We start from the raw sequence: 72089 nt of genomic DNA, 5'->3' as shown, positions 1-72089 counted from the left end.
AGCAAATGAAGACAGAGCAAGTCAATGGTTGCATATGCTAACTGAGGTCTTCCTTCTGTATGCCCTTGCTGCTGGACTAAGAAAATTTGATAACACTTTAATTAGGGCCTTTTTTAAGAATTTATAAACACATTCATAATGCATTCAGAAATCATTATAAACATGGTGACAAACCTATTTATAAAAAGGCATACCACATTATAGCCATGTTTATTATGCATTAAGACTGCCTTATGAAGCTCTCATTTATAATGTACTATAGATACCTTTATGATGCAGTTATAAAGCATCCTTAATGCTAATACTGACCATTATAACTGCATTATAAAGGTATCTATATAGTGCCTTACTTACTGGCCTTAAGTAAAGTGTTACTGAAAATTTTACCATGATTGATCTATGAAGTGCTATGTTGCCCTTATGTATCTTATTTTATCGCTTTGTGTTGTAACGTACCCTGATGTATCTTACCAGGGGTGTGTGTGGGATTTTATCTCAGGCTAAGCACACCCCCAGTCTACTGTGCCTGGACTGCGTTACACTGCGTGACAGGAAGAGGAGGTAGAAAAACAGCTGTTATACTAAAGAGGTCCTGTATCACAAAGCGTGATTTGTTGGTTGCCTAGATAACTTGTCGTATTTAAGGTAGATGGACTTTATCTTTGTTCACTTACATTTAGCCCGAACTACCTTAAACGTGATAAGATATAAGATGTTTCGTGATACAGGGCCCAGATTGTGCCCTTTCTGTTCTGCAAAGTTGATGCGACAGTCCCATTTCATTAATGATCATATTGGTAGTGGTGCACCACTGTTGAAATTTTGACTGATTCTGATATATTTTTGTCTAATGTTACCGATACCGTGCCAATTTTTTTTTGGGACCTGAAATGCACAGGATTTCACTTTGTTTCGTGTTGACATTTGCATTCTACAGTCAGACAATTTTCTGTTTGAATATTTGTTTTGACGTCTCTCTTAGCATCCTGCCCTGGGTCTCCTGTTTTCTGCTAAGTAAAATAGAGCCGTCCTACCTAAAGACAATGCACAATCAAAATAATAATAAGGAGAAATATATTGTTCAAGAATTGTGAGACAGTATTGTGATTCTGAGTGTAACAAAAAAAATTGTGATTCATATTTTACCCAGCATCGTGCAGTCCTCTTTTTATGTTTCTGTTCCAGACATAATGAGGAAAAACAGACACACACACTCATGTCACATTAGCCGCATAATAACAAGTCTAAATGCCAAGGGTACGTACTGTACAGTCTGTACGGGCATTCAGCTGCAGGCCCCCACAACTTCACCTCCTCTTCATTGAACAATCAATACAGATTTTTATTCAAGTATTAAAAGTAGTTATTTATTAAAGTAATAGAGTTTGGTTTAAAGATTAATTATAAAACGGTTTCTCTTTATCAAAAGTTTAAATCTATATAGTCACAGCCAGGAATAGGGCTTAGAACAGTGTGTTAGATCTCAAGGAATCTATTTCAGGTCTTGCCCTCAGGTGGTTTTCCTGTGGAAAAAGGGGCAGGTGTGCAAGATATATGGGTACCAAAGAGGTGCAACAGCTGGGAGGGAATCGGCAGCCAGGCGCTGCACCTGCGCTGGCCTCTAAAGGGACCCCTCAGTCTGCAGAGAGTTTGGCTGGTAGCAAACCTACAGCAAGGCCGTTCGGAACGTAACTCATTCATAAGTAGAGGAGCGTCTATATTATAATAAATACCTTTTCACATTTAAGATTTTGGCTCCATATTAAACACTGAACCATTTTCTGATCTTATACAATATTTTCAAATAAAAAAAGAAGAACCTGCAGGGTCACCTTTGCATCGCTCCATGTGCTCCAGAACCTGCAGGGTCACCTTTGCATCGCTCCATGTGCTCCAGAACCTGCAGCTTTCTGCAGGAAGTCTAGCACTTCCTTATGTATTTTGGCACTTCACCAATCAGTATTTTTGTAGATAATATACAGTTTGTTTTGATGAACCCACATTAAAAAGAGTGACTGTCATTTCAGATCCTGCAATGGATTAACAAAGGTGTGTTTATGCTCTGACTGGACCAAAGTGAAGTTCTCCTTTTGAGGTGGACCCATTCAGGAAGGCAATTCCTAGGTTGAGATCCTAGGAGATGCTTCAGGTATTTGTTCAATATGATTTTCACTGTATCACAGCAGAACACTGGAGTATTTAACCTAAGCACTTTTCCTTGGGGCATTTCAGGGACCTTTTTTATGTTACAAATTCTGAACTAATTTAGGCCTATGATGTAACCTTTTTAACTTCCCACTTCACAAGTTGTATTCTGTTAAATTAAAAAACATGTCTTTGTAAAAAAAAATTAATATACATAAACAGAATATTAGTGTCATAATATTAATGCAAATGGTTTCATCATCTTCCTTTTGTACAAACTGAAATATTATTTTATCAAGTGGACTAATATTAAAAATATGATGTACAAATATGAAAAATACAATAGCAGCTGCCCAGTGCTACAAAACAGATAAATACATAAATGCATACATACATAAATGCTGATAAGTCTCAGTTTTAGGTGGCATCACTGTAAACCTGAGTGTTCAGAAGCATAAATACACCTGTTTCTCCTTCACAGTCCATGACAGAGGCCTTCATGCATGAACAGGAAGTGGTTCGTACTTTTCCCCTCCTACCTCAGGCAGGGGGGGCCTCCCCCTTGTATAACCCCCAAAACACAAATTGTTCTTTAGGCCAGTAAAGTGGCCATGGAACGAGACACACCAGGTAAGAATGGGGGCTGTCTGCTTTGTACATCTGGACTGTTTTATGGACTTTGCCATTATGATGCAGTTGGCTGATTACACTCACCTATTGAAAACCAAAAGTTATATTGGTGTGAGGGAAGGGGCGGGACTACCCCCAGTAGGTTGTTTAGTCATGTGACTGCATGGGTTCATTGCCTCCCACATGCTCCTGGTTATATATATATATATATATATGTGGTGTGTGGTGTCTTTTTGCCCCCAGGAAGTCTGGACCCAAGGGAAGCTCAGCAGTCATGATTGACAGACAGTGATTAATTCTGGAGAATCGGGTACAGCTCACCTCCTCCCTTATAGGCGAAAAGGGGAAAGATCCATAACAAAATAAAGGTTAATTGTCCAAATCTTATAGATCTGTGCTATAGCTGAGCCACACGCTGTTGTGTATCCCTTATGCAAACCACATATATGTTTCATTTCACATCAATTAAAATAAATACCATTGTATTGTCCCAATGGCATGCTGGGATAAGACTGTGTGTGAATATTAATGTTGACAATAGGGTTCAGTGTTACCTGTTCTCTTTAGTCAGGTGGATACAATTTACCAAATTCACAAGTTCAAGCCAATGGCGAACCTCCAAAGTAATTTATGGCTGAGAACTCTCCCTACATTGAGTAAGTTGGTTAGTACCTCCAGTAGCCACACGTGGCATAGCTAACGTAAACAATGCTATGTAAACAATTTCAAAAATCTTTGTCTTCCTGTGAGATGAAGCCGATTCAGTAATGGATTACAGAAATTCCTATGCTCAATCTATAGGCTATTCTGAAAAGATTCATATGACCTCTTGCAAGGCCTCCAAGCACTTAAATCCTACAAGCTGTTGTAGGTCTTGACCAGCAAAACCGCTTACAAGAAAAAAAAAACAGGAAACAGAATTAGCCGCAACAGGAAATATGGTGCTTTTCTTCTGTATCGTTTTTTTGTTGTTCTCAAAAAAACCATTGCTGATCAATGTAAAAATATCATTTTATCTCACAAACTGTAGTTAGATATATTTTTCCAGCTATTTTAAACAGATTCCTTTTTTTAAAATAATGTGTACGTGTGTAAAGAAGCATTTCAAACCACCGAACCTGCATAAACAAAAGTGGAAGCAATATGACAAGAGGCTATTTATCAGTATAACACCAGAATACCAATATAATATTGTTCATAGCTTACACTGGAGATCCAAATTAGAGAACAATTTATGAACACTTGATTTTTTCACATATAATGTCATTTTACATTTGAAGGAATTACTGTTGTGGCTATACCACGCTACTAGAACAGTTTGTCTTTGTCTTTCGTGGACAACCAGCCTTCTTGGGGGACTTGAATGAGCTTGTGACATTGAAAGGTGCAATATTCAAGAACGACCAGCTTCTCTGTGGCTGATAGGGTCTCACCCCTTTGGCCTTCATCTGGAGAACCTGCTGCCGGAGGGTTCCGGTCACTTTAGAACGGTTCAACATCTCGCAAAGTCATTGATAACTGCTAAGTTAGGCTGCCAGTTAAACAGGGTTTGTCAGATAATTAAGGAAATTAGCACCAATAACTGGGAGGTATCTGAACGTGTTCTTTAATTATGATCAGTGTTCTTTTTCAAATATGTCATTTAAGTTTCTTATACTGTGCTTCTAAATTTACATAACTTATGACATATGGTTAAAATACTGCTCTTTTGCTCCTGTTTGGATAACTTCCAAGTAGGACTACGTCGTGACCTTGACATTTAGGAAATTGTAGGTTGTTCTCTAATTTTGATCTCCAGTAAATGTTGAAAATTCAGTCCACCATAAAAACAATAAGGTTTTGAATGGAGTTTTTAAAGAAAATCCACTTCAAAAGTACTAAAACTAGTATAAATCCAGTTTAAACAACTCTTCATTCAGCATATGGAATATATGATTAAACATGCACAGAAAATGCATTAAAATGTGTTTCTTTTAACTTCCAAATAACAAAGAAAATGATGCATTCGGACAACCATTCTAATTTCCTTCTCAGAGAGTGCCTCTTAAATTCTTCAGTGATGCCCTCTTATTTCAGTCAGGTTAAATAAGGTCTCAGTGTCTAGTGAAAAGTATTGCAACACACAGTCAAATCTGGAGCAGTGCAAATCAGTCAAAAACTTCCTTTAATTAGACTTTGAAGTTGTTCCTTGAGTATTTTTTTCTTCTCTGATAGTGACCAGGCTGTAATTTACTGACTTCCTCAAAGATGTACACTGAAAAATGGCAAATACAGTATGTTAATGGGTGAATCCGGCTGTTACAGGCTTGGATGCCTATTATAGTGTGGTAATTTATTTTTTCAGACAGGTAGTGAATAGAGAAGACACATATGCTAGATGGCATAGCATAGTAACGTGGATGTGATAAACATGCATTTGTGTCTCCATGCCTCTGCTGGAGAAGCATTGTCCCACAGACAAGCTGCACAAACGAAAGGGGTTTCTGTGGTATTTCTATTGATTTTACAGGCACTTTGAAAATTGGAACCGTGGCCAAACTCCCATTCCTCTTTTGAGGCTTTCAGTCTCAGAGTGCGGTCATTAAGATCAATGGCTTACGTAGTACATTGTTAAGAAGGGAGGGAAATGTACCAATCATTCCTTTTTGGGTGGCATCTGTGCCAATCAAACATTTACCGGCCCATCGCTTGGTCCTGCTAAGCTCTATAACTACTGAGCAACAGAGTTGGGTAATTTAGGTAAAAGTCCAGACCAAGATTTTGTTTCAACCAACCAGTTGAGCATAAAGAGTCACAGTCACAGAATATTCAACTGGTCGGTTGAAACAAAATCCCGGTCTGGACTTTTACTCTCTGGACCTGAATTATCTAACTCTGTTGAGCAAAAGGAAAGCTGGTCACCATCACAGCCCACCCCGGTGATGTGTTGCAGAACATCATTTGTTGTGGTTGTGTTATAGCCCAAAGTACAATTTAATCTAACTTTATTGTTTAAGTCTAAACCCTGCGACTCTGGCTGAGATAAATAGTTGGATGGTTTAAGTGTGCACACCAAAGGTACTAATAAATCATAGTTTTATCTGTGTTAAATAAATGCAGCCTTACCTGCAAATACAAAAAAAATCCGTCACATGTTTTGCAATAGTATGTTAATCTGTTCATTTTCAGTATATCCATTACTTGTTGATCTAGTGTTAGTTGCAAATATGAAATTATGGTAATGTATCTGATTAGGCCATCTGCAAGACATTTTCTCAGGCACATTAAATCCCACAAATATGTTTCAGATAACACCTGTCAGGATTGAATGGGGTTTCAAAACAAAAGCTGACCCCCAAAGACAGGGAAGTTCCTGGTTTTTTGCATATCCGGCTATGGTAAGTTTCTGTTCACCTCTTTCACAATGACACAAACAGGCATCGGACAGCCGTCTATGGTGGATCCAAACATCTCACTTCTTATTCCCGATTCCTCATTTTGTCCTGTTCTATTCACTTTATGGGTGTGAGTTTTACAGGAGCCTATTGACCATTCAAGATAAAATTTGGTAGTGTGTGGTTTTAGTTTGGCAGGTGTTAATCACATGATTTAGTAACAAAAATAAAAGGAATGGATTCTGACTGATATTCTTGGGATCTAAGTAGATTTTTCCTTTTTTTTTTTTATACTGAACCCTTAATGGAATTATAGCACTATATAATAATGTATTGTATACAACAATGCAGTGATGCCAGATAGCTTGATACATTTAATTGGCAAAGAAAAATCCATGGGGTTTAATATTAATGACCCTGAGTTCCCATAGACGGATTTTGGCAGATGCTGGTTTGATAGAATCCATGGAAATGATTTTTTTGATGACTTTTTCTGGACTTTATTAATGATCACTGGGGTGTCATGGAAAATTCAGGTATAGCAGCCATAGGATTAGAGCTGGACCTTCTGGAGATCCCTTAAAAAGTGAGTGGAGAGCCTTCAGAGGCCCAATTCTCCTTCATTTACACCAGGACCTCCTATAAAGAATGTTTTTTCAGTATGATTCCCCTGAACACTCACACCTTGCTCAGTGGTGGAGACACACCAGGTTTACCACATCAAAGGCTGTGTGGTGTGAGTAAACATGTCTGTTGTTCAACAGTCTTGGTTGGCCTGCCTTGACTGAAGGTCTTTATCTACCAAAGCACACTTCCTGCTGATATACAGCCGCTGAAGCAAGCGGTAACGGCGTCTTAAGCCACCAGAAGAACCACCAGATTTTAATACGCTCTCTTTGTCTTTGCCTAGACTCTGTCATCCAAGCCTTTCCTATATTGCCACCTTCATGAAGCGAGATGCCACTATTCATGGCACCTTACCCAAACCTAGAAAGCAATCCCAGACAGGGCTGGATTGTGAAATCCTTCACTGTGTCAGATTCGTGCCAAGCATTCTCTTACTTAATGATGAACAGCATTAATAGGGATTCAGTGGCCTCCAAAAGAATGGTGGTGTGTGGGGGGTGCTACTAATTTGGGAATAAAGTTTTAGAGCTCCCCCCACCCATGGTGCAGATTGGGCTATATGGAAAACTTCCAACTACTGTAGATCATGTAGTGCTGTCATGTGATGTTGCAAGGCATAATTGGTATTGATCAGAAGAGCCATGCATGTGACTGATAGCATCTTGAAGTTACCTTACAAGCCTAAAGGATGTATCAAGGCACCAACCATTTAAGAAACTTTAGTTACAAGGGTACCAGTTAGCATTTCGATAAGACCAAACATCTACCAGTTCACCAATCATTAAAATTCAAATTTTATGGTGTAACTGACTGTTTTACCATGCACATGACAACAAACATCTTCATCTTAATCCTAAACTTGGCCCAGCTACTGGATCCTCAAAAAAGTGATAGTTACCTGGATAATTAATGGGAAATTATTCACCAAACATTACACTTTTTAATGATTAATTCTGTTTTATATAGTGACAGAAATAATCAATTTCTTCTTCATGTGGAAACAATGGAAATAAGAAATAAAGAATATAAATAGTGACCCGCCTCATTCATAATAGTTGCTAGAGCTCAATATGAATCTAACTAAATTTGATTATCTGAATGAAGGTTAATGTTTCTATCATCAGTCCAGTCAGCAAACCTACGCCAGTTGCAACTCCCTTCACCGTGCAAGAAGGTTCTGCTGTGTGATTCCCCGATGGTGGAATGGGCTGCTGAACCTTGTCCGGTCATCAGACTCCCTCTCCACCTTCAAGAAACGCCTCAAGACCCTTCTGTTCCATGAATTCCTCTACTTGACTGATGCCTCTTTACATTCCACGAAGGTTGAAGCACTTCTGGTTCTGGAATAGTCTCAGAGGGCATCACGGAAGAGTTATTAAGATGTTGTTGTTAGAAGTTGTGCAGCTCCTGCTGCAATACCTGGGCATTCATTGGAAGCTCAGTCTGGCCGCGCTTTTGCCTAGTTGATTCCTTGACAGCACATATGTTTGTAATGTGCTATTTGCCTCATTTGTCTGCTAAATATGTGAAATGTAAATGTAAGTTCTGAGATTTACAGTAACTAGTATACTAAAACCATACTGATGAAAGCTAGAATATTCAAGCTATACAGACTTTTTCAAACTGAAAAAGAATAAGAATCGTATATAATAGAAAAGTATAAAGATAAAGCAGGAAGTGGTCATGTGATACAAGCAATTCCAGAAAAATCTGTAAATATGCGTGTGTCACCTGGTCACTGCAAGGACTGACCTGGGCGAAAGGCAGAAGAGATTAACAGGCTACGTTAGAATGTCAGCATATGCTGCTGCTGCCCTTTTAACTAACCACTGAACAACAACTACGAATACAATTTCCTTCGTGAAATATTTTAAAGCACAATCCCACCATGTTTTGTTTAAATTTTGACTTATATTTACCTGGCCACAGTAAGCTGCTTCATGTCCTGTGTCAGATGAAGTACACTAAAGTGCTGCAGTACATACAACTTAAGGCTACTAGAAGGAGCCACTAGGGATTTTATCACCGTACAATGTTTTTTTCACTTGCAGAAACTACTACTTGATAAGTACTTCACTGAGACAGTGACTCACAGGAATGTCGGCTCTCAGTCTCACACACACACACAGACACATGGCCACACACAAAAAAGAAGCCAAGCTGGGCTGGTCACATGCTTGCTACCAAGAAGACAGGCAATGGAGAGGGGAATTTCCGAAAGTCTGCCACAATCAGAGCAACAGTGTACACAATCAAAAACACACGGTGGCAATTCTATTCTCTGAAAAAGCAACCAGCCCACTCGCCACGCTGTTGAGCAAGTAAATCATGTGAAAGAAATGTTAGGGGAATATAAACAGGCATCAGAGCAACACTGGATATTTGGAGGACAACTTTACACACAAGATCACAGAATGTGTAAATGTCCAGGGATGAATCACCCATCCATACATCCATTCATCCATCCATTTTTCATAACTACTCATCCAGTGCAAAGTCACAGCAGATGATGAACCAACTCCTACATATATAAAATCAACAATTAGCTTTTTGAAAACATATTATCAACACCCATTGTTCTTATTGTACATTTGCGTAGGGATGTCTTTCTATCACTGGTATAGCTAAACAACTAAGCTGTAAATGTGAAACAATAAAGGTCTTTTATGGAAGGAGGCTGCCATAGTGTGTTTGGAGGAAACGCTACAGGCTTGCAGCAGTGGATGGGGGGTGTGGTGGGGTGGGGGGCGCGGGGGTGACCTTGCTGAAATGTCTGTAAAATTGGAGATTTGTTGCTCTTACATGTTGTTGTTTTTGCTAATGTGAACTTATATAAATTGCTCTCAGTGTCCATAAGATACTGCCTTAAGCCTTGTAAAACCTTTGCTTGAAGAGACATTGAAAACGCATGGTGCCACAAAAGGCCAATGCATACATGAAATCCTCTCTATGTGGCTCCTATGTGTCTTCAGCTCTTTCCCCGAAGTTCCTCTTTCTAAATCCATTGCTTAAGTAAGTCTAAAGATGACTCACCTTATCTGAAACAGCCTTGCACTGGCTTAACCCTTGTGCTACAGTGGATTAACCCATACGATTCCCAATCAGAGTGGACAGCTTCCACAAGGCCTTCAATCTGAGTGTTAGAGTGTGGTTTCAAGTACCAATATTTCAAAGAACTCACAATGAAAGTTTTGACTACACCCATAAAAAAGTAGCTCTGTGTTTGGTGTTTGGAAAATGGGTTTAACCCAAATATACTTTATATGGAAGAGACCTTTCTTGCAGATTAAGTACACATTCTCTTGTTGCCATATCAAGATGCGTAATTTTGTGACCATTAAAGAAGGTTCTGTTGTGGAGAAGTGTTTCAGCCTAAGAGGCCTGGGGCCATTCACAATGAATTTACACTTTAGGACAAGCGGTTGCCACTTGACTATGTTTCTAAAATACATCACATACTGTAGAAACTTGTTTCTTATCTCACAAATCAAATGCTCCACCATGTGGCGGACAACAGGATTGTATCACACTAAATTTTCCCTGGCAGAAGTGAATTATACAACTACTCCGGCAACCAACATGCTAGAGCTGCTGCCTTCATGTGGAATTTACGGGGCACTTGTGTGCCTTCCGTTCTGCAATGTCCACTACAAACATTTTTGGTTTCCTCTTCTTCCCTCTTTTTATTGTGCTGTGCGTCCTTACTGGGCTTTAGCGTATTCTTTCTGGGCTTTCAATCTGCCTTCAATATTTATCTGAGCTGTTTACCAGTAATAAAAGGTATCTGTGTCTTTAGGTCTCTAGTTTATGTTTGCCTGCTACTTTTCCCACTGAAGTACTGAATTTGTGTGTTGTTATCTGAAAAAATGCAGACAATAATGAATGGGTCTCAGTCCCCCCAAAGCATATATGCCTATTTTCCATAAAAATGCTGTACAATACAAGCATGTACAGGCAGTCACCAAGTTACTGTTCCCTAAGTCTGTCTTTAAGTAGAATTTGTAGGTAAATCAGAAGAATACTAATACAGTACATAATAATAATAATAATTGCTGAAGCCACGCAATGTTTTCATAAGCATCACAAAGTAGTGCTTGCATTCATTATTACAAACCATTGTATTTAACTTTTCTTTAAAATCAGGCTTTATGGCAGTGCATTTGTAAGTCCTTCTTGTAGCTCAGAAAGAAACACATGGCAGATACATGGCAGCCTTGCATTTCTTCACAGACTTTTATCTGAAAATCAAATCAAATTTATTTATATATCACATTTAAAAACAACGATGTTGACCAAAGTGCTTTACATTTAAAATAAGCATCAGTCCCACATTCATCAGCTCTACCTGTTGTGCAAGCAGCAGGTCGCCTGGAATTTGTTATTAAAAATCTGATCTCCTATGCATTTGGCACAATACAGTCTACAGTTTTCCAGACAGAACCAACACAGTCCAGCAGCCAATGTGAGGACACTGCGGGTTCCCAGAATGACGTAGCGTTCTTTGACGGAAATGTCTCTAGCCGTTTAGTAAATTCAGTGTATTTATGAGATCCTGTCTGAGGTGAAGATGAATGATCCTTGCCTCTTTGATGTGGTGTATGGCTTGTGCTTGTAGGTTTTCTTTTAGCAGAAACACAACCATTGCTCTTCCCTTTCAAAAGTTTAGTCTTACCTTTCTTTTTACAGCTGACTTCATTATCTGATTAAATTGGTTCCTCTTCTTTTCAGAGGGGTAGCATGGTCGCTCTGGGTAGCACTGTTACCGCAAAGCACATCCAGAATGTACCCCCGCCCTGTGTCATCTGGTATAGGGCCCCCCGCCCTGTGTCATCTGGTATAGGGCCCAGGGCCCCCACTATCCTGACCCTGATAAATGGCTCAAAAATGGAAGGATCATCATTATAATATAGCAGATGCTACACTATTATAAGACAATTTGAATGTGTACAATGTGATAATTCATGTATTGAAGGGTAAACTCTGAGGGAAATTACTCTGATATTTATTAACATACATTTTGCTTTATGATCTTGTAAAATGGAAAAATGTTGCTTTTGAATACAGAAAAGGTTAATGTGTATTACTCTAACACAGTATTAGCCTGTAGGTTCAGGCTTTCAAAGTTTATTACACATGCATTTAGTTGCATGCAGCTGGCATCACCAATCTGCCTGTGATGTGCATATATACTGTATGTTTCCTGTGATAGGCTGGCATCCCATCCAGAATGTACCCCAGCTATTTCACCAGGGATACGATCCAGGTCGCCCATGATCTTGACCATAATAAACAGCCACAAAGTGGATGGATCATTGTTAAAGTTAGACAAAAAGCTACTGTCTACATAAGCCTTGATTTCTCAGTCTCTGATGAAGTTAGTAAAATTTAAATGTATTCTTCTACAGTGTCATTTTGTGGAGTATTAGTCAGGTGAGCGGAGATATTCCCTGCGGTTAGCATCACCTTTTACATTATTGATTCAGGTTGCTGTAGAGACATGACCAGTGTTCATCTGATTCATGGACATAGCATGGGGTGGATGATGTCTGTGATAGCTTTAGCCGAATTACCTGGCAAAGCTATGACTTTGTTTTGGTGAGTGAGTGTGAGATGTTGCAGGTTGTAAAATTCTACAATGTTTAGGATTCTTTCTGTATACAGTACCTTTCATTGGTATTCACCACCCTGTACTTTTTTACATTTTGTAGTGTTACAGCAGGGGTGGCCAATCTTACCCAGAAAGGGCCGTTGTGTATGCCGGTTTTCACAGCAACTCCCTAATCAGATTACTGATTAGAGGAGTGATTGGCTGACGAGTTCTTGCACTTGGATTTGATCTGCTGACCTACAGGTTATCCCAAAAACCTGCAATTGCACTGACCCTTTGCAGATTAGATTGGCCACCTCTGTGTTACAGCCACAATCATTTTCATCAAAGTTTAATGTCATGGGTCTTCAAAATATTCCGTACAATAAAAAATACATAGTTTAAAATATATATAGTTATTTACAGATAGAAAACTAACAAGCAAAAACTAATAACAAAGTTGTCATTGCGCAAGTATTTACCCTTAAACCTCCTGGTACAACCAAATGTTACATATTTAGGTATATGAATGGAGTCTACCTGGGTGCAACTGAAGTGTCCCAAAGTTTGTTGGAGAACATATCTAAACAAATAGAATCATAAAAGCCTTAGTGCTATCAAAAGAAGCTTAGGATTATGTTCTGGAGAAGAACTAGTCAGTGCTGCAGGGTTGCAAAAAAAGCTGAGCAACCCTCAGAGCACCGTTAAATCCATTATTTAAAGAAATGGAAAGAATATGGCAGAGCAGTAATCCTGCCAAGAGAAGACCATGCACAAAACATCAGTGACCAGGTAAGGAGGCCATCAGTCAGAGAAGCAACCAGGAGGCCAGTGGTACCTGATGGAGCAGGAGGGAACCACAGCTGAGATTCAATAAACTGTGTATCTTGGATACTTCATAAAAAGGAAGCAATTAAAATGTAAATGAGATAAATACTGTAGATAAGGCTGAAATACCAGATGAAATTAGCCACGAACAGCTGTCCTCTTAATGCTTTCACCCAACGAAGTGGAATTAGAGACAAAGGCTTCTAATTGTGATTTTTTTTTTTTGCATGGTGGTGAGGGTAAAATTTCAAACGGAATATCGTAGTGTGGGATCTCAACTCACTATGTTTTGCAAACTTTTCCTTGTTCCTTACTTTTAATAAACCAAACATTAAGCTTTTCAATGGTGTGGCTGTTCTGATGGAACTTTTAAAGTTTACATGAACACTTTTTCCCACTCAGATGGCACCCTTAGCTATCACTCTTGGACATTTAATTCACAGGCACAGAGGCTCAGCTACTACGTAGGAAGCTGTTTTTTCTGCAATAGTGGTGAGAAGTGTGGATCAATTGCTGAAAAAAAACATAAAGAATCCCATAAGGAGCATGTGGAACACACAGCAAATATGTGGGAAAAGGTTTTTGAAAATGCCATATGCCCACAGTTGTGGCAGCATCATGTAGTAGGGATGCTTTTCATCACCATGGAGTGGATAGAGCAACATACTGTACAAGCAGTTCTAGAGGGGCAACAGACCTAAGACTGGGATATAAGTTCACCTTCCAGCAGGACGATAACCCTAAACGTGCACCCAAAACTACACTTGAATGGTTTAAAACCAGGGACCTGAATGTCTAAGAATGACCTATAGTCAAAGCCCAGGGTTCAATTCGACTGAAAATCAGTGACATGACTTGATTCATAGGTAGCAATGCATGATCACCGATATTCCCCATTCTACCTGCTAGGATTTAATCAATTTCGCCAAGGAAAACTGACATATATTGCAAGATCCAGATGTACAAAGCTGGGGCAGACTTAAAATAAAAGCCTTCCAGCTTTAATTTCAGGAAAAGGAGGCTCTACTAAGTACGGAATCTGGGGAGGTTGAGTACTTATGCAAGTCACTCTGTTCCTTATTTACCAATATGAGTTACCTGCTTGAAAACAGGCCAGAATGACGAAGACTGTAGGGTATGTTTATTCAGTAAAAAGAGAAAACTAACTGTGACCTTTGGGCTAAACAATAAAACAGGGACAAAAATGGTAAACAAATAATACAATGGTCACTTTGACCAATTTTAGTAATTGTTTAAAATTACAGACTATTATGAAAAAAGAATGAAGGCTTTGTATAATTTCTACTACATTAAGATCAAATTTAGCCCAGTTTGTGTTCAGGTTCTTTTAAGTGGCAAGGACATCTACCAACAAATAGGCTACAACTGAACGAAACCATGTCAAATACCAGTTACATTTTTGAATGTAAGAAACAAGAACGAACTATATGCACATAAATTAAACATAATTTATTTAATTTTATAAATGTTTATTTTTGGAATGACGTAAAAACTTTAACTCAGAAAACAAAATGATTGTTAACACGTTTGACACTGATGATAGAAACGAATATGGAACTAAATAAATAATACGGTTCAATAATACGGTTATTACACTGTGATTATTATGTTATATTATTCTATATTCTTAAACTTTTTTAGCTTCGAGTCTTTATTGAGGCTTCTACAGAACGATCCAAACGCCATCTCATTGTACTCGTACAGTGACAATATCTTATTGTTCTATTGAGCGTGTAATTATCGTATATAATTACAAATTTTGCGATGCAATGTTAGAAGGGCATTGGAAAGACATACGTTTTGCTACAATTACCGACAATTTCAGGGTATTGGGACAATTGGGACAATTTGATCAAAAAGTAGCCAGCAGAATTACGTTCAAACTGCCCGAGGGAGGGCGGTCACTACGAGACCAGACTGCCGGTCACTAGACTCGGCCCACGTGATGACGGCACCGACCGGAAGTGCTCCCTTTTATTCGGTTCGTGTGACTGTAAGGAAGTTTGGTTCCTGTCGTGAGACGTGGCCTCCGGAGGAGGTGGTTCCCCTGCAGCTGCCGCATCAGTTTAGCCGCGGCGGAGTACGGAGCTGGATGGCAGGGATAGTCTGGAGCAAAAACCTCGGGATTACAAGTATGGTGAATTAATCTTTTCCCGATAATGAAGTGTTCAGGATTGCATTATTTGAATATTTTTGACTAAGTTAACACGTGTTTTGTTCAATAACTTTATATGTTTGCATATGTTCTACTGATACAATCCAGCGTGTTTCGGATAACTAAATCTTTCACTGAAAAATAAGTTTAACAAACTCATCATTATTTAGTATAATCGTCATAAGAAAATAGGTGGTACATTATGGTAAGACACCTTGAAATTCACCTATTTAAGGGTAAACTCTGAGGGAAATAACGCTTGCACTTTTGAACATACATTTTGCTTTATGATCTTGTGAAGTAGAAAAATATTGCTAATTAATGCAGAAAACGTTAAAGTGAATTATTTTGCATGGTATTTAACATAGTATTAATATCGAGGGTTAAGTACAGGTGTGGCACTTTTTTGGAAACTTGTGGACTGCAGTTGTTTGTACCCGTTACCTGCGTCCTAAAACAAATCGACTTATTAGTAATTTAAGAAACCGCTTAATTTAGTGTAATGTTCAGTATACGCTTTTTGTAATCATTTAAAAACTGTTTTTTTTTAAAATAATAATAATAATAATCATTAATTTACTGTTTATTATTATTATTATTATTTGTGTACATGTTTACCACAACAAGGAAATGTGACAAAGCAGAAACAAGGGAGGCAGAGTTTAACCGAGCTCTGTAATTGGGGTGGGGGGGCACTAGTACCATCTAGGAGGTGCTTAGGGTTAGTGTTCCAGTGGGCTCCCTTTGTACTCAGCATATTACTACCTGAGCAAATCTACAGTAAAAGGCCAGAAATATGATAATGAGTGATGGAGCAGGTGAGACACACAGGTGTCAAAGTGTGTCTGTCCTGGTATGCATATTGCAGTCCCAGGTGCACTACTGGGAAGAGTGCCTGTTTGATGGACAAGTATTTAAACCCATCCGTCCATCCATCCGCTCGTTTTCTATACCCACTTGTCCTATGCAGGGTCATGATGTGCAGGAAAGAATTTCCATTAAACATAAAAAGTTGCACACATCATTCTTCAGGGGTTATCTGCAAAATTTCAGTTTGCAAAATTGTTCTTTTTAATGCTGATCTTGACAAAACATGACATTGTTGATGGGCCTAACTCTGTACTATTTTACTTGAGTTAGACAGGAAGGTTTAGTGTTGATCTGAATACAGTCCTCACGTCTCTGTAATTTGAAGTTGACTCTGACTGATGCATGCTCTTCTGCCATTGCAGTGTCCTTTCTGCGTCAGCTGCAAGTGGTGGGCATGGTGAAGCAGCCATGAAGCTTCGGGCCTGGAGCCCAGCTTGGGGTACAGCTGTGTTGCTCAGCAGCGCTGCCCTTTTTTTCATTTCAACAACGGCGTCTAGCCACCAATCCAACGCCAGGAAGATGTCCCAGGCCACTGTGGTGCAGGCGGTGGCGGGTCCCTGGTCTACCGAGGAGTTGCTGGGTCTACAGGTGCTGTTGGACCTCTTTTGCGGGGAGAGGGGAGATGCTTTTATCTGTTCCCTCATTGGATCTATTGTGGTGGGGCTCAGTGGGATTTTCCCCTTGCTTGTCATCCCGATTGAAGCAGGAGCCGCCTTAAAGACTGAAGGTAAATGATAAAGCGAAGCCATGATACCACATCCAGCACAAGAGATCTGCACAGAACTTGAATGTTAATGACATTTTCCTGTGAGCAGTGGCAGCTTTGTTAGAGGGGTCAGAGAGGAGTGAACAAACACCATTGTGAGAGAGCACTGGTCTCAGGAGCCTGTCTGTGAAAACCCGAGAAAAAGCAACATGCTGGAGCGATGCAGGGGACCAGAAAGTAGCAGTCAGTGATTCGGGATTAAAATGTCGGCCCATGAAGAAACTGAGATATTATAATTTGTTAGTGACTGTCTTATTAATGTTCTACTTTCTGATTTGAAGAGGTAAAGAGCAGGGGCACAGTTAGAGATGAATGGATAGAGCGGCAGAGTCTTCACTGGGGGGGGGGCAGTGGCAAGCTATTCGTGGATTAAAGCCAATGAGTCCATATTTGGGGGGGCTAAAGCCACCCTAAAATACGTCTAATGATGCCCCTGGTAAAGAGTGTTTTTAAAGGTCATACCATTCAGTGGATCAGAGGTCAGTCTTCCTGATTCACCATTTCCACTTGCACATTATAGTGGTGGACAGATGTGTGCATGAATGTAGGTAGATACAGAATCATTACTGGCCAGGACAAGAATATAAATCTGTATGAGGAACAAAGTCCTGGATAGCATCAGCAGTGTTTCCCCTACCATTATATTAGGGGGGCGCCCCGCCCCCCCTTGAAGGTTAAGTTAATTTTATTTCATTTTATTTTCTATATAGTGCCAGATCACAACAGAAGTCATTAAAGGTTACCTTTCCTATAGAACAGGTCTATACATTGTCCTTTTATTAAACAAACTAAATAACCTTATGTTATTTATCTTATTTACACAACAGCTTGTCATTTTTGTCTCTACACGGTCGCACGTTTACAATTCTCCTCTGCTCTCTGTATCGCGCATGGCGGCGTTCCCCCCCGACACACGGGTGGCACACGCCCACCAGCGGACAGAGAAGCATCAGAAAATGTCGCGTCAACCACCTGATAAGCAGACAAAAATATCTGCATAAAAAGAAATGTTCTGATGTTTAGTTCAGTTGTTATATTGACCACTGTCATTAAAAGAAGCACATGAACACCATGAATCCTGTCGGTGTCCATCTGCTCCCCCCCCCCCCCCCCCACCCCCAAAGCTGTAAACCTGGGGGAATCACTGATCAGTCAGTGTGGAAACACTTCAGATCCTTGTACACAACCCCCGCTGCAGTCCTGGCTGGTCAGCCGGCTCACTGGCTTTGACCCTTTGTGTGAGAAGCGATTGTAAATCACAGGCAGCCCCACTGACATGTAAAGCCTTCTCACCCACTGCACATGCAGTGCTGCCCTCATCCAGAGCCACAGATCATTTTGTATCATTATAATCCAACTTCCTGACACAAACAGTAGCTGCAGCCCCTTCATGTATCCATGTCAAATTTTGTTTTTTTTTTTTTTTGTCATCAATTTGATAAAAAACACAAAATTGGTTTTGAAAAGGTTTTCACATCTATTTTGATTCTTATTTTCTGTTCTTTAGTAGTACTTACAACAACAGGCTAAAAAAATCCTGGGAGCAACATACCCCAGACTCTTGGCACTGTAGTATTTCACTGCAGATCAGTAAATATAAGCAAAGACTTTCAAACCCACCACACTAAGATTTTAAAAGGGAACATATGGTGATGAATAATCTGCAACGTAATGTCTGCCATACAGTCTGACGTGTCTATCTGCCATGGCAGAATTTGATGTACGTAACGGTTCATATCTCACTTTTGCATGTGATACTATTTTGTTTAGTCTGACTGCTGACCCGTACGGTTGTGAAACTGGATTCTTTTAGGGACTGAACGTCTTAGGAGGAGTTGCTTCTAACAGTTATTGAAGTCGTTTTGCACTGTTAGCGTTATGTATTCATTGGAAAGTCGTGGTGGTTCCTGGGTTAAGAACATCCAACTTACAGATAACTCATACCCATGAACGGACTGCCACAAAGCATATTTTATTAAAAATTCAGGTTAAATAAAAATGGTTCATAACGAATGGACTCACTACATTGTGATGCACATAGCATATGTCTGCTTGAGGTACAGAATAATAATAATAATAATATCATGTAGTTACTTTTACTATTACTTTGTTATGTACTGTGTTATTTTTCTGACAACTACAAATTCGACTTTATAAAGAGTGTAAGGGAACAGATCTGGTAACCTGAGGACTGCCAGTATAGGAGATAAATTGAGTCTTCATGCTGCTGATGAACTTTTAATACCTCGTAGGTGTCAGTTTGTTTTAATCAGCAGGGAGCAGGTGCTAATTATAGTAGGAGCAATTAGAATGATGAAATCAGACATGGTGGGGTAATTTTATGCAGTTGATGCAATCAAGGACCCAGAATCAAAGTGTGTGACCTCACCAATGGGGATTTGACATTTGCTGGCAGAGGACTTTAAATATTTAAAGAACCTGCTTTTAACTATCAAAAGGCATGTTTGACTACATTCCATGTTAAATATATATTTTTTTCAAATAAAACTTGAATGTTTTTCAGCCATCTGAGCTTAGAGTTTGATGGAGAGAAGAATATAGATAAGCAGAAGCTTCCAGATCAGCTGCATTATGCAGAGCCTGTTAATATTAAACCAGACCTGCTCTGGGATCAGACAGACAGAGGTTTGCATAGAGGGCTATCAGGCACTTACTTACTTTCATCCTCGTCTCCTGGGATTTATTAAATTTCCTCTTCCAGCAACCTCAGCAGTTATGAAGATCTCTGGATTGTAGGTCAGTGAAGGTTTCTGCATACATAATGTGCGTGTGTCCGCTGCAAGTATATCTCCGACCTAAACGCTCAGAGCGGGTATTTTTGCATTCCTGCTGGGAGCTGTTGCCTAACAGACAAAGTGTTCTCTTAGTCACTTCCAAATTCCTCCGACATCGGCAGTTCAGAGATAAAGCCCGAGCGCGAGTCCCAGTTGAAATGAGCTCCATCAGTGATACTTGAAACAGATCATGGAAACCATTGTGTAAAGAAACCAAGGTGTTAAATATCAAATGTTAAGCCAGCAAGAGCTGCAGCTGTCTGGTTTGTGGCTGTTGATTTTATATTAACACTAGTATTTGATCTGTCATGTTTCTCTGCCTTTTAATTCACATTGTCATGAAGTCGTAGTAAAGTAGCATTAGAAGAAACCTCGCTATTCTGCGAAGGACTCAGAAGTGGAGGGTGACAGTTTTTTGTGGTGCTGTGAGATTTGACTTGACCATTGGTTTAAAGACTGGCTTTTTTTCTCCAGAACTTAAGGAACAAATGGCATCATGCTTGTATTGGATTCAAAATCATTGTGTCACCACAATGACTGAAGACCAGTCTTGTACAGAGTCCTTTGTAGTACTTGTCCATGTTTGATACTCTGTCTTTGGCTGCAGCTGGCTGCCAGAAACTAAAGCAGCTCCTGAGCTTCGCCGTTGGAGGTCTGCTGGGTGACGTCTTCCTGCACCTGCTGCCAGAGGCATGGGCCTATTCCTGCAGCACAGGTGAGCGACCATCCGGTCTCTCCATCTTGATCTGGTAGATCTGTCCTTCTAAATTCCCTCTCCTCCTTGGCAGGGTTGCTGTCGCTATGCTGGTGGGGGAAATGGGCAGCACAAACAAAATGCAACATTTGGTCTTTCCATGTTCTTGGTCATGATTGTACTCCTCTGTACTCTTGGGAGTTTATTTTGGGCTTCAGTATGATACAGAATCTCTTTACCTTTGAAGCTCAGACAGTCTGTAATTGCGTGGTTAGACTTTGACGTATTAATTCCACATTCAATTATTTCGTCCACCCATCCATCTTCTATATTCCCAGTAAGCCAGTCCTAGGAAACATACTTAAATTAATCTAAACCACATGAAAATTCACATTTGGACGGTGGGAGGAAACCATATTACTCAATGTCCCTATGCAAACGCAGGGAGAACATGCAGTCCCCTGACATAAAGACTGGGGGTGGGGTTGACTACCCACTGAGCCACTGTGGCACGATATGTAAATTTTGGCTGATGCCAATATATATTTTTTCTAATAATGCCAATAGCCATAACTGGCTTGCCTCTGAGCCCCAATAAATCTTTAGTGAAGTTGTTGACATTACTTAAGATCCCATTAATATATTTAGCGACAACATAATATAATACAGGCACTGAGACATTGAGGATGCTGACTTGGGAGACTGTAGCGAGATTCTAAGAGGTAAATGAGCTGGCATCCTCTGTGGGAAATGGTTGATCATCCAATTGAGTCATCGCCTTTAATTTAGTAATTTTGTCTTTATCAGTGAGGCAGCTAACTTTGAATATTGACTAAATTCTAAATATTAGTTTGCAAAATCAACCAGGATTTGACACATTGGACTGGGGGTTGCAGTCCAGGTTTGAAGGTGCTTTTCCACTGCACCAGACATCATACTTTTAGTACTTAAAAAGGTTGGGCATTTAAAGCTTTGGTCTTATTTGTCCACGCATCCAATATTATTCATTTTGTTTTCTGAGTTCATGAAGTACTACTCTTTTTCAGGATAGTGGATGTATGCTGTGTTTGTGAGGAAGATTATTTGCATAACCGATTGACGATAAACACATTTGCAAGTTACAAAGAAAGTACCCCAGCTGGTTTGGTACTGGTTCCTGGCTGGAAATCAATGGGAAAGGACCTGGTGCAGTGGACTAGCATCCTAAGTGGATAACACTGCGCAACTGACTTCTAAAATAATGTTTAAACAGTGTTTTCTGAATGTTGCCTTTAGTTTGATTTGCAAGGTAACCGAAGAATGAGACTGACTGATATAGTAAATATGAGTTTGTGACAAACCAAGACCATAGTTTTTTTTATGTTAAACACTAGCATACTGAGAATATGAAAACAAATGGAAATAGTCCCTGGGGCTGTAATGTGCCTTTCTGGCAGATGGGGGCCATCAGCATCACAAGATCCAGGGCCTGTGGGTCATTGTGGGCATGCTGTCCTTCCTTGTGCTGGAGAAGATGTTCCCAGATGAGGAGAGTCAGGACGATCCTTCGGTGAGTTCCACAGCACCATTCCTTGGCGTCCTGGGGACTCCACACACATGGCTTTGCATTCAGTCAAATAGCACATTTGCCGTTTGATGACCAGTCCCCCCCTGAAACCCAGTCTGACATTCTGTATGTGCTGTGTATTCCTTTGTCAGGGTTTGTCAAGCTGAATTTTTATTGACCGTCCGCAGTAGAATTTTATGAGATGTCGTGTTGTCTTCTTTATAATATTTTAGAATCCTAGGGTTACTCATACTAACCGGCCAACCATCTTCAAAAAGTCCTGCAGGACCACTTGGAAAGAATGAGCTCACTTGACTGGTTCATCTGTCTTTCGGTGACTAATGCCTCTTTAACGTGGGAGACTCAAGCCTTGTCTGGGTCCTCAACCAGTTGTAGAATGTTTGACTCCTCCATGCTGGGTTGCTACTATTTATAGAAGGGCTCTTATTTAGACATAAATATATATGTATGCTTGTCAGGTCCTCCTCTCTGTGAGCTGCTTTCCTGGTTTAGTTCAGCCACTCAGCAGCCCAGAAGCCTTTCCATTTAGTTGCAGTTTGGTACAGACACAGGAGACGTGCATTGGAGGCTCTTGCACCAACATGTCTTTGCATAGCTATCTTGATCTGCACAGGCACAGATTTAATCTGCTAATCGCCTCTGTTCCCTTTGTTTTGATTGGCAAAACACTTTTTCATGTGGGATTTGCACCGCACAGTTAGTTTTGATTGTCAAGTCTAGGCACTTTGAAAATCAAGGAGGAAAAGTTTGTTTAGGGAAACTGTGCTCCCTGCCAGTGCGGTTTGTGTGCCCTGCCAATAGGAAGCCTTCATTCATAGATAGGGTCTGTTTGTATATGTATACATTTTTACCTCGGCAGTTTCTCAGGGAAGGTTTTGTTTAAGCAAACTTTAAACCCTGTTAAGTTCTGAACCAGCAGGATATTATTGTTATGGGGGGAAAATTTACTCTTAATTTCAAGCTACGTCTTACAGTAGGAAATTTACGTCTAACTGGGGGAGGCAGAATGAACAGCATACTGTATCTTAAATGATGATGCCATGTAACAAAGGTAAAGGATGCATTCGTAGGTGCTATGACATTTTATATCTTTTAAATATAGCTAGATACAGTACAGACATAGTTATGCTTATTTCAAGCTAGAGGCATTAATCTTATTCAGTTTTTGTGTGTTTTGTAATGTAGTCACTTGGAAAAGGTCTTTAATATAATTCTCCTTTTACTTCACTGCATTGTTTTAATATAATTCTCTTCTTGTGATCTATAAGCAGTGCCCCGTGTAAAACAGGAAGTGCGTCTAGTCCCCCCACTGCTTGCGCCAGATGCTCTGCCCAATAGGGCTGCAGACAGCTGGTGAAAACTGGGACCCAGACAGTGACTCTTGGGCTTTTTATAGTTCTGGTCGTGAGGCTGCTCCGGCTGCACTTGAGTCTGTTGCTCAGGTTTCACTGCAGTCTTATCTCTGCCGCTGGAGGTATAGTCTCCCAATGTGTTGTGCTTTTCAATAAGCATTTGCATTTTAATCGGCTGATGGTATAACCCATTGCAATACTAATCACTTGTTCCAGTGTCTGTAGTAAGACAAGCTTTTAGCGCAAATGGCACACAAGCAAAAGTTTTGCGTTGTACATAAAACGGTACAAATAACCAGTTTGACTGTTAGTAACTAAGTGGTATAAGTAATCCAGTCCTGAAACATATTAGCAGACCAACCAGGATTTTGCTCCCTGCAGAAAAATCCAAATGACGCATACAACTGTGATTCATCCCATAATTACCTAGATGGCTTGTTGCTAAGGCAGATAATGAGCAGCATAATTAGTTCTTGCCCCCCCTCAAGTACAGTTGAAAGTGAGGGTGGCCTGGATCAGGTCCCTCACCCCTGGTCTAATAAATGTAGCTATTTGAATTTGAACACCCTTGCCAGCTTCATGTACTTTGAACGTTTACTCTCAGTGGCAAAGGGGCAGTTCACCCCAAAACTCATTAAAATATGTGTTTTAGGGGAGCTTTAGAGGCTGTTCTGCTGGGAGTTGCCTAGTTTTGGAGATATTGGCCATAGAAATGTCAGTCTTCTCTCGAATATTATGGAACTGTATGGTATTGTTTCTGTGGTGTTTAAAACGCCAAAAAATACATTAGAAAAATTCAACAGCAATATCTCTTAGAAAAAATCCTAACCTGGTTACTCAAGATAATGCCGGGGTGCTTGTCTGTGCAGTGATATGATTGGTGTGTGGAGTTTTGTAGAAGAATATAGTTCCTACATTAATCTGCTCACTACAAAGTCTGTGGATTATTGTGAGTAAATGATTTCTGGTAAGAGATGATACAGGTGAATTTTTCGAATGTATTTTTTTAACCAGTTTTATCCAGTCAAATGTGACCTATACAGTTTTAGTACCTGTGGAATGTCTATGCGCAGGCTTCTCCCCTGCCCCCCCCCACCCCCCCCACCCCCCGGGCTGAAGGCTACCAGGAGTTTCCATGCCACTTACGTGTTTTCCACCACACTTTGGCTAAATATAAAACCAGACAAAAAAAAAGGCACAGGCAGGGCAGGCTGCTCCCTGACGGCGGTTAGGCAGGGCTTTGGTCTTTGCTGTTCTGAATGAGCCCTTTAAAGACCCACGAGAGGAGCCGAAACTCTGAGCATGTGTGTGTCCTACATGCCATTATGTGGTTTTGCTTTATAAAAGTAGACAAAAATGAATGCTGCCTGACCATTCTGTTTGCATGTTAAGAACCCCTTGTAATTTCCACACCTATGTGGTTGTTATTTGTGAACCTGGACCTGTCTTGCATGGATGTGTCCTTTCACATCTTTTACTGTTTATGGGCCGTGTGGTTTAATTTATGTACATAGATTTGCAAAAGAGCAGAGTGTTTGTGGTCTTCATGATATGCATGTTGGAAATTTTTGTTTATGTGTTTACATTGTTTGTGGCTTTAGCATGAGGGGCTTTTGTAAGCCTGTTGAAAGTGGAGTTGCCAAGCTGGAAAATTATTAAGAAATGAGTGATCACCAGAGGACGAGGGAGAGTGCATGTGTCCTGCTGGATTAAGCCCCAGGCTTGGCAGTACTGTTCAGGAATGCTCTTAATCACGACCGTTATCGCTTCTAAAGGCTGACATTTTAACTATATGGACCCATCATTAAAAATTTGTACCAGCAGATTTGCTAAAAATGTATTGGTTGGTATTTGAAATTGTAAGTGCAATATTCCGGTGGCTAAACCAGTAAATCTGCCAGTGGGTGGAAAATGGTGTCTGGTTCTGCTGTTGAAATTCAGACTGCAGGCAATTTCAAAAGAGGTAGCTTAAGTATAATAAGTCAGCTGTCGGCCTGCGTGGGTGCAACTATGTGTAAGAAGATATTATCTGTGTAGTTATTGAGTAATTTAGTTACACTTAACCACATAAAATGGTTGGGAATCTTATCCATACAGCGTCTATGAAAGGTTCTTGTTTGTGTGATAGATTGAGATTTTGACAGATTAAAGTAGGATGAAGAGAGGGGCCTTTGTCATTTTGTTGGTTCGTAGTTGCATTTTATCATTAAGGGTCCAAAGGACGAAGTCCTTATGGACCATTATTGTTTTTCTTAGGATTATTATTATTAAGGGTCCAAAGGACGAAGTCCTTATGGACCATTATTGTTTTTCTTAGGATTATTATTATTATTATTATTATTATTATTATTTTTCTGCCCTAAAACTGAATGCCCAGCCTAAACCGTAAGTCCTAGGCCTACCAAATTTGGTAGGATGATTGGAATTCCTACCCACTACTCAGGTTGTCCGACCCGTCCGACTCAGCCACAGGGGGGCGCCGTAGCGCCCCCCAACACGTTTTGGACGATATCTCCTGTCCTGTTTGTCCTACCATCGAAATTCTTTTTTCTCCTGATGCAGACGGCCATGCCCTACCAAAAAGTCAATGGGACCATGAAGCTCCGCCTACTTAGATTTTTTGCTAATTTGCATAATTTGCAAATCCTACTTTTTCCTTCAAGTCCTGGCTTGTCCTACCAAATCAGACAAATGAGGTGTCAGACGAATCAGACTTCTCAGCTGATCAAGAAATATTAACAAAATTGAGACATTTTTATATCATACGGCCATTAGCCACGCCCAAACAATGTCCAAATTTGGCCCATTTTGGACTGATGGCTGTAACTTGGCCGTGCCTTGGCCTACCTAGACCAAATTTGAAATCCTACCTTCCGACCCCATTCTGGGTACACGGTCCAAGGCGGGCTGCATTTCGTCCATAGGGGGCGCTATAACTAAAAACTGCCAATATCTCCTGACTGCCTTGGCCAATCCAACTGAAATTTTGCTGACATATACTACGACCTAGCCTGAGGACAGTCACATACAGTGCCAGTCATCAATCATAAAAGCTTGGCTGCCATTAGCCAATCAACATCAAGCAACCATTTGACAGGCTTAACAATGACCAATCAAACCAAAATTTGGCTGCTACATTCATCTTCTGACCCTCTGCAAACCCTGTAAAGGACAACTCACTAGGCCAGATGGGGGCGCTACAGTGGCCCCATTTGCATTTCTGCCTATTTCTACAAAACTATCAAGCCTACAGTTAAAATTGATTGCCAGTCTAATTTAATATGTCATGGCAAATCTAAGCACATATGTATCTTGGTTATATATCGTTGCATTTTTGCATAATTTATAATTGTCTGTAAACAGGCTTTTTCGTTGCCCTCCAAGAATTTTTGCCTCACCTACTTAAATCTGCTGTCATTAAAATCAGGAGACAGTCCATTTAATGATTTATAGAAAAAATCTTATGCTTTCAGTAAGGTACGGCCAAAAGCCAAACCATGACCATACTGGTGCCACATACATTTCAATCAGACAGCTATATCTCAGGCATGCTTCAGCCAATCATTACCAAATTTCTCTCACTAATGTAGTGCTATACCACCGAGCGACCCTCCAAATTTTGTGTCGATCAGTCAAACGGGAGCGCTACGGCCACTGTTTATATCTTACTAAGACCAACCTAGGCCAATTCAGCTATACTGAGTTACCAGATCAGTTATGAAAGTGCCTACTGATCTCACCGATCTTACCATCAGAAGCGGGTGGCTCAGTGGGCTAAACCTGTGTGCTTGTAATCAGAGGGTCACCGGTTCGAACCCAGCTTCAGTTGGTACTTGAGCTAGGCAGCCCGATGTGCACAGCATGTTCTCTGTAAAGCAAGCTGGGGAGACATATAGGCATTTTCCCCATGATGGTCAATGAAGCTTCTATTTTTGTTATTAACCCAGCCATTCAGACGGGCTTAGGCACTCCTCCGGAGGGTTCGATTATAATTATTTTTCTTCCCTAAAACTGAATGCCCAGCCTAAACCTTAAGTCCTAGGCCGTCCAAATTTGGCAGTAAGATTCCTATTGCTATCCACTACTGAGCCTCTCTGACCTATCCCAGTCAGTCAGAGGGGGGCACCGTTGCACCCCACAACACGTTTTGGTCGATATCTCCTGTCCTACTTGTCCTACACTTAAATTTTATTGGCAGTCAAATTTACTATCTTGTACCAAATCCAGGAACATATATAGTCATATCGCATTAGACCTATGCCAAAATTTCCATCATGTTATGGCTGACTAATTCTGTCTGACTTTCTACTACCATGGCCGCCAGATCTCTGCCCTTATTCCTCTACTGTCCTACCAGTCCGATTGTCCTACGCTTTGGACCCTTTAGTAACTGCTTGCAGTTTCTAGTTGTATTTATTTTTACTATTTACTTAAAATGGTGCTAACCATGCATTAATCCATGCATAAAACAAAAACACCAGGAAGTGTATCTGCAAAAATCAGATTTGTACAGCATATCCCAAAAAGAATGGCAGCAGTAATGCAGCGGTTTCCTTTAAAACTCAGGAATACTGACAGTGAAAATGTTAACCAACTTAATGACTTGTGAGTAACAACATAATTCAATAAAAAGACAAACACATGGATACCACCTCGTGGTCGGTATAACATTTTCATTTATGGTTTTCTTTATTTTTACATTCTACCATAAAACTAACTATGATTCTATAAAAGGAGGGTAGTATGCTGAAGTGAATGATTTTTCCAGAATAAAACTGACTCTAATTGGGCTTCACTTATTCAATTAAATGTTTGTTAGCATCGTTAGTATATCTGAAGACCCCAAGTCTCTAGGTATTGAACATCTGTGGATCAGAGCAACTATTAGTTTTTCACAGATCCATTGACTACGGATATTGCTCTTGTGGTGACTGAAATGATGTTCGTAATTATGTTTATAGTATGTTTGTGGTTTACTGTTATTCTTTTTTTGTTATGGCCTTAATGAAACATTTATAGCACTCGGTATACCAAAGCTTCTCTCCTTTTGCAGATCTGCTCGTGCTCAAAAGTCAACCTGTATGCTAAGTCCAGCTGTGGGCAGACGATCAGTTCGCCGGAGAGGTGGGCCACACACACGAACGGGCACTGTCCCGACGGCCATTCTGCTCTGGAGACAAAGGGCACGCCGCACCGAACTCCAGAGAAAATAAAGGTCGGGAGAAGAAATGTGTTTTTTTTTTTTTTCCTTAATGTCTTTCTTTGAGTCCCAGGCAATATTTAGGATTCACAGGTTTTACAAATACACTGTAATATATACGCTGAGAATAAAATGAAGGTGAAAACTGGCATTGATCGAACTTGGTATTATGGGAAGGGTCCTGCAGTTATTGGAGCCGTCGCTCTCTGTGACTTTGGGTCATTTCACAAGCTGAGCTGTCTCTCTTTGCAGTGCTTTGAGGAAGATCACCATTGCATATGTGTCTTACTTGCCTTATACTTTCTCCTGCCAGCACGAGCAGATGGTCTAGAGCTCCGCCCATAACATTCATAAACTTTGTCTGTTCCTGAGTCCAGTTATAAGCACTGCAGTGCCGTTTGGGCAGCGCCCTGTTCATACAGAGGGGTCTTGGCAAGAGTTCCATGGTGGTTCCGGTGTATTTGTGGTCGTGAGGGGAAAAGTATTAAAACTTTAATGCCTCATGGACTAAGTACCTAATTGTGCTACTCCAATTTCATGTGAGATGCTTTGCTAGATACAAGATATCTTGCAGTATTGATGTTCTGAATCTTTATATATATATATAAATAAAATGTATAAAACATTACTATTTTTGACAGACGAGTGGATATTTAAACCTCCTGGCCAATTGCATTGACAACTTTACTCATGGGCTGGCAGTCGGGGGAAGTTTCCTGGTCAGCAAAAAAGTAAGTTTGTACTGCAGGAAAAATCAAATGTTCAAAAAAGGTGAACATGGGTCCCATGTTCTGTTTTTGTCAGGACAAGTAAAATGGTCACAAACCCAAACTTTTTTTTTTATCCTTCACAGAGTTTATTCATTTGTTTTTCTATTAACAGCTTTGTTTACACTATTTGTAGGAACAAATAAAGAAAACTTTCATCTGTCCTTCTGCAATAGATGCAGGCCGTATGAATTCAGGCATGTGTTATCAAGACACTAATTGAAGTTAACATGTATGCCTACAAACCTTTGTCTCAGGCTGGTATAGAAGCAAGAAAAAACATTGTTTTTTTTTCTTTATTTGTGTCAGCCCTGTGCTGGCCTGAGAGCACAAACCCTCGTCATTCCGTTGGCCTTGGGTTACTGTTAAGCACCTGGCCGCACAACAAAGAGATCTGAATAAAATTCAGTTTCAGCACATACTTGAAGCAGCTGTTGCCATAGTTGTGTCACCTTGGCAACATAAAAGATGCGACTGGCCATAAAACATGGAGCAGATGGTCACTGATATGTGTTTTTCCTGTTATCCTAACAGGTCGGTGTCCTGACAACATTTGCTATTCTTCTTCATGAAATTCCTCATGAGGTTCGTAAATACTAAGCCACCTCTGCGTATTTGTGTTGACTAATGTGGGGATGCTGCTGGTTCTCAAGTATGCTGTTAATCCTCAGGACATCTAAGTTTTATCATCCCCCCCCCCTCCATTAGAAGTGGGGAGAGATTTGGGGCAGAAATTGAGCCTGATATCCCCTCCTGGCCTCTGTCCTTTGCTGTAAACACAGCTCTGTTTCTCTCTTTGTGGCTGTATGCCTTTTCTCCAGTCTGCTCCTTGAGAAACACAAGACTTGCTGATTTGTAGTGAGTGCAAATCAGTGCATTCTACTGTAAGGAATCCACTTGCAGTCTCCGCAGTTGGTTTATTGAACAGTAAAAATAATATAATGTAATACAGTGTGGACACACACCGGGTATTGAAAGGCAGCTCAAATACAAATTAAGGGTAGTTCTTCACCCCCCTTTATACCCCAAAAGACCCTCCCCAACAAGGTGCTGTGTGTAGGTGTTGTGAGTGAATTTACATATAGAGTGACCCCCTGGAGTGTGAGGATCCTCAGACCGGGACAGGACAGGACAGGACGGGGATTTCCCGTGAGAGCAAATGGTAGCTCAGCCACTTCTCTGGCCACTGTCAATTGAATTATCTTCCTTAGCACCCTGGTGGTGCCAAATGGAACCTCTTATTCTCTCCCAGACTTCCCCCATGATCATAACTTGCTAACATTGTCTGTATTGGGGCATCTTTCCGCTGTTCCTTACACTACCATTACTGAAAAACAGCACAACCCTCACAGTCCTCTAGATTAATTCCCAGAGTTAACCACTGATACCATGAATTTATTTCCTGAATTGGTTTTGGTTCTGTCTTATTATAATTCAATATGTTAATTTTGCCAGGAGGCTGTAACTCAAGACAGGATAGGGGCTCATAATTCTCCAACTGTGCTGAGCTGAATTCCTGCCTTTCAGGTGGGGGACTTTGCCATTCTGCTGAGGGCGGGGTTTGACCGTTGGAGGGCAGCCAAAATGCAGCTGTCCACGGCTCTAGGGGGGGTTCTGGGTGCTTGTTTTGCTCTCTGTGCTCAGTCTCCCAAAGGAGCAGGTGAGACCACAGCAGTCATGCATGACTTCCCATATGGGCTAGGATATGTATTTTTTTCCATTTTGAATTAAATGCTATTTGTAGATAACACTGCTCTGTGTGCTTAAAGGAGAGTGCCAGCCTAATATTGTTCATCATCTTTTAATGTAAAGTTTCACCATGCAAAAAAAGACTTCTGTATATAGAACTTAGGCACTTGTGGTCTTTGTGATTTTGTGGGAATTTGTGTTTCAGAACCTTGCTATGAGATGCAAAATAATGAACTGCATGTTTGTTCTAAAGTGCTAATGGCAGTCCACACCCCTGGAAATAGGCAGTCCACACCCCTGGAAATAGGCTATGAAAACAAAACTGCAGAAGTTAAACTGTTTATTGAAGTAGATTCAGTCAGTAGAACATCAAACTAGCTGGTCTTTTGTTACTCATTCATAATAGGGAATGACCATTCTTCATTAAGTTGTATACATACAAAAGCAAGCGATGGCAAATTATTGAAGAAGTTTTCTGAAATGAGGCAGCTGTCAGTTTTTGGAGATTTTGTTGAATGTAATCATTTGAAGCAGCGTACACTAAATTTCCTCAACAGTTGCTATCCTCTTTTCTTCACTGATGCAGGAAATTCTACAGCCTGGATCCTACCATTTACATCAGGCGGCTTCCTGTACATCGCTTTAGTCAACATAGTGCCAGACCTTCTCCAAGAGTCTAACCCCAGGTAATGGCATCGCTAAGTCATGATTTTGCACTTAGTTTTTGTTTTTGTCTGAAGTTTACTCATAAGTGGAGCTTTAGCCCTTTCAAATTCTGGATTACTCTCCTAAAATTGCATGGATTTTATCGCCAGTCTGCATTTAAATTGTTTACTTGTCATGGAATCTAAGTATTATTCCACCTGACTTTGATTACCTCCACAATAGTGTGTTTATGGTAAATATGGTGCAGTATTACAATTTCCAATGGTAAATTGTTGGGAAACCTATTTCCTCCTACAACGTAAGAGAAAGTGCATGTGTTAGACACAGCCTGTGAGTGAGTGACAAAATATTTTGCTAAAGGGCATCAGATGAACTGGCCGTTTGCCTTAATAAATGTGGAACAGGTGTTTGGGATGTCTGAACACCAGGCAAAGTGTCAGATTTAATATTTAGCAGAAACTATCAAATCTTTCACAAAAGCTTATTCTGGGACAAGGAATACCATGTTTCATCCATTCATTACAAAGTAAAATAATATCTTGACACTAGTACGAGACAACAGGTGCTTGTTTTGGATTCTTTGAACCCAGTATTTGTGGTTATGAATAAATTCAATTCAAGCAGGTATATGCCATCTAAAAAGTGTAGATTATCACATACATCAGTACTATACTTTACAGTAGCACTGTGTTATTGTTGGAGAAATTAACTAATTTCCTGACTTATGGTGCCGCTTTTTGTTTGATAGATGTTTTTATTGCCTACAGTGCTTTTAGAAATTGGCCGCAATAAATCCCAAAGGCGACCCTCTTAGAAGCTATGAGTGATATCCTGTCACCTTGCTGATAAGGGAAGACTAGGACTCGCCATTGCTTGTGTGAGAATACGTTGTGTCCTGTTCTAGTCCTGTCGTCTGCCTCCAGGTGTTCGCTGTTGCAGATCCTGTTACTGTGCTGTGGGATAGCAGTCATGGCCGTCTTGTCCACTGTGGTGGACTGACACTCTGGGTACGGTCCCACTGCCAAAAGAGACACCCCCCCCCCCTTCCCCCCACACATACACACACACTTCTCAACTTCAATGTGTCCAGTGGAAATGATGTTGCAGGAAGTCAGTTTGTTCCCACGCAAAGGTGACTTGGGGCTGCGGCCAGTGATGCCATTGCAATGGAAGCGGACAGACAATCGGAAGCTTGAGAGGCCTTGTTTTTGTTTGTTTTGGTTTTGTTTTGTTTTTGAACATGCACTCCAATGAGGGAGCCATGCCAGAGGTGGACGTGCCGTGAGTGTGTGTGGTGCCCTGGAAGGAATCAGTGTGCTGCTCATCCAGCCCGCGGCACCACACTCCCCAGGAGCACTACTGAAGTGAACACTCAAAGATGCGTCGTTTGTTTCCCAAAATGTTACTCTTCGCCTACACACCAATACCCACAGGTACCACTACGTGGATATGGCTAAATGTAATATTTTCTCATCAGTCTTGCATACATAACAGCTTTACTTCAAACATCTGTTAACCTTTGCCAATATACTGATTTACTGTCTCCTTAGCTGTTGATATTGGTGATCTTGTTTCACAGTCCTCATTAGCACTGTCAGTTATGTTCTGTTTATTTATATATCCTGTCATATAAGATTTTGTATGTTCAAGCATATTCAGGTGCCTTTTTTGTTAGATTCTGTGGTATTCAGCAAGCAAACGGCATGTTGTCAATCTAAGGTCAAATCGCACCTGCTGCTTACAGTGTCACTGGAGAGTTTAGATACGCTCAGCAATTTTGTCGATGCACATGTCCAAAATTTTCTGTATCTATATTTCTTGAGTGACACTTATTTTGGCTCAGTGTTAGCCCCTGGGAAGGTATATATATTAGTTGCATTAAAGAAACTCAAAAGCTTTTAATAAAATTAATTACTATAATTTAGTCTTTGTGTGTACAGTCCTACTGCATCATTAACGCTCAAAAAAGACATTGAAGAATGAAAGGGTTGCTTTCCCTGTATGTAGAACTAGAATATGCTACAGCCAAATCCCTATGATCTTATTTTATTACAGATTTTATTCTTATGTGGGTGTATAACCTTCACTCCCATAAAACGGTAACATTTAAGAGCTAGCAATTTTCCCTTTTTTAATTTGCGTGTTTGTGAAATGCACACTTTAATCTCATAGGTTCATGTGGAATTTTCTTCTGGATAGGTTAGTGCTTAAAGACAGCAGTATTTTATGAAATGCTTATTAGTCTGGTTTTTCTGTGATTTCACTCAATTTTTCATTCAACAAGAGCAACTGACTTCTGCTGTGCTGCTATGACACTTTAGTAATGGAATAGACTGCTTTTCAAAGATGAATATTTTGCTTTAAGTACATATTTTGCTTTATGTGTACCAGTCTGTAAATAAACTCTTTTGTCATACAAATCAAATATTTTCTGCAGGCCATCTGTTTTTTCTTCTCAGAAGTAGAGCTTGCTCCAAAATGTCAACAAATGACTGGAGTGCAGTATGGATTGCTTTGCACTTATTGAACTGTGACACAATCTTCTTGGAAGAATGCCTTGCCATAACAATTCACTTGTGGGTTCTGCTTACTCAGTGTTCTGTTATGGTGGATTGTACATTGTATCTAATGCAGAAGCTACTATGCTGGGATTTGTCTGACAATCACACATCACCGCCTCTCCCTCCAAATAAGGATGAAATGCTTGATGAGTTCTCTGTTCTTGTAAGTACTTCAGGTACAGTGGCCAATAAGCAGAGTACCAGCCTATCACTAATCATGTTAATCACATTTTAATGGACGTTTTCAACATGCAAATCCCATATCTCATTTTGAAAATTCATCAATATGCTGTAAACATTCAATATACCACCCAGCCCTAATGAGCTGTTTCGTTTCATTGCCCCCCGGAAACCTCCGTTGTGCTGTGGCTCGTTTCCATGGTGGTGTGAGTGGATTTGCAAGTTTATTTGTTTTACTTTTCATAATTTGTGTTTTCTGAATTTGCCGCGTTTTAACATATCGTCCACTGTATTTGGGACCTGTGGCAGACTTGCTTGAAGGTATTGAGTCATATGTTTTAACATTAAACCAAAAAGATTGGTACATATGTTTATTGGAGGCTTCACCCCGCAAGATCGGTTGTGCTGTTGAATATTTTACTTTGCCGCTGTCGATTTTTCAGTGTTTTTGAGTCAAATAATACGTGCGTAGGACTTAACTGAATGTACTTTGTTCTATAAAAGTCTTCATGTACCAAGAAGTTGACTGTCCTTACATGATCAGTTTGGATCATGTGATAATTTGTTTACTGTACAACCGATCTCGGCTGTTTAAGAACTTAAATTTTTCTAAGGGTTCTTGGTAATACAGTCTCCCAGATTCACCTCTGTGCATGTCTGATCTCCGTAATCAGAGGCACGTTTCTGTAAGTGGACCTGGCAATATTGCAAATATTACAGTGCGACACAGTTTCTATGACTGTTTCTATACAAAATTTAATCAATGCTCGCTTGAATCTCCTTTTCCTCTCATTTTGTAATTCATTCTTGGAGACTTTGGGACGGTATGGCCGTAGGGGGATAGGACAATGTATGATGTTTACACAGGTGGAGTGTTTAGATTAAGCCTTCAGTAGTGGAATGTGTTTAAACAGAAGCCATCGCTGTCAGAAAATGCCATGTGCCTCTTGCAGTCTGTACCGTTAGCTGCAGTCTCCCACGTCCTTGCGGCAGCTTCCCCTTGCAGTCTGTACCGTTAGCTGCAGTCTCCCACGTCCTTGCGGCAGCTTCCCCTTGCAGTCTGTACTGTTAGCTGCAGTCTCCCACCTCCTTGCGGCAGCTTCCCCTTGCAGTCTGTACTGTTAACTGCAGTCTCCCACGTCCTTGCGGCAGCTTCCCCTTACAGTCTGTACTGTTAGCTGCAGTCTCCCACGTCCTTGCGGCAGCTTCCCCTTGCAGTCTGTACTGTTAGCTGCAGTCTCCCACATCCTTGCGGCAGCTTCCCCTTGCAGTCTGTACTGTTAGCTGCAGTCTCCCACGTCCTTGCGGCAGCTTCTCCTTGCAGTCTGTACAGTTAGCTGCAGTCTCCCACCTCCTTGCGGCAGCTTCCCCTTACAGTCTGTACCATTAGCTGCAGTCTCCCACGTCCTTGCGGCAGCTTCCCCTTGCAGTCTGTACCGTTAGCTGCAGTCTCCCACGTCCTTGCGGCAGCTTCCCCTTGCAGTCTGTACCGTTAGCTGCAGTCTCCCACGTCCTTGCGGCAGCTTCCCCTTAATCTTCTGTCCTACTGCTGGTCCATCATTTTCAGAGTTTCTGCCCTTCAGATGTAGACTGCAGTTATATTGTACCACAGTATAGCCCCCACCTGCATGATGTGACAGAAGCTGTTTTGCGCCAGTATGATCACCGCCCAGTACGATCACCACCCAGTAGCTCAGGTGGTGAAGGAGCAGGAGAGAATTCACCAATTACATATAGGGGACGGTTAAGTGGGCAATTTTCGCCAGGACATTGGGGGTACCACCCCGACACTTTCGAAAGATGCCCAGGGATCTTTTATGATATCAGAGGGTCAGGACTTTTCATCTTGTCCAAAGGACGGTACCATTTTTACAGCACGGTGTCTGTTCTGGGGCTGCTTGACCTTTCTAGGTGTGCATTGTTGCACCTTGGCCCTAGTTTGCTTCTCTGTAAAAGTATTAAACATTTCCAGTAATAACAAGCCAGATCTCTTGTATTGCATTTTATTGGCTTGATACATTGCAGCTCTTAAGCTTGTATGCTCGTGGGAACATTGAACAATGAAGCAGCTTAACGCAATCCAGCATGTGGAGGAATGAGCCTTCAAAAGCATATGCTCTCTAGAAAAACTGTACCTCCAAATAGTGCAAATAGTGATGTTTGTTCACCAGCTGGGCTTAAAAAAGCTTCAGATCATGGATCTGCATAGTAACTCACTTTGCTGTCACAGTGGTTGTCAAACTCTGGCACCCTGGACATCCTGTCCTTCTCAATTAATCAAAGGTCTGTTATGTCCTGCATGGTATCATACTGATTCTCCAGCATTCTGTTGACCCAGCCCTCCTGTCTCTGCTCCATTCCGGGATTCCAGGCCAGGTCTCGCCTGCCGCTCGTGTATCACCACCCAGAAATGAATATAAACTGCCTGCTGTCGGCATCCCGGCAGCTTTTGCTCGCTTTCGTTACTCAGCCTGTTGTATTTACCGACTCTCTTGGATTCAGCACTGAATTGCTTAACTGATTGCGGCTGTTGTTCCTGCCTGTTTGGTTTTGCTTATTTGTGTTTCACTTGTCTGGCTTTTGACTTTTCAACTCTTTCTCTAAACCATAATTGCTGCTCTTGCCCTTTGCTTTGGTCACTCAATGCAGAGAGAAGTTTTTTTTCTTTTCTTTTCTCATAACAAGCCCACAAATGTAAATTTACCGTTTGGTCTGTAATGCCATTCCTTGCTTTGCAGTTTCCTCCTGTGGTGATTTGAAAGCTGCCGATCATTCAATGCCAAGATGTCTCCTCAGAGAAAAACGAAGCAGTGTCTAAGGACAGTGTTGACTATGTATGTGAAGTCATCGGTTTTTCTGGTAATGATTCTGCTGAACATTCACTCGATCTTTTCGTTTCATCCATTTTTTCACTCAATGCATAAAATGATTAGCGGTAGTCGTCGTAGTGGCTGTTCATTTTCATAAAAATAAAATGAGTCGTATAGAAAGGGCAAAGACATAAAATTATTTGGGTGCAGCCTTCACAGGATTGTCAGGCCCTCTGGGTGGGATTGCAAACAGAGCACAGAAACGGCGGGGAAAAAACAAAAGACAGGCATTTTGATGCAATATGGGAGGAAAACAATTGCGGATTCACTGGTCATCAGATAATAGAATGCCTACACTTGACAGCTGTACATCAGAATGTAGACACACACTATTATGTATGACGGGGAGCAAGAGCCGTGAACTGAGTGAATGGGGCCTATCTGCTGATTTTGGTCCTGCCCCCATTGTTTTGTTTTAAGCTTTGTTGCAGTGAATATTCACATAATACAGTGAAATAATTGTACTACTCCACAAACTAGAAATTTGGAAATGGGTGCAACACAAGAATTTTACAAAACAATACAGTGCAATGGCACATTAATTTGTACAAATATAATATAGTGCAAACAATACAACAGTAGAGGAATGGTGAGAGAGCTGCTTTAAATCAATGCAATATTGTTTATGTCGAATATTTACATTAAATATGCAACAGTTTTACACAGTTGAGGAATTATTCGCAGGGTTTTGGTGTCAGAGTCTCGGTGTTTACATTTCTAATTTAAGAACTTTCAAAGAACCTGTCTCTGAAACGATGTTTCTATAGCAATTACCAGAGGGTTGTGGTGTGAAGACATCATTTTCAGCCCTCTTCTGACAATGGGTGTTGTAAATGGACTGGAAATGTGGAAAGTCAGAGCCAATAATTTGGAAGCTGTCTTGTGTTGCACCTATTTTCTTTGTAGTGATTTGCAATCCTGGGCTGTCAAGTGACCAAACCACGCAGTGATGCATCCTGTCAGGATGCTCTCTGTCGTGCATCAGTACAAGTCTGCTAGCTGCTTAGTTTCCACTCCAAAGCTCTCTAGCCTCCTCAGGAAGAACAGTGTGTTGTGTCTGCCTGAGGATACAGCCTGTGTTGAGAGACTGGGAGGGAGTCTGAGAGCTGGATGCCCAGGAATCTGACAGTTTTCACCAGTGAACCACTGATGTTTAAAAAAAAAAAAAAAAGGTTTATCCCTAAATCTAAATTGCATGGATTCATTCTCAAGCCTGTATCACTCTTGGCTGTAAAGGATTCATACTGCATTACTGCTTGCAAGCTAAATGACATTTTAACATGGACAATGCAAGAAGCTGCCAGGCTGCCAAAGCAACGAAGGCAATATGTGAAAGTGCCAGGGAACCGAATGAATTTTTCATCACAGTGCAGTGATGCTGCCATTCCCCATTATTATGACTGAGAAATGAACTGTAAAACATCCAGTTCAGCAAAAATTTAAAGCCAAAGTGATTGTACTGTACACGAACTGTAGAGAATATCTTGCAGACGGCTGATTTGGGGGGAGCCATTCCAGGCAGCACAGGGCACAAGGCTGCGAAACACCCTGGATGGGATGTAGTAGTCATTCAATCGATACTTCAAATGACAAAATTCTAAAGTTCACTTCTTGTGTTAATATAGCTATCCATCCAACAGACTCTTGCATTAGTTAGCGTGAATCCCTGAATGATCTCTCTGAAAATGTCACTAATTTCCTTCAGAAATGCAAATACATGTCCACCCATTTGTCCATTCATCTTCCGACCACTAAGCAACCAGGGTTACAGTGAAAGGTACACCCTGGCCCAGATGCCAGTCCATTATTGGATACCACAGGAAATTTCCAGACCACTTACCTTATCTATTATCCCAAGGCATCTATGTGACCCAGGATACATATGCAAACTTCAAACACAGGGAGGCTGGATTTTTTACTCTGGAGGTGTGAGGTAGCAGTGCTTGCAGCTCAGCCACTTATATTTCTTAATTTAAAATAACTACTATATAGGTGTCGCTGATACATTTTGTACCGACAACATTAGAGCAAAAAATGGCTATGTAGGTATTTTTCATTAATTAAGTTTTTATTTTTTCCACTAAACTAATCGTGTTTAACTGAATATGTGTAAAGTCTGTGCTTTTCGCCTTGCCTAAATGATTCCCTGGAGGTAAGAGAGTATTGCATCATCGATCTCGCCTCGCAGCGCTGGTTGCCATCCGTCCCGAATCAATACAGAAAGACGCAGATGGTGTGAAAAGGACAGCATCTGTCCTCAAGTTCCATGACAAAAGGATGCTTCCTTAAGGAGCAGCGGGGCTCTCTCGACGGCGGCCGACATCTTTGTGGCTGCGAGGTGTGCGAACATGTGAGCGCTGCCCTGATTTTTTTCCTGTCCCACCGCTTCCACCGCAGCCCTCTATCTGGATTCTCCAGTAAACCAGGAAGATGGCTGCCACGAAGGTCCTAACTAGCACTGGTCTTTTCTTGGCGCTTTTTGCGTTGGGATTGCTGGCGATCGCCATCTGCACCGACTATTGGTACGAGACGGATGCGCGGAAGCACCGAGAGAGGTGCAAGAATTACGCCAACAAAAGAAACGACCCTGGATACATATATATTTCCAATCACAACCTTCCCCTGCGAATGCCGCAAAAGGACGATAGTGTAAAGGGGAGCGATGCGCGTGCAGGGACCCTGTCCCGGTATAAAAGGCACTTCTTGGCAGCTGCATCTGCGATGGAGTCTCACTGCAGCCGGCAGTTCAACTCCACCGTCTCCGGGTTGTGGAGAAAGTGTCACCGAGATGGATTTGATCTGGAGACTGACGATCTCATCTATAAAGGTTGGAATTCGTTTGCTTTAAGATCACGTTTAATTTTTCCTCGTAAAATTCAATGAGAAAAAATAAGATGCCCTACAAATAACTATACCCACAGATGGATGTTTTGTCATGGGTTTACATGTTACTACTGATACCAAGATTTCGCCTATAATTATATTATCGCGACCGGTATATATTCAAGATAGGGATTAAGATCATACTAATGATGCAAACATGACTAGTAAAGCCGCATATAATTTCTACAAATCTTCTGTCTAGGATACGTCTCAGCTGCAATCAAGCGGTAACGTGCTTAGAATGTTTTGATGAAAGGATACTGAAAGCAAGATTTTAGCACGAGAGACCAGTTCTTTTCATTTATTTCATAAGAGAGGAGATGAGTGCATAAGCGACAAAGAAACCCCTGCGCTCTCCAGCGTGCTGAGCTACCTAGACGTCGGTGACCGATTGGAGCACAAAAGGAGCAGGTCGACTGTCTGAAGCCAGTGGGCCTTTGGCTCTTTACACACCAGCGGTGAGGAGATGTGGCTCATCGTGGCTGGTTCTCAGGCAGTCAGATGCTGGATCATTGATCCAATAGACCCACAATAACTGCGAATGGCACTTCCCAAATACAGAAGAATGTGATGCTCACACTCAAGCCCATATATGCATTAGTCTGATAAGTAATATTAGTTCAGTTACAATCATTAGCATTAGCATAACTTCTTCCTACTACTACCAGTTAACTTGGAAGTTAGTAATAGAAGAACATGAAGGAATTAATATGGGAATAGACAATTCTTCACTCAAAATATTATTTACAGTAATCACCTTTTAAATATCCTTGAAATAAAACAGGAAGTAGGGTCATTTGCAAAAGACACTATATATATTTGCATTTCTAAGTAGTACAGTAAAATTCCAATTTTGCTTCTGGTGCCTGCAAGGCTTCCAGTAAAACAGGGCTATGTGGTCGTTTTGGGAAGACATGTAGTCACCAAGGATAATTTGTGCAAAAAGTCACCTACTGGCAAAATAATCTGACATTCTGCTCGCAAAATAAATTAGTGAATTAAAACCAGCATTCTGTTCAGTTCAGTGTCTGCCTAACCTGCAGAGATCTGGTGACAGCAAATGTCCCTGAATATTCATTTACAGGGTTCTGCTGGCGATCATACACAGTGAAAATATGTGAATCCTGTAATTATGCGTAAGTGTGGCGGTTTAGAGTAGCCTGGGTCAGGAGAACATAACCTGCTGAAACAGAACCTGCTCTCACTATTCAGCATATTTGTTTGCTTGAGACAATTGAACCATTTCTGAAAACAAAAAAACGTGTTTTTTCAATAAGAAAACATTTTTTCAATGTTGCCAAAGCAACATTTTAGAACACGCAAGAGGCGTCTAGGTACAAAAGAAATATTTTGAAAACCCAGAGAATGCTAAAATAATATTGCTTATTTCTCCCTTTAGTAAGTCAAGTGTTGTCCAATAACCACTGCCCACAATAACAGGTACTTCAGGTAAAAAATGAAAAGTAGAAGTCACCGTAAAATATATGAAGAAGGTATATCATTAATTCTTTGACTATGTGTCAAGCTAACAGTTTGCACCTTGCTAAATATAATATTTTTTTCTGTACTCATGATTTTTTGTGGTAACCAGTTACCATAAGGCAAGAGTAGGCAGCTGCTGGGAAAGTAGAGGTCCCATACAAGGGAGGAGTTGTGTTTATGTATAGTATATAAGATAAAATGGTCATTCAAACTATAGCAACATGTCTGTCATTTGCATTTTTAGTGACATACTGAGTCTATGCTGAGTTTTCAATATAGACAAAGTTGCTGCCTGTCCCAGCTGTAATGGACTATTCCTACTTTGAGACTTCTCACTACCCAGTGTTGTTTTCGCACTGGAGTGTAGTAGTACCAGTTGTTTCACTGCCAAAGTAGCGTTATAAGCAATTAAAATGGTGCAAAGATACAAGAGTTACATTCCGTCTCCTGTGTCTTTGATACTGTTATGAAGGAGTTGTAGATCAATTGTGAAAAGACTTTGAGACAACAGAATTAAATCAACGGATGTAAAAATTCAAGACTAATCCCAGACTTAGAGATGGAGTAAGGCATAAGCTATCCTAGGCTAACCTTGAGTAAGGCATAGGCTATCCTAGGCTAATCTTGAGTAAGGCATAGGCTATCCTATGCTAATCTTGAGTAAGACATAGGCTATCCTACGCTAATCTTGAGTAAGGCATAGGCTATCCTAGGCTAATCTTGAGTAAGGCATAGGCTATCTTAGGTTAGGGCCACAGCAAAAGAGAGAACTGTTAAACTTCTTAAATTTGGCCTCTGGTGCAATACCCCCCTCCTCTAGATCAGCAAATTTTACCATCAACAGTTCCACCCCCCACCCTGATCAATAAATCTTACTACTGACACCCTGCACTTGGACTAGCAGATTATTGATGATCTATTGTTTTTAATTCCCTCTTGTTCCTTTTTTGGCTCCCACTTAGGGGCCCCCACCCATGTCAGCCTTGGGCCCCCAGAGAAGTCAATTAGCCGCTGATTAATATCATGAACCTAATAATATGAACTCCCCCCCCACCCTGGCTGCCTGTGTCTTGAAAAGTGCCTCAGTTATTCTTAGAATGTTGTCATAGATGTTCTGCAGACAGTGCAATGAGATACTAATCTTCTGGTGAGTAGGGGAACTGTGGACTGCATTTGACTTCATCCTGGTATTGATGAAACCAATCTTGGAATTGTGAACCAGTGTATGGGAGCAGTATCATTTTGGAATATGGAAACATCACAGTGGAACAGTGTTAACAACGTAGGGTAAACCCGGTCCTGTTTGCTGACCACAAATTGCATGACCATTGTATGACCATTCAGAGCAGTCATGGCGTCTTGTGGATGAGTCCCTCAGCATGGTTGCCCCTGTCATTCACGCTGTAGGTGGCATAAGTTCCAGCTTTATGAAAGTTTACTTACTTATTTATTTTTAAGATTGGGCTGATTCAACTTTCTGGATTTTTGGATTTTTTGAATGTTTCTTTGTAGCGTTTCTGTTGTTTATCTAGTTAAGTGTGAGTTGATTTCTGTTACTGAACTTCGACTAACGAACACTGTTCCTCTTTTTCCGTGCAGCATTTGACCTAAGCTATCGTGATTTTTGGCCGATCTTGTAAATCTTGTAAATTTATTTGCCCCATGTTGCTTTGAAAATGCCCCGAAACCAAGGGGCTGATTGGGAGACTTCTTTTACAGGTCCCACATTCTGCACAGTCCTCTGTAACTTCACTGGTATTTGTCATTTAGTTACTTCAAATGTAAAGTCTGTCTTCACATGTCTTTTCCAGTTATCGTCTGCCTTCTGCTCTTTGCCACATGGAATAAGCTCCAGGTCCCGATGGATGGATGGATGGATGGATGGCAGCCCATTGTTTGTTCCCTGCCTGTGCAATAATAGTGGCTTTTGCATAGAATAGAAAAGTCCACAGAGTTCATTATAAATTCACAATGTGATTCCATTTGTTGATATAATTTATTTATGGTGTTTGCCCCCCCCCCCCCCCCCACTTGGCAAATTGTACTGTGGGGGGTGGCACAAGATGTTAGTATTTCTAGACCCCCGTACCATAGTTATACCATGTAATATGTGTGTTTTATATGTTATAAATGCATTCATGTTATGTTATTCATTCTGATACAATTCCAGTTGCATTTTTAAAAACTTATTTCAGACTCTGGCTAAAATACAAGTAATAACACATTTTTGCATGACTTTCTGTAGCTCTTGGTTTTGCTGCTTTGCACAACAGTGAAATTACCCTGTGGTTATTTCATATTTACATTGCAATAGATATCACAATTGAAATTATTAACTGCAAGCTATTAGGTGAAATTCAGTGTATTTGATGAGTGCTACAATGTGACAAGGAAGAATTTCTTGCAAAGAACAGTTGTTTGACATCCTTGTATGTTTTATGATACAAACTTGATCAGCAGCCTTTTTATGTAAGACTTTTAATTTACTTCCCTGCAATATATGTATTTCCCTGCATTAATGAATTGGTAGCATGTGGAATACCTTCAAGAAATCACAATAACACTATTTAACTTCCTTCCTTCTAACTTTTACATTTTGTAGAAGGAAAACCATCCTATCCACCCTTAAGTAATATTTTTTATTCTTTTTTACGCTATTGGGTATCATTTTATTCTTTGATAGCTACATTGTGTTTGCTGGTGGTACCTTGGCCACCTACCACTGTTAGTGTGATTTGTACCAAAGAAATAGAAATAAACACAGCAGAATATTATTTTTCAGACCAGCTGCATAAGACCATGTGGCCTTTCAGGGTTCAGTTCACATCTTCCATCCCCTTAAACATACCTGTCTGACAGTTTGAATATTCCCAGAATGTACACAGGATTGTTTGGATTGAGGGAAAAAGCACTTTGGCATCATGCTGATGTGCCGTTAAAGGCAGTGGTCAAAGGTCCCCATGGACGGATGGATGAATAAATGGATGGATGAATAAATGGATGGATGAATAAATGGATGGGTGGATCAATGTTTGTCCTCTCCCTGTACAATGATAGTGCCTTTTCCAGACAACAGAGAAGTCCATGGAGTATGTTATAAATTCTGAAAGTGATTCCATTTGTTCCTATAATTAATTTATGATGTTTGACCCCCCCCACATTTGGCAAACAATGTGGGTGAAGGTGTGGGGGTGGGTCTCCAGTGACAAAATTTATTGAGGGAGGCTATGACATAGCCCGAGGTAATTAACTGTTAAGAACATTGCTGACGTATGACTGTTGCTTGTGTGTATCGACTGATCAGTATCCAGCCTTCTTAGGGAAAGTGGGTGAGATGCTTGAAAGTCTTTGTCTGTCATGTAACTCTAGGGCCTGCAGGTTGACACCGGTGGTGAGGGAAGCTGTCAGGCTGAAGAAGGAGGCCTTTAGGGCAATGTTTGCACAAGTGTCTCCTTAGACATCTGAAAGGTGCCAACAGGCCAGAAAGACTGCACTGAAGTCAGTCATGTGGGTGAATGCTCATGCATGGAATGGGTTTTGAGAAGCCATGCAGACTGCGTGACCCTAATGATGTCTTGGAAAAGTGCTCATGCATCAGGGGGGGGATACAGGACCTTGCATGTTCAGCCCGGGTGGGGATATGTGGAGGAAATCTGGGAATATTGTTGAGTGGTCAACAGAAAACTTTGAGGAACTCATTAACCTGGTGGAGATGCGATGGAAACTTCCAGTGCATCAGAGTTTATCACCGCAGTTGCTATGGTGGTCAGAGGAAAAGTGGAAAAGCTGCAGGAATAGATGTAAATAGATGTAAATCATTCAGAGATGGATGGTTGATGCATGTCATCAATGCTGCATAACAAAGCACTTCCAGAGTAGCGAAGATGGATAGGGGGGGGGGGGGTCCTGTTGTTTGAATAGTGGGGCAGATGGTGTTTGCCAAATTCAGGGGTATCAGACTCCTCAGCTCAGCAGACTGAAGAAGAGACTCTGCCAGATGGTAAAACCAAGAGGATTCTGGCAAGGTTGTGGAAGAATTGACCATTTCTTTGCTCTCGCTTGCTTTTGTGAATGTTTGTAAGAATATGATAACAGTGTACAGTATGTGTACTTTGAAGAAAGCATATAAGCACATCCTCTGACATACTGTGGAAGGTGCTACAGGGGTATGGGGTATAGGGGCTGCTATTGTATGCTGAATGAATACAGTAAAACTTGTGTCAGCGTCATTGGAACAAAATTGAAACCATTATAGGGTGGGTGTTAGCCTCTAGCAAGAGTGTGACTTGTCTCTATTCCCTTTTGTGATTTTCATGAATAGGGTATCAATGAGCAGTTGTATCTGAGAGGCCATTCAGTATGACAGACCAGGAGTGGCACCCCTGCTATTTGTAGTTGTTGTGCTTTGGGCTTCATCTGACCGGAACCTCCAGCACACTCTCAACTGATTCAATGCTGAGTGTGAAGCAACACCTTATAGTCAGAGGCAAGGGTATTGTGTCAGAAAAGAGTGGATTGCTTCTTTCAGATGAGGGGGAAGAATCAGCTCTTAGTGAAAGAGTTTAACTACCATAAAATCTTTATAAGTGATGGTTAGAGGAAACATTTACATATGTTCAGCAGATGAATTTATCCAAATCAATATATTAATGTAAGCCAGACCCTGGAACAACTGGATTAAAGACCTTGCTCAAGGGCCCAATGGTCACCACAGTCATCTGATCACAGGCACAGTCCTAACTCACAGATTCATGCACCACTTCCTTAGAAACATAAGCTTGAGATGGATTGACGAGTAAAACCATGAACTGCATCCTGATCTTCACCTCTGGTCATGAGATATGGGTACTGAATGGAAAAACAAGGCATCAAGACCTGGCTAAAATTATGTTTCTCCTCAGGGAACTCACTCTCTTTGATAAGATGAGGAGTTCTGACCTCAAAATTGAAGATGAAGAGCAATCAGTTGAGGTGCTTCGGGCATCTTGTAAACATGTCACCTGGATGGTTTGCAAGGCACATTGAAGCACATTCCTTTGGGCAGAGGACCAGGGGAAGACCCAGGACATGCTGCAGTCTCGCAGTTGGCTTGACAAAGTCTAAAAATCCCCCAGAATGAGCCGTGTCTTTGATGAAAGAGGCCTGGTCTGACCTACTCAGCATGCTGCTGCTGTGACCCTCACCCAATGGTGTCAGAAGGATTTTGGTACTGAATTTTCCCCAGCAGCAGTGTGTGTGTGGGGGGGGTGTCTGATACAGCACTACAATCTTTGTTAGGTTTGTGTTTTGTACTTGCGCTCTACATGCATAGCGAATTGGCCTCAGTAAAGCACGGATTCACAAGAAAAGATAAGGAATGTGCTCTTATTTATTTGTTTGTTTGTTTTGTTTATTTGTTTGTTTGTTTATGGGGGGAGGTCCTCATCCCCCCTATTTCCAACGCCACTGGCCTCACCAGAAAAAGTGCTGGGATGATGAGATAAGATGATGGGATGAACAATTTCAAAATAATGTTTTGTACATACTGTACAGTTATGGATTAAAGGAAGACGAACGAACAGCTATGCCAGGGGCGGCCAATCTTATCCGCAAAGGGCTGGTGAGTATTGGTCACCCCTGAGCTAAGCGAAAGAGTGAAATTTATCTCACTGTAAATCCTGTGCTTGTTTTTTCAGGGCTGGTTCACCGTTGCACACCAATCAAGTACCACTACTCCTCTTCCATCCTTCCCCGGAACCTACCCGTCAACGTCACCAAGACGATACGGCAAGATGAGTGGCACGCCCTGCGTGAGTGAGCAGCCCGGTAACCGGCCAAGTGCCTCGCTTGTATGTTGGAGCTGGTGCCGACTCATTTCCACACGGCGCCTTAGAGCCGCACCCGTCCGGCACTCCCCCTGCCCCACAGCCGCTCCAGCTCCCCCGTGGGTCCCATCAACAAATATGGGGACAAATATGAGTAACCCATGGACAGCTGCCTGACTAGGAAGCTAGGAACTCACAGAGCACTATTGACTTATACTGAAAAATGACACAGCAGGTCCGTAAGCAACTATGGTAACTATGCTATGGAGAGATACTAGGAAGATAGATGAATTTTATTTATCCCTCAGAGGAAATTAAGGTGCAGACAACAGCACTTTCAAATCATATCTGTTTGTGGTATGGATACAAAAAGAATTGCCAGGGAACTGGGAGAGCGCAAAAGCGTGGACTTTCTGGGGGTCCGCAAGGACTGGGATGAGAAACACTGGACTAGAAGATGAACAACGTGTCTCAATACACTGGACCTCCAAATCAATTTCATAGGCTTTCCCCCCTCATAAAAAATGCATACTGTATAATCGTCCATCCCTTGGTTCCTGCTCTATGTATAGATTTGCTGTTAAATATAAATAAAGCTTTCCTAGCTAGATCAATAAGGCTCAATATACTGATTTTGTACCTTCTTCTCATCTTCGTCACCAGACCTGAGAAGAATGACGGCCGGTTTTATCGGCATGGCGGTGGCAATCATCCTGTTCGGATGGATCGTCGGAGTGCTGGGCCGCTATCAGCAGCATGATTTAATGCAGTACGTAGCTGGCCTCCTCTTCCTCATGGGAGGTAAGAACTGCAGGCTCTCGCTTTTGTTTTGGGGCGGGGGGACTCGGGGATCATATATCTTCTTGCTATCCGTGTCAGTTCTCTTTTTCCCCAAGACCTCTCTGAGAGCTTGAATCTGGGTCTTCGTCTGTGCTGTGATGTTTATTTCATCAAAGTAGGTCACTGCTGGAGCAGTCACTGCTTAAGTTTGTCTAAAACATGAGTCTTCATAAGAAGCGGGAGACATTTAAGGGTTAATTCACGACAGCTGTTTATGCTTCTATGTTGTGTAGCTTGGATGCATGGATACTACGTATTGGCTTACATGTTAAGATATTATTTTCACATTCATGAGCCAACAATACATTTATTAGTAAAACTACTTTCTTCCTCCAATGATGAAATTTGTACATTTAGTGTCCTACGTCTCGAATTTTAGTTAGAATTAAAGATTAATCAACAACCAATCAGATTTGAGAATTCAAAGCAGAAAAATGTTCTGCTGTCAGAGTGAACCTGAGTCAATCTAATGACTACTTATCTTTTTTTTGGACTTCTGCCATTTATGGGAACAGTCTATTTACTGAATATACAATTAATACATTTAGTAAAGTGGACAGCGATAATGATGGCCAGCGTTAAATTTAGCTAAATTAAGTATTCACCTCAACACTCAGATGGCTCCAGTGTTAAAGAAAAATGGCAAAACTGAAATTTTAAACATACAATTATGAAAGATCAAACTAAGCTAAGCACATAATCTGAAAGATTAAATATAGCTGAGTCTCCATGATTACGTGGCCTCCTGCTACTATGAGACTTTGAGTCCCTGATGCCTTTTGGCATCAATCCCTGAATGTATTTTTTCCTCAAACATTTCCTGGTGGTCTCTCCTTACTGCTGTACATCTTCCAGGAGCTAAAACACAAAGAGCAGCTTCAGAATCTGACATCTGACAAGTGGTGGGAGAATCGTAGCTCAGAATGACTGCCTGTTGTGCCACCAAACACCACACTCTGTCACACACTCCTTGGTGATGAAGCTGCTTCTCTCATCAATATTTCCGCCATATAAACCTTTCTAACACACACACACACACACACACACGCACACACATATAGGGTAAACATATCCTTATGGGGACCGCTCATTCATTTCAATGGGAAAAATGCTAACGCTAACTATGACAACCTTAACCCCTACCCTGCCCTAACCATAACCATAAGTAACCTAACAAAATACAAGAGTTTTTGCATTTTTAGTTTTTTCATAGCAGTCACCGATTTTTATAAAATAGAGTTTTCCCTTATGGGGACCAGGAAACCAGTCCCAATAAGGGAAAAAAAATTGATATTTATCACGTTATGGGGACATTGTGTCCCCATAAGGATAGGTAAACCCACTCGCACACACACACACACACACAAATACATTGTAATCAGCTTCTTGGAGTCATTAGCTGGCAAATTTACTGCTCTCAATATACCTTCCTTATTCGATTTACTCTCTGGTATGTGCAAACTTATTTACAAATCAGTGTATTCACACGGCATCATACTGTAGGTTCATATGACAAACATCAACATACCCACAGAATTACTGTTTACATTGAAACACAGCAGGGTGACTCATACACAGTGATACTTGTGATGTTCTGGAAATAGACATAAGATATACAGACAAGAAATAAAAACAACTATGATTAAGTAACAGATGCACACACTGGATAGCATTTTGTAGGTACAGTATACAAGAGTGGGGCGGCTCATATAGGACGTCCCAGAAGTCAACACAGGATGCACCAAATCCTGTGGGGGAAAAAAGTCCTTGGGTAGTAAATGCTCACGCAGGATAGTTGCACTACTCCGTAATGTGTGACAATATAAGGTGCATTATTACATTTTCTTTGATGATGCTACTTACAAAATGTAACTCTGTATGTATTGATTTTTCATTACATTGTATTATAGTATCGCAGTGAAAATACTGGGTATCGCTTTACATTAACTGCATCTTTAAAATGTGTTTATAATGTATTTATAAACCATTCATAAGCATACTGCTGTATATATGGTAATAACAAACATTATATTTGTATAATGGTATGATGTTTGTTATTAATGTATGAATATATGTATAGTGTCTTGGCAAAGCAAGTTTCAATATTTCAGTTTTAAGATGACATCTTTAAAGGCAACAGTTTAAGTACTTTGGTCGTGGATTTCACTGCATTTCCTCTCCTAGTTCCTCACCTCATTACTTCACTAAGTCCTACGCTGGTATAAGAATGAAAGTTTAGTATAGAATGTCACTGGTGGTAATTGAAAAATATTTAAGTAATAGTTCACGCTTTATTAAAAAGCGCATATTTTCACTATGTTTTCTCTCTGGCAGGAACATGCTGCATTATCTCCTTGTGTACCTGTGTGGCGGGAATTAACTTTGAACTGTCCCGTTACCCGCGATACATGTATGGAGTACCAGAGGACATTAGCCACGGTTACGGTTGGTCCATGTTCTGTGCCTGGGGTGGGCTGGGCCTCACCCTGCTGGCTGGATTCCTCTGTACACTTGCACCATCTCTCAGTGGCCCTCGCACAATGGTTCACAAGGCCAGACAGGAAAATGGCTGTGTGTGACCATCAGTGTAGGCTAGCTCCAAGTAGCACGTGGGTCTGACCCCCGCCTTCCATCTTTCCATCCTCCAAAAAACAAGTAAGTTCAAATGAAAGCTGGGAGTCTAAGATGGGCCAGATGTGCACTGCTCCAGAACCATATTGACTGCAGACCAACAGCACGCTGCTTGACAGGTCAGGTAGCAACTGTGTTTTGGATTCTCTTACAATGGTGCTCTCGATCCCTCATATGCTTTTTGCCTCCTGGGATTAAAAAAAATCAAGAAAACTGTGCAAAGCAAACAGAAACTAAATGGACATATTGAGGACTTGTCTGTGTCTGGGTGGACTGAACTGTGATTGTTACTTGCTCAGACAATGCAGGAAGAAAGAAGAAATTAGGCTGGTATAACCTTGCAATCATTATGGACCTTAAAATATTATAGTCTAAGGCTATTTATTTGTTTGTTTGTTTATTCGTTTGTCTTATTTATTTGTTTGTTTGTTTATTTAAGTAATGAATTAGGAGTTTGAAGCAAACAGGAGAAACACTAAAATAAACTATGATAATTATAGATTGGGTTAAAAAAAAAAAACTCCTCTTTATAATTCCCAAGATGTGGTTTGTTCACGTGCAGTTCTGCCTAAATGCCTTCTTTGCAGGCCTTGTAGAGGAATTCCTACGGTGTAATAAGTATAGGGCCCTTGAATCATTGGTGGTTTCCTGAAATGAACAAGGACCTTTTTTAGTTTGAAGTGTGGCAGTACGAATATCAGTCATGTCGTTGATCCAAAACAGAAGAGACAGGAAAACACTACTGCTTGAAACCATGAGTGTGGATATGGAGAGTGGAGCCATATTTAGATATGTTTACGTGATCGTACTCATTTGCATTTTTCTGTTTACGAAGTGAATGTATCACCATGTGTTCGTGTGTCTGCTGAACCATTTCAAATATGAAACATGCCCACTGCAGAGGTGAGGTCCACCGTGCCACGTCCCACACACAGAAACAGGCCCTGATGCTTCACCTTTCCTTCTGAATCTGTCTACGGGCCAGAAGAGGGACTTTTAAAGTTACAGTATTGAAGTATATTTTACAAGTAGGTAATAACAGACTTAAATTCAGGGAGATCTTGTAAATAAGAGTGAAGAATCCATTTTTTTGCACATTAGAAAGCACATTTTTCAACATTCTGCTTCAACATTTTTCAATTTCAGAACTGATGACTAGCTTAAAGGATCTTTTGAATACTTGTATTAATAGAAATAGCAAATTGTGATTTATAACGTTTTCACTACCTATGATACTGTGTGTGACTTGTCTCCTATAGCATCGTGTCACATTCCAGCTGTTAGGCAGGGGGCTTTGTTTGCTTGCAGCGATTGATATTATTGGACCACATTTTGAAGGTTGCCAAACATATTCAATCTGCTTAAAAGCTTAAAGCCTGGGTACCCATCAATCTGTATTTTTTCAGCTGGACCGTAGTTCAGGCCGAGCATTCTCCTGCCTTTCACACAGTAACACTTAGTAGCACACCTGAACACAAGTAAGGGATTATAAAAACACACATTTCTGTCAGTCCATTTGTCTTTTGTGGAGGGACAAAATTCTGTTTTCTTCATTTACTATTGCCATGGCTGCTCATTCCTCAGATTGCGCAGAGCAAGACTTTTTTGCCGGTCAAGCAAAAATAATCAGAGCACAGTCATAAGCGTTGCATCTTTGGACATATCTTCACAGTTGGGTAAAGTGTTAAGGGCGATATCAGTTTTGGTTCACCTTTGCAATGTGGGTGAACTATTGATCCTGTCGAGAGTGCTGCTGAAAGAAAAACAAAGTGTCTTAAAATGGCAAGAGTTACAGATTGTGATCCAAAAATCCTTCCGAAGGAGTACAGAGAAGACAGCACTGGGCGGCAAAGGCCAGCTTAGAGGTACTGAACCATGGCGTCAACGCTGGAACATCGATTCTCTGTGATTAATCACTGCTGTTACAGCAGGATTCCCACACTGAACGTGCAATGTACTGTACTGTGGACAGTTATGGTTAAAAAAAGCGCTGATGATTATAATAATATGAGCTGATTAAAAGGGTGTCATATTTGTTTACTGCCAAAATAATGAACACTGGACAACAAAAAATGAAATGAGCTCATTTTAGTGTAAAAGTTAGTTAAGGTGAGTGTACATCGTGAATGTGCTTTCCGTTTGTGAGAAGGAAGAAATGTATTAATACAGGTTATATTTCTCTTATCAACAGTTGTTTTTTTCAAGTATTATCATCTTCACTTTATATTAATTTTTAATGGTGGCATTTGCACTGGTGAACAAAGGCATTAATCTAGCATGAAATCATGATTCATTCATTTTAGTGTATATAGAATTGTGACTTTTTTTTTATATTAAACTTCTATTTAAACATTCAGTGTGTCTAAGTTCATTTAGCTACACAATGATACATCCTTGTGTTCAACCTCTCCAAACTATAATCGTGATGCGGCTTAAAATGATACGAGCAAAGAATGCAACAAATATCAAAGTGTAACCCTGAAATAGATGATTCCCTGTTTACATACACCAGGGGTGTCAAACTGCAGTTCTGGGGGGCCAGAGCTCTGCACATTGTTGGGTTTACCTTCATTTAACACACCAGATTCAACTACTTGTGCTAATTACCACACAGCTCTTAAACTGAATCATTTGTGGTGGAACAGGGAAAGAACTAAGCTAACCAAGGCTCCGCCCCCACAAGGACTGCCGTTTGACACCCTCGACGTACACAGTGCAATGCTGCCACCTACTGGATCAGAGAGCAATACGTATACAAGAGCGATGTGTATTACTGACCTGCATTCTGAGCAGTCTTCTTAATCCAAGCTGGGGACAGTACAAGAATACTTCGAATAAATACTTAAGAAGTACGTTGTTTAATAACATGCATTTTCATCAGTTAAAAAGTAATCACACTCATTTTTATGTCTTTTCGAACCATCTCGTGAAAGGCTCATTGCTTTGTTTTAAGAAGTATATTGTGATAGCAAGCGAACAAAGTATGAAGCTGGAGAAAAAAACAGCATGTTTTTGGACTGTGGGGGGAAACCGGAGTACCTGGAGGAAACCCCACGACGACATGGGGAGAACATGGAACCCTGGTCACAATATCACACAATCATTATTATATATACGTTTCTTCAGTTATATATTATATATACATTTCTTTAAAAATAACACATTGCTCTACAATATTATCAAGGTCCTGAACACACAGGAAATTTATGTATATATAATTTGCTCAATTTGTTTTTTAAGACATTCAAAAATACTTTAGTTAGAAAGGACAAAAAAAATGAAAAACGACATGCTTATTGTCCAGGGTTAATACACCAATAACGTGCTGTAATAATAATTAAAACACTACAAAATTCTGATTCTGATTTTTTTCTACTATTAGTAGCCAGCAGATGGGAGTAAAGTCTTAGCATTTCCTGAAAAGTCAAACGAGGTGAAAATGAAAACATTTCCTGCAATTTTAGTAATGTTTTTAAAATGAACACATGAGCTGACAAAGTAACAGTTTTGAGACTTAATGGTAAATTTATGAAAGAAGCAGCACTGACACTCATAATATCAACATTTATGTCTGTATACACTTCATAATATGGATATTAATCATATATGCTTAAAATCATGCATATACATATCCGATGACTTAATGACCAAAATAAAATTTTACAGTCGTATGGAGACAGCCAGACTATGAAGTAGATTCTCTTAATGAATTTCAGGTGTGAAAGGGAAACTTTAAAAAATGCGGCTACTGTGATCACAAATTCGCTTGGAAAATCAAGGGGGTAGAAAAATCTGTTTACCAGTGCATATTGGGGCATGATCCTTTTTTTGGAAAAATCATGGTGGAAAACTATTTGCGGCATAAGTTGACGCTGGTCCGGTTATAAGGCCACTACATGACCATGCAGAGCAGTCAGACCCCATGTCTGTCTGCTCACACCAACAGAGATTAAATGCTTACTTCAGCTTTCTTCAAATGCAAATGCCTGCATGTAGGAAAAATGGTGAAAGATGACTCATCAGACCGTATTTGTTTTTTCCTTCCCCATGGATGCAGATTTGTTGCTCCTTGCACTGCATTATGTGTCTGTATACTGGCTTTGGATACAAGCAGTTTCAACTTCATACATCATACAATTGGTTTTGCAATGTTTAGCTATCCTGAAGACGCAGGGTATCCATTTGCCAGTGGTACGCTCATGGGAGTGGTGGTTCCAAGCAACTAGAGGAGATGGGACCAGCCAATCAGATGTCTTGGCCCCTCCTTTAGTTTCTTGGACCCACTTCCTCTACAATCTGAACCAATCATTTTTCTTTCTGCCCTCAGAACATTTTTACATAAGTTAAACTCCCAGGAGCCAGTGGCAGGCCGGAAGTGAGAGGGGACAACGCCAAATACAGGACAGAAACACAGACTAAAGTGCCAAACATGTGACCTGCAGCAATATCAAAACACATGCACACACACGCTCAGTGACACGCTGCAGGAAGGTTAGTTTTTTTAGGAACGCCAGTTGCCTCAGCTGCATGTTTCGGGCTTCTGGTAAGAAACTGGAACCCTTGATGAAAAGCCCCACAACACGGAGAGAACATGCAAACTCCACACACATGATGAGAATAGGTGGGACTCAACACCCCCCCCCCCACCTGCCCCCCACCCCTAACTATAAAGCAACAGCTCTGCTCAGTGATTGGTGCAAACTCATACCCATCCTTATATTGCTCCTTTATTGACTTCAATAATGGAGAGACCCTTTAGAGGAACACATGCGAATTACGCATAGATCTACAACAAAAAAAATATATAGAAATGGAAAATGTTTTGTGTCCGTTCACTATTTGTGATCACCGCTGTTTGAAGCTCACCAGATCTGTGCATCCTGAAGCATGACAGCTGACAGTCACCAAAGGTACATTTCATAACATCAAGCGCAACATTTCTCAACATCACCAACCCAAGCTATTAGAACAATGCAGCTCAAAACTGTGTACTTGCTTTTAATACTGAACCTTCCATGAGCAGTAGTACTGGGTGCAGATGCCTCACATTGGCCTCTGGTTCCAAAACGTAGCCTGACCCTGTAAGAACACCTGTAATAGTGTGTCACCTCATTTAATCGTGCTCGGGGAAAATGTCACGATGCAGCTCAGTTGGATGTTACCTCAACTGCCTGCAATGGGAGCTGAGTCGACAGACCTGTAAATACATGCAATTATAATTCTGTGGAGTCCAGCATTCAGTATTACCATCTGGTTCCAGGGAAATCCTGCGACTTCACTGAGGTCGGCTGTTTTTTATCCATGGGCTATGGATTGTACATTTAAAATAAGATCAAGAAATGCATTTCTAATTAAAGTGACATTGATATAAACTCCATGTAATATGACTGTGCTATTTTCTCCTCTCACCTTATTACCTCTAGGTCGACATGAGAGCTGACTATTGTAGAACCCACTTTCCTCCAGTTATTTTGAGATACTCTTACACATTTTGCAGCCGCGTTTTAGAAGTGGGAGTGTTCCCCTGGTTTCCCTAATATCAAAAGCCCGTCACAAAGAAAAATAGTTTTTTTAAAAAGGAAAAGACCTTGACTATATGGAGGCTTCCTGTTTTTCTGGGCATTACTGAATTTGTGCTTTACTTAAAGCAGTGTTTCCCAACCCGGTCCACAGAGACCTGCAAACAGTCCACATTTTTGCTCCCGGGAGCTGGGAGGGAGCAAAAACCTGCATGCTCTGTTGGTCTCCGAGGACTGCGATAGGAAACATTGCCTTGAAGGCAATACGCTTTAATCGTTTGTGAATCTTTGTAAATCTATGCATTTGCTTGGTTTTAAATTTTGAGACACTGAAAAATATGGGACAAAACGAAGGGCAACAGCTTACAGCAAGGGGCAACCTATTGAACAGCTAATGATCCCAAGTCGTCTTGGCTCTTGCCATCACTTGTCCTATTACTCATTCTAATTAAATTCTCATGGAGGCCCTCATTGTTCTGGAGGCAGTAGTCTTAGGACCTGTGAACTTTTCTCCTGTAGTACAAAGCCTCAATTAGATAAAAGATTTGCTAATTATTGTCTTTTATCTTTGCATATAATTAAATCTTTAATGAAGGACCTCTTAATCAATAATTTGGAATGACAAGTTCATAAATAAATTAGTCCTGCCAATGAGCATGTGGCAAGAATCAATGTACAACGTTAAGCGGATCCAGAAAGGAAACTGCAGAAGTTAAACCAACGTGGCATTGTCAATACCGGAGAGGTAGGCCTGGATTTAAACCACGCACTGCTTCAAATCCAACAGCATCTAAAATAAAGTTAAATTCAAAAGCATAAATTATATACAGCCATACTACAATATCTTAAAGGGCATTATTGGTTAATAACACTGTAAACATGATCCATGCAGATACCCGTTTCATTATGTAAATAATCGTTTTTTATCCACGTATTTATTTTATTTGCCTGTGTAATACATGTTCTTGCTGCCTACTCAGTCACTTATCCTGATAGTTATTTAAATGCGCTTCCCCAGGAGGTAATGTTTCTTCAGTGTGCTGTCTGTTGAATAACCTTGCATGTTTTTCTTTTTTGTAAATACATATAGATATTAAAATTCTAAAAGCAATACCCATTTTCCATCTACACAAGCACTATTATATTGATTTTGCTGAACTCATGCAGCTCTGATGTACAGATGGAATTTTGTTCCTCTTTATTGCATAAAAGAAGCTGGATGGGCAGAACTGCACAATGGAGATCTCGCCTTGGTGGCAGTGCAACGGAACCAAAAGAATGACCTGTGGATTTGAAGAGACCTCTCCTCTTTTCTCCTTTCTCTTTTTGCCAGCCTGCCTTGTTCAGATCTGTTCTCTGGCTGTTCACCCTCATCATCTAATACTCAGCCTGTAGCTTCAGCTGACTGAATGTCCAGCTGCAAGTGTGACAGATGCAGAACAGCCCTTGCTGCAGTGTGGACTTCTGTGCTGGACTGAGATGATTCAGAAGTGCAGTTCTACTCTCCAGTCACTAAGGACATTAAGAAGTTAAACATTTCCAGGACACAACCATGTACGTATTTGTGTGGATGCAGTGAAAATATATCCTACTTATTTTGCCAAACATCAAAGCATTTGCTATAGAAAACAGTGTGTTTTGTTAGTTCTGCCTAGACCGTTGAAAACAATTACATATTTAAATATTATATAATATTTTTTCATATATGACCATTATATATTTTTAATAACATATCAGTTATCTGCTGTTATTTATTAATTTATTTACTAGAGTATATACAATGAACCACAGTGTGTTTGTATGTATTTATGACAGGGTTTAATAATAATGTTTGCTTGAAGTCTGGCCAGTGGGCTAACTTAGGATCCCCTAATGTATCTGAGACGAGTTGGCAAGTTGAGAAACTTGATAATGAATTCAGCAGCAGTGTGTATTTCCATTTTCCTTTTATGAACCTACCTTATGATACATGGTTATTCTAGTCATACGAACCTCTTGCCCTGTTCCAAATTTGGTCTGAGTTGAAGGTACAGGCCCCCCTCCCACCACCTTAGAAAGGACTTAAGGGTAATAATGGTGTCTTGGGGCAAGGCCAGAAATCCTGGAACCTCTGATAAAAACTTGCCCTGTGCCTTTACCCCCAGATCGCTGGAATGCTACGAGGCTCCTGTCCACGCCTGGACCCATTGAACCATTCTTGCCATTTACTGTACCACTAATCAGTGGAATAGGTTTGGTCTCCTGCCCCCCTAAACACACACAGTACAGCCACAATATTGTTAGAGACATGTCCCTACCATCCATACACCAATCTATGCCCTTTCCCCTTTAATGGTGTCATTCCTGATTGTTTATTTTCAAAAGATAAGATAATCTTCTGCTGCAGTTAGTGGTAGCTGACATTTGACCTTTTGAGCTCAGGGTTAAATCTACACAAATAATTCTTATAGTTCTAAAGGACTAAAGACTGGTAAAATGGGACAGAGTGAGTTGAGAGAATTCTTTCATTCTTATCCTAACTACGACCACTGGGTGTCAGTGTTGACTTAGGATGTAGACAATTTTCTAACGTTATTGGCTGGGCCAGAGGCCTCTAAACACCTTATTGTTTTCTAAAAGAATATAACAAACACAATTTAAATTATGTCTGTTTTCCTGAAATGGAAAGCTGTCAACCTGAGTGGCTGTGAAAACATTATTAAACTATTAAAGAGGGGCATCACTTAAAGGATATTGTTACCAAAAGATGACACACTGGGGAAAAAAAGAAACGAAAAAATGATTTAAGCTTAAAAACTCAGAATAAGAATTAAAATGTTATAATGAATAAGGAAAAAACACAGTCTGCAATATAAGACTGCCAGATACTGCCAGATATTAGTGTAGGTCTGTGTAACAATACAGTAGTAACCCTTGATAGTCAGTCATGACCAGACGGCGGTTATAATTTTGAGGGTTTCACTTAACATAGAAATAAGTGTTACTGATATTCCTTCTCAGAAATAGAAATAAATCTTATTCAGTCTGGTGTGCTTGTAGACAGATGAGGTATTTTCTAGATTAATAAATGTGTATTAATGTGATAATATGTATTGTAGTGGGATATGTAGTAGTAAGGGCAAGAAATCCAAAAACATAATATCTTCAGTCAAACATATTTTGTCAAGAAAGTGAAATCAGAGGGGGATTAGCCAACAATGTGGTAAAAATGGAGATCTAGTAAAAATGCTGTAAAGAAAAGAAATATGAGAGAAAACCGGGCACATGTCACATCAATTCTGAATCATGTAAGCGACACGTAGGGCTGTAGCCAGGATTTTTTTTAAATACCCAGGTCAAAAGTGTTATCCCTTCCTAGGTCTGTCCTATAATGGATTGTGGCTATTGGAATTGCAGAAAAAATACTGAGGACTTGACCTCAGTGTCCTGAATGGTACAGGCATGGCGACACCTAATAGAGTGATTTACAAAGAACATCTCCATGTTTAGCTTCCACTGGAGTGTCACACGGTACCTCTGTCAGTTCACCCAAAATGTCAGGCTCATAAACTTTTCACCGTCAGGTGTGAAGGATGGCCAAGAACGACAAATCTGGTATATAGTCGGGAGACCGCGCTCTTAAGACTGTGCCCCAGACTCCTCTAAGGAGTGTGTTAGCAGGAGATTACACCAGGGGAACCAACAAATATTTTCCAAGAAAAGTCACATACTTGAAGACACCTAAAAAAAAAGGCTGGAAAGTTCAAATCTCTCGCTTATTTTGGGAATGAGGCAAAGGCACCATCAGAGAACAGGCCCTCAGACTCTTTAATAATGTTTTTCTTGAACCAGATTTCAAATAACCCGTCATGTAGAGGCCGTAGGAATAGAAGGTTTTTGCGAAGGTGCATCAGTGATGGGGATATTTGCATACCAAAGTGTCTGCGAAACTGATTCCAAATTCTGAGGGTTTAATTATGATATTTCTCATATATCTTGAGGCAGAGGAGATACCAAGGCTGCATATTAAACCCGGGAGAAGCACTGAAGCACATGAAGATGATTCCAAGGCCCACCAAGCTGGAGCAGAACCTAAAGGATGCACATGACACCAGTAAGGCAGCAGCCCGGAGCAGAATGAAAATTCGGGGAATATGATGCCTCCAGAATATTTGTCTGCAGGACTGGTTTGCATAATCTTGGAAAACGATATTCCAAATAAATGTGGTTTCTCAAAAACAGTGAAGGAGGAATAACAGGAAAAAGACACAGGGGATTGGGAATGATTGTTTTTAGCTGAATTGATGCACCCAACCAGTCATTCTCTTCTGTCCTGTCCCCTGGCTCTGCGTGACCTTGCACTGGATAAGGGGTCATGGAAGATGGATGAATGGACCTATCTGTAAGAGTAGCTATGAGCAGCCCTGTGCATGAGGTTAAACTCATTTGTCTAAATTGCTTTTGCCATGATATTTTAACTTCTGCCATAATTTTAAAATATATTTTTTTAATTTCCTATTTACCAGAACAAATGTTATTTACCAGTTTGAACCATGTATGTGTGTGGATTATTTAACTGCAATATTTTGTGGGTATGTGGGTGACTTCATGGTTTCAGGGTTAGAGATTCGAACCCTACCTCTGCTGGGTGTATAAGCCTTGCAGAGATACCTGTGAATGCTATAGAAATATAAAAAAATACACCTGAAGTTTTGGACTCGTTTTAGTGTGGCATGGTACTTCAAGTCAAGGCAATCTGACAAATATAAATCTGTGTTTTATTTTTGTTTCACTTTGCACCAACTATCGTGTTTATATCTCTGCTAACCTGATTATTCCTTTTTTTTTTTACAAAAAGCTATTGCTGTGTTTTTGGTCTGAATCCACTTTTTCAAACCTCCAGTCTTGCAAGTTCCATAGCTTGAGTTTTAAAAACATTTCATAATTAGACTGGACTGAAATTACTGTACACATCCATGACCCCTGCCTCTACCCCCCTTCCCAGCCCCTGTGCCCCATGCGTGAGGGTCCAGGCTTCCCCTATCTGTCTGTCCATGCTGCCAGCACCACATCCCAGCACACGTCTCCGGATGCAGCCAGTGACAGCCATAGCCGGGAGGGCCCAGCCCCACGTCGCAGACAAGTCATCACGATCCGCCACGGCCAGCCCTCCGAGTGACACGTCCCCGTCACCGGGACTGTGTGCCGTGCCACGGAAGAGCTTTGCGCAGAAAACTTTCCCTGACGAGGGTGACAGGCCCGGGCGCAGCTGGGCTCCAGGATGCCTTCAGAGAGGCCCGGCTGGTTGCTAATTTAAACCCCAGCTGTCGCGAGCCGCCAAGGGCATGAGTCTGCATGCAGGTCCCCTGAGTGACAGGGGCGGACCTTCACCGCCGTCCAGCTCCTCTTACGTAACCGCTCAAATACTGTCGCACTCTCACCAACATTCTTGGTATATTACCACAGACAATAAGGCTGCACCTGAAGTAATAATATAATAATATTCCGGCTCTGATCTATGATAGTATCTTGTTACTTTAGTGGAAATATCAAGTGTTTTCAATACTGTAAAATGCAGATGCTGACAAAGCCAGTGTCGTGGTGATACTGCTATTGGTTACTCAGTTTTTTTTTCTTAATATCTTAGTATCGTGATAGAAATACTAAACAAAAACTCGCATAATAAATCAGTATTATGCATATTCACAAAATTTATACTTGAATTTTTGCCGATAATGTATTCAAATAAAAACAAACAGCATTATTTCAAAACTTACACCAAAGTGACTGACATAAACTGATATGGAGACGCTGCAGTTCGGGACAGCCGAATGGCGCGAGAAGCCAGTGAAGTGATTTGTAGGTTTATGAAAAACATCCGTTTTAAAAAGGTTGCTCGCGGGAATGGATTTACTGTCGCCCAGGTTACTAGCCCCGCCCAGTCCCATTTACATGACCTGTTCCACTTTAGCCAAGCACCTGCATTATGGGCACCCGAGGTCCTTCGTCATTCTTTATTCCTCGGGATGCTATTATTTATGTGGCAATGAGAACCAGTTTTCAGCTGGTCCCGACCAATTCCATGCCTGCATTTCCTTGGCAGAGGAGCGGTGTATATCATTGGTTCCCTTATCTAATTTCATTAATGTGATCTTGTGTCTATTCCATGACAGTTTAATGGCCATTATTTGTGGTTCCTTTCAAATAAAGGATCAACCGTAAATTGCACTGCACAGAAATTGAGATATAAATGCCACCCTGCATTACTATATAATATCTATTCTTTTAATTAAATGAAAGCCATTGTGGCATTTATTGGATTGCAAGTTACTTGTTAATGGCAATAAATTGCCAGGCAAAAAAATCATTGCTTATTTTACATCAATAATTTGTAGACCTTTTGCTAATGATTATTCATTATTCTCTGGCTTTAGTGCATTAAAGCATGTTGAATATAAAAACCGGAGAGTGCCAGTTGTATTACTGTTGTGGTCAAATGTGGCACTTTACTGAATCAGCGGTAAATAACTCTATTTGGATTTCGCCCCGTTGCTGTATTGATTTTCACGGTGCGGTCGGCGCAGACGCGCTGTCGCACGCCATTCACAGACACTACTGGGTTACGGTACGTACTGGTCTGTTGTGCTGTTCAAAGGTCAATTATAAAACCGCTTCTGTGACAACACAAGCTTAGAGAAAATTCGACTAAAACAACAGCGAAAAACTTTACATAGCGTTGGGTCATTATCTATATTTTGTTGCCGTTTGCACTGAAAATGTGCATACACACATCTTAAAAACGTAATTATATGTTAAACGTGTTGTCAGTCTGCCGAGGATATTTTGAAAAAACAGTACCTTGTCTAAACGATAAAGGTAAATTTCAATCCGTGTACGATACTGACTCATTCAATACTGGCCAGCAGTTCTCCTTTTTCTTGGGGAGAAACACTGAAAGAGCAATTCTCACGCAATCCGACATGATCTGTGCGCGCAGGGAGGGAATCAGCCGCTCCGCGTTTAATTGATATGTAGCGAAGGCGGCAGTGAGGAGCCTTTGGGGGGCGGCGAGACGCGCTGCTGGCCCCCAGCTTGCTGCCCGCCCTTCCTCCCTCATTTTTCCCGCTCCTCTTCTGCTGTCGAGGGGCTTTTCGGCTCCGTTTCCAGCGTCGAGCCGCACTTCTGAGGAACGAAGTGGGGAAAGTCATTTTAATTCACCTTATGAGGGTGAAGGAAGTCTGCAGCCCAATTTAAATACGCTGGCCGTGTTGCATAAAATCACAATAGCGGCCTAACGCATAAAACCAATCCATCAAAAAACATCGTTTTGGCTTTCATTTGAATTAAAAGCCTTAAATGTGCCCATTGCTGTTTGAATAACCTTGAAATCGGAGTAGAGGTTAATGTACTTGGGGGCATTGAATTAAATTTGAGCAATCGCTCTTTTAAGACATTTTCATACATCTTTATGAAAGCGGGAGCTGTTTATTTCAATATGCCGGTGCTTGTAGCAGTTCGTTGTCGGAACCAATGCACTGTCCGACTTTCTCACTATGATTGATCTCATTGCATTACTGCTTCAATTTGTCTAAAGCGGTGCTCCCGGGCTGAATACGTGACAGTCAGTTTTTTTATATATATTTTTTACTTGCAAAAATCTATGGAAGTAATGGCAATGACCAAGTGCACATATGTAATATATGTGTAATGAAAGTGAGCTGGATGTAAACAGTTGAGAACTTGCAACACATATGGAAAAGTTTATGGTTACCTCACGCATGGAGGGGGGTGTCGTGGTGGTGCTTTATGTCATGTCGTAGATTCAGTCACTCAGTTGCCACTGGCTTGCCAATTGTCGCAAACATATTTCCCGTCAGACTGGCGATTGTGTCAAGTGCCCAGCGCCGTGGACGGCTGGCCTGACAGCCACGCCGCGCAGATGACCTCCCTCAGATGGAAGCGGGTGGAAGTTTTGATAGCTGCCCTGGGAGCACGAAGGCAAAAAGAGCAGTCAGCCTTTCCAAACGGATCCTCATCTCGCCGCTCAAATCCATTTCCTGTCTGCCTGAGTCAAGGGTGAAAAGGAGAGTCTTGGGCCAATGGCGACGGCGTTTAGAAGAGGGATAATGGAGTTTGATCGGGGAGACCGGTCGTGGCCTGACTGGGTGACACTCTCAACGCCCAAAGGGTTGCCTGTCCCTGCCTGGTTTGTCTGGGTGAGTCCCTGTCATCTAGACTCAAAGACTTGTAAATGGCCTTTTCGCTGCCTGGAACATGAAACAAAATGTCTTTAGACACAAACAGAAATGACCTATAAAACAGCAATATCAGTGTAAAATGTTTAAGGGACTGTTGTGTATTTACATTATGCAAAACTATGGTCACAAGACTTGGCCAAGAAAACGGGTACTGGACATTTTACAATTTATTTAGGAATTATTTTATCTTCTATTGGATCATTTTGAAGAGCATCAGATGCTTCAAGGAATCAATGAATTGCTTTTGACAACTTAATTTTTGCCCTCAAAAATAAATCAGTGTAAAATATAATTTCTAAACCCGGTTTGGACTTGTTATGCAACTGTGTGGAGATTTTGGTCTGTTCAAATGCATTTGTCATCCTCCTGGTTTGACTTAATGAAATCACTCTTTAATGTGTTTGTCAGTGTGCTTAGGGACGTTACCTATTTGAAAATTGGGAATGACGTGAGGGCACAATGCTGGCATCGTAAGAGTGCACCTGCTCTTGTAAAATGGCCTTGGTGATTATATGATCCTGCTGAACAATTATTGCACCTAAAGACTCCCACAAGATGGCTGCTCCAGCCATGGCCTTCTCCAAATGTTAATCTATCCAAATGCAGGGAAAAAGTCAACGATGATTCATCAAACAGTATTAGTTTTCCCATTGCTCAGGGTTCCAGCTTTCGTTCTCCTTATACCAGTCTATATTTTGGCCTTGGATACAAGTTGTTTTCGAATGGCATCGCTGCTTTAAATTCCAATTCTTTGAAGCTCAAAACTTGCAGTTCTAACTTAGACTGGGTCACAGAGATGCCGAGTCACTTCTGTCATAAATTTTGAGGCAGTTTTTGCACTTTTGTGATATTTAGTAACTATCTTGTCCATGTATTGAAGTGCCCATGCGTTTCTGCCACTAATCTTCAGCTCGTGATCAATCTTTCTGTTTGACACATGCTATCGGGGATTTTGAGTCTACTTCTCTTGAAATATTAAAAAATTGAGCAGTTTTTTGTTATGAACCTGCAAATTGAACACCAAATGTTTTGCCTCTTAGGAATATGAGTTCCCCCCAGTTTCTGAAAATTCACATATCAAAGTGATGACTGTCAGACGTCATTCACAGCAGACACATACTGCTTCCTGCTGGTAAACCTCTTATGATTCACTTTTGTATAATTGTGATTTACAGGCAATCCCCGGATTACGAATGTCTGACAACTCGTACTTACAAATGGACTGCCATAATGCATATTACATTAGAAATTTGGGTAATATACAATGGTTTGTAATAAACGCACACACTTCTTTGTGACGCTCGTGAAAATGTTGCCCGGTTTCAGCAGTCCGTCGGCACCATGTGTGGATACTTTTATTAGTACTGTATAATTATAATAATTATTATTATGTACTGTATTACAGCTTACCTACAAATTCGACTTAAAGACCGATTTAGGGAAGTTGTTCATAACCTGTAGACTACCTGTATTTGCTTTTTTCATGTGGTGTTTCTGTCATTTTATCCACCTCTGGGTAGTCATTCTTTCACCCATAGAAGATCTTGTAGTGAACTTTGAGGTGGACGGTATCTGCTGAGTTATGCCTTGATCTAGGGATCTCTCTGTTTACCGAATGGTCACTTAAACACCCCCCCCCCCGGCCATGTAAAGACAAAGGGCTGAGCTTTTCTCCTCCACCTCATCACCTCCCTCACATTCTCCACCCAGAACATGTCTTTTTTTCCATGTTGACGATGCATCAGTAGTGCATAAGGTTCTAGCTCCGTTGCTGCAACAGTCTCCATTTTTTACACATCTCACCTGCTCTCGCAGCTACTTTTGAAGCTCCAGTGACTGGTGCATCAATGATAAGGCGTCATCTGTCAAGATGAGATTTGAGATTAGCCACGAGCTACAATATAACAAAGAGCATAAGCTGATTTTGGTGTAGATAAAAGCATACTTAGTCCCAAATTCCACTTAGACCTGATGGTGAGCAAGACTTTGGGCCAACCCGCCAGCTTGTGTTTGGTCTTAAGCGAAAGTCAGATTTGTGAACGTTGTTGTAGACTCCGATGTAATCCCGCATTATACAGTACCTTTAAATAACATTTGCCTTGCCTCTTTCTACACAAAAGAAACAAATCTTATTAGCCATCTGGGCTTTGTTTTTACAAGGCAATCAATTTCAATAAAAAGAAATTAGATGGGTGCTTTATATATTTGACAAATAGATAATTGGCCTTACTTAACCCTGACCTTAAAATGACACTTTTCTAAATTATAATCTTTTTAGAATTATTGAAGCATTCAATTAATGAGATTAAATGACATGGCCAAGGGACAGATTAGGAATGAAGAACGGCATCTGAAAATGCTCTTCTCTGCTCACAGGATGTGCCAGAATGCGAGACGGTGACATGGCCACTAACCCTAACCCTAACCCTCCCAGGCCTCTGTTTGTGCACATGAGACACAGTGTGGTTTGCTGTTGGACCTTAAGAGGCAGGATCTACAGACAGTCTTAAGTAGGTGAACCTCAACTGGGAAACACAGTCTCTCTTTAGGTACTGACCACAGCTGATTCTAGACCTTATTTAGGGGGTCTTTAGGTACTGACCACAGCTGATTCTAGACCTTATTTAGGGGGTCTTTAGGTACTGACCACAGCTGATTCTAGACCTTATTTAGGGGGTCTTTAGGTACTGACCACAGCTGATTCTAGACCGTATTTAGGGGGTCTTTAGGTACTGACCACAGCTGATTCTAGACCGTATTTAGGGGGTCTTTAGGTACTGACCACAGCTGATTCTAGACCTTATTTAGGGGGTCTTTAGGTACTGACCACAGCTGATTCTAGACCGTATTTAGGGGTTTTTTAGGTACTGACCACAGCTGATTCTAGACCTTATTTAGGGGGTCTTTAGGTACTGACCACAGCTGATTCTAGACCTTATTTAGGGGGTCTTTAGGTACTGACCACAGCTGATTCTAGACCGTATTTAGGGGGTCTTTAGGTACTGACCACAGCTGATTCTAGACCTTATTTAGGGGGTCTTTAGGTACTGACCACAGCTGATTCTAGACCTTATTTAGGGGGTCTTTAGGTACTGACCACAGCTGATTCTAGACCTTATTTAGGGGGTCTAAATCTTCAGCCGCCTATTTTTTGTTTCAGGCCCCCTGAAATATAGTTTTTCTAAAATCGTTTAGTGATTCTTCCTGGATTTTTGTATACATTTTGTACCCCTGGCTTGGCAGACTTTATCGTGGGCATCCCTCCTCCTCTCAGCAAATTTAACCATGGGGGTGTGTCATGCCCCCCCCCATAGGTGGTCCTACACCCAATTTCGATGCATTTTTTCCAGTGTCCAAGCTGAGCATAATGCTGCCACTCAGTCTTTGTGCCACTCAGTTAGTGTAACTGCAGTGATTTCCCCCTATTGTGATGTCATGTGCATGCCCTCTAATTCTCCAGGTGGCTGCGACCCCCCCCCCCCCCGTAATCATCTGCAGCCCTGCAAAAACTTTTCAGCTGTATCGTGTTTTCCTTTCCACTAATAAGAATATCTTCAGCTTGTGGGAAGAATAGTGTTAATACATTTATGATTAAAAGTGTCTGTTAACACAGACTTTGGAGAATTATTCGATGAGTCGGCCTGACAGATGGGCGTGAGATCCCTTATCTTCCACTCTGATCCCCCAAATCCATTTATTGCAGTTAAGCATGCTCTCAGATATAATTAGTCTTTTACAATGTCTGTGCAGTTGGAAGCACATGTAGCCTGTCAGGAAGACACATCGGGACCCTGTTCTTGCACCCAAGGCATCTGAAACTTTCCTAAAGTTCAGGTCCCAGGTCTGCGGAGCAGCTTTTAGAAATAATTTATTATATTTCACTTCCACCTTTTTCTTTATTTGCACACAGTTAAAAGCATCGGACAATGTTATTATTTTAAAGTTTGCTATTTGCTTTCTCCATACTGTAAAATGCATTGCTGCTCGCCAACACACTGGAAAAAGAGTGTCTTGCTGTTAAGAAATTGACTATTTGTCTCTCAGAGATAGATTCCTTACACTGGAAAATGAGTGAACTCTGTTCCCAGGAGCTATCATTACTTTCAGCACCTCTGGGCATAGGCCTGGAAATAATACAATCTCAAGGGCGGTTTATTAAACCTAGGCACAGCGGGTCGGTTTTCACCCTCTAGAAGGAGACTTCCAGTGTGTCTCTTGTTGAGATGGTGGGCTTTGCCACCCACTGTAGGACAGGAGTGTGTGTGTGTGTGTGTGTAAGAGAGAGGGAGAGAGAGAGAGATCCAAGCTCCTGAGTTAAATAATAAAATGGCAGCAAACCGCAGTTCTTCCCCTCTGTGTGCAGTTTCAGTACTTTCTATCTGTGGCACCTCCTGCCTGCTGAAGACTGAGGTCGTTCGCGACTCTAATTGTGGCAGAGGTAGTCAGGAGGGAGGAAACTGACCCATGCAGTGTAAAATGCGGGTTGTAACCTGGTCGAAATTGGAAGGGATCCACCTTAGCGTGGCCCTTTAATCTCGGATTAGCGTCGCATGGAGAAGTCTCTCATGCTGTGGAAAGGCACAGCCCCCAAAGGCTTCTTCCAGGTGTCCTTGGGGGAACAGTGACGTTAAAATACCCAGGCAGGTTGTCGTGGCACCGTCATCTGTCCAATTCCTGTGTTTTTAAGGAGTAAAACCCTGCTAGGCAACTTTATTTAGAACGTTAGAAAAAAATTAATATTTTCATATGAAAGATAAATTTTTAATTTTTTTTCCCCAGGATGCCAGCAGGCATGTCCCGAAGACTATGGACTGTGGCCTCACAGTTGGAATATGTCTGCTGTAGTGATTCTGCAGGAGTGGATGTTAGCTGGAGAGCCCTGTATTTAATCTTTTGATTTCCCCAGTTTTGAGAGTTACAATGTGAATCTGGGAGGTTTTAGAATTTAAACTGATTCTGTCCTGTGAATTTCAGGATGAAGCAGGGGGCAGTCGCTGGTATGTCTCATGCGGATAGTAAGAATCTGCTGTGAGCAGGTAAACACTCCCAGAGAATGTTTAAGAATCCATTCATCACTCACAGCCTGTATCATAATCTGGGGCATCTTCATTGTTACATTCAATTGCAATTCGTCTTATTTGTATATAGCGCCCTTCACAAAAAGCCCCAAAGCGCTTAATAAAGAGGGTCTTATTTAAGCATTAAGATCATGATTGTGATTTGTAGGTCAAAGGGGATGTAAAGTTAAATGAGATTAACTCGGTTGTTTGTGTTAAGGAGATAAAACTCTGTAGGTACTGCCTCTGTAGCTCCACATTAGTACTGTTTTAATCTCTGACCCTGAACTGCTACCATTCTGTTTAAATATATTTTTTTAACACCGGCCAGATGTTCTTGAGCACTTAGTCAGACATTCACTCATGGGCTAGTATTTGTTTTTTTTTTCCCCAATATGATGTAAGTAACTTCACATGGCTGAAGACACTGGTAGATTGTCTAGCAATGGCCAGACTAGTGTCCCAGTTGTATCTCTGAGAGGTATCTTACGCAACATGCAAACAAACAAGTCTACCGGCCTGAGCCTTCTGAAGCCTATGAGAGGTAAACAAACTGACTCATTTGGTGCCTGGCGCATGAGTCAGTGATGCACAGAAGGTGTTCTGGTTTGTTCTATCCCCCTACAAGCTTATTATGTGCATATTCCATGTTATTCCTATCACAGTGTTCATATCACTTAATGGTACAAAAGCAATGTCCCTCCTGGGACTCAGACGGCCTTCTTTGACACTATTTGGCAATCAGCTAATGATATTTTAAAATAGTGGAGATCAGGTTTGGGTAGGATGGTGTTGGTGAGAGACAGGGTGGGGCCTGCAGTGCATGAATTATGTTAAACAGGAATATATTTTTCTGCAGGCCCTCTGTGATGGGATGTGAGATGCCGGAGCCATAGTTTTCAGTTTGATACCCCACGTAGGTCACTCTTCCATGCATCATGCATTTTAATAGAAGTATTTGCATAATTCTTCTTTGTCTACCTCACCTTGAAGACAGTTTTTTTTTCTTCCTTCTGTCACATTTGTTCTAATGAGTGTGGGGTGCTGGCTGCCGGGCATGGTGTGAGCGAATTGAAATTTTAAAAATGTTTATGTCTACATTTTGGAAAGAAACATCTAGTCTTCTTACCTGGGGCTATCCAAACTATTGATCCAGGGTGACATGTATCACATATAATGACATGATGCTAACGTCCAATGAGAAGCTGCCTCACTAGCTGGACGGACTGTCAGACTGGGATGCCGGAGCACATTAGCCAAAAGTGCATTCCTCTGTCATGGGGCCTGAACACTGAGCAAAAAAACCCAGCTAGGGAATAAAATAAACAAAGAAATGAAATAAACAAAGAGGAAAACACAGGCTAACAGGGTTCCGCCTGACCTGTCAGACCCTACTCTTGTATATACGTGGATCCTTTGTGAGAACTTCAGTAGCACTCAATAGCTATTTAACATTCAATGGTGATTGTGCCCGAGAACTAGTCCTGTCAGTTGGCATTTCATCAGTGATCTGACATCACAGCAGACATAATGTCCCTGTCAGCCCTGCGTAATATTTTTCATTTACCTCTCTCACATTTAGTTTCCTTAGAAATATCTCACCTTAAATTGATTTGAAGTAAAAAAGGTTATAAGGGCATAATGTATTCATCTTTAATAATGCGTGATATTTAATTTGATATTTTAACTTTTTAAAAATGAGTCAAGACATGTTGACTTGTAGGCAGTATTAATAAAATAGCATATTAATAAAATGTTCAGTTAAACCTAATTAATAACATTGGAAAAGTATCAAATTTCATACTGTATTTATGGTCAATGGTGTCTTATACATCCAGAATGTATGGATATTATACGAAGTCTTTAATGTGGATGACAGTGGGGTAAAGTGACATTATTGATGTCAAACAAAAGAGCAGATCTGATTATTTTATCTTGGTTATTTTTATGCTTTTGTTATAATTTATTTATTGGGGGGTTGCTTTCATGAAGTCCATTAAGAGGTAATGTTGTTTCAGCCATTAGACCTTCAGTAGCTGAAAGATGGTTTTGTAATCACCAAACCACCATAGTAACCCTATTAATCCCTATTAAGGCTTAATTTTTGTACTTTTGTGATTGGTCTTCATTTACATGATTACCCAATAGGAAAAACTGCATTTTACAGAAACTGAGCCACTGCTATTATAATAATGTTACTGTCATTGTATCAACTGGTGGATCAGGTCAGTGATTAATAGACAGTGCAAAGGCAGGTGTACATAATGCCAGCGGAATGTCCCAACAGTGCTT

At 40.9% G+C, this 72089-nt stretch overlaps 2 protein-coding genes across 2 annotated transcripts; both read left to right on the top strand.

Annotated features, from left to right (window-relative positions):
* Positions 1–15205: 15205 nt before the first annotated feature.
* Positions 15206–34158, top strand: slc39a13 (solute carrier family 39 member 13). Its single transcript, XM_023810857.1, has 10 exons — positions 15206–15344; positions 16600–16964; positions 20406–20513; positions 21929–22041; positions 28465–28626; positions 29253–29342; positions 29913–29963; positions 30906–31038; positions 31654–31753; positions 32657–34158. Exons 2-10 carry the CDS (start codon positions 16646–16648, stop codon positions 32730–32732), a joined length of 1152 nt encoding a protein of 383 aa, XP_023666625.1. The 5' UTR covers positions 15206–15344; positions 16600–16645; the 3' UTR covers positions 32733–34158.
* A 5210-nt stretch (positions 34159–39368) lies between these two features.
* Positions 39369–53334, top strand: tmem276b (transmembrane protein 276b). The gene is made up of 4 exons (XM_023810469.2): positions 39369–40171; positions 47385–47498; positions 48177–48314; positions 50688–53334. The coding sequence occupies exons 1-4, from the start codon at positions 39775–39777 to the stop codon at positions 50930–50932; spliced, it is 894 nt and encodes a 297-aa protein (XP_023666237.1). The 5' UTR covers positions 39369–39774; the 3' UTR covers positions 50933–53334.
* Positions 53335–72089: the final 18755 nt, after the last annotated feature.

The sequence above is a fragment of the Paramormyrops kingsleyae genome, chromosome 11 (assembly GCF_048594095.1).
Source record: "Paramormyrops kingsleyae isolate MSU_618 chromosome 11, PKINGS_0.4, whole genome shotgun sequence".
NCBI classification, from domain to species: domain Eukaryota; kingdom Metazoa; phylum Chordata; class Actinopteri; order Osteoglossiformes; family Mormyridae; genus Paramormyrops; species Paramormyrops kingsleyae.
This window is presented reverse-complemented; position numbering and strand designations above follow the sequence as displayed.

Excerpts from the sequence above, each read along its gene's own strand:
- tmem276b (XM_023810469.2), top strand. The coding sequence starts at position 39,775 with ATGGCTGCCACGAAGGTCCTAACTAGCACTGGTCTTTTCTTGGCGCTT. Across the intron at positions 40,172-47,384 it reads TGACGATCTCATCTATAAAG|GGCTGGTTCACCGTTGCACA; the intron begins GTTGGAATTCGT and ends TTGTTTTTTCAG. Across the intron at positions 48,315-50,687 it reads CCTCCTCTTCCTCATGGGAG|GAACATGCTGCATTATCTCC; the intron begins GTAAGAACTGCA and ends TCTCTCTGGCAG.
- slc39a13 (XM_023810857.1), top strand. The coding sequence starts at position 16,646 with ATGAAGCTTCGGGCCTGGAGCCCAGCTTGGGGTACAGCTGTGTTGCTC. Across the intron at positions 20,514-21,928 it reads GGCCTATTCCTGCAGCACAG|ATGGGGGCCATCAGCATCAC; the intron begins GTGAGCGACCAT and ends CCTTTCTGGCAG. Across the intron at positions 31,754-32,656 it reads CTCCAAGAGTCTAACCCCAG|GTGTTCGCTGTTGCAGATCC; the intron begins GTAATGGCATCG and ends GTCTGCCTCCAG.